This window comes from Indicator indicator, chromosome 10 (genome assembly GCF_027791375.1).
Source record: "Indicator indicator isolate 239-I01 chromosome 10, UM_Iind_1.1, whole genome shotgun sequence".
In the NCBI taxonomy this organism is placed as follows: domain Eukaryota; kingdom Metazoa; phylum Chordata; class Aves; order Piciformes; family Indicatoridae; genus Indicator; species Indicator indicator.
The window spans coordinates 31,538,209-31,594,867 of NC_072019.1; the positions used below are offsets into that span (position 1 = coordinate 31,538,209).

Consider the following 56,659-nt stretch of genomic DNA (forward strand, 5'->3'; position numbering starts at 1 on the left):
ATAAAAACAAAGCATGTGCTAGGCTACTTGGACACTATTTGGAAGAAGCAACACTCGTTGGTCTGGTTTATACAGGGTGATGACAAGTGTAATACAGCTATAAAAACATCAGGATTTACTTACCACCTGAGGTATTTCCTCTGGAAATAGGAGTGACACTGGTAATACTTTCACAAATGGCATATTGAAGGAAATCAATATGCAGAAAAGACACACATCACTGACACAGTGATCAGTTCTCATCTCAGCTGATGGTGAAGAGCAAACCAGTAGAAACTGTCAATTTGCAAATTAAGATTAGAATTTAGGAGGAAGATCCTATTCTTGAGGAGTGAGTTCCTAGAACAGAATTGGAACACTGGAATAAAGTCTTCAATGGTGAATCTCAGCAAAGGAAACAAGGTGATACAGTGCCTCCAATAACAAGAACTGGACTTGATCCGGGTCTCTTCCAGGTCCATATTCTTTTTGTACTGTTATTCTGAAGGTTAGTATTGCACCTTTCTACAAATATGACCCTAGAATGTGATTTTATTAGCTTTACACCGTTTGTGGTTTATCTCCCAACTGACTAGAAAACTTCTGGGGAGAAACCCTGACCTATACATCATGAGGTCATGCACAACAGCACTCTCTCCTGTGCTAATCTTGAACAAACATTCCTTCAGACAATGTTGTGGAGTCTTACAGCCAGCCCAGCCTTACCTGTGTTGGATGAGAAATCTTCCAGATGATCCTATCAGCTAAAAACTGGTTGGAGGTGTTAATTTATTAGAAACAGCTAGGAAGAAGCTGAATGCTGCCTTCAACTGGTAAGAAGACAGATAATTAAGATACCTTTCCTGGAATGACTTTCCTGGAATGGGCACAAGCAGAGTGAAATTTCTGGGTTACTTGAGAGTTTTGTGCTGCTACTAAGCTCTTGTTTGCATTAACATTGCCTTGGAAAAACAAACCAACCAACCATAAAGGGCTAGTTTGGCTTCCTAGCCCAAGGATTACTACAACAGATACAGTTCGTTTGAGTTCTTTTTCAGAACATTGCTTTTAATTAGTATCTGAGAGGAAAACTAGATCTATTATGTGTTGTCTTAGTCAAAATATTTCTTGCTTTTGGAGGATACTGTGTAGCATTAAAGCATACCTTGAAGCATGCTAATCTTTACTCCCACATTTGTTCCACTTTTTGATTAGTTCTCTTGCAATTTTTTGTTATTTTTTAGTTCAGTGATGCCCTTCTGAAAAACGCCAATTCCAAGTGCACAAGTGAAAATACCCTCAAAATGTCAGCACTGTATTCACTGTGAGATTTTATTTTGCACTTAAAAGGAAGATAATTAGTCTAGAATTTTTTGAGATTAACCTTAAAATTAATTTGCATTGTTATCTGAAAGTTTGGAAGATTATTTAAATTTTATTGAACCAGTGAGGTACTACTTATGTGACCACAGCTGAACTGAACCAACCTGCAGTCTCAGACTTGATGCTGTGAATGGGAGAGTTCAGTATCCACACCTCTAGAAATTCTAAGGAACAACCATTATGACTTTAAATTACAGATTTGGGAACTTCCCCCCTTTTCTCTTTCCTCCTTGGCTGTACTTTTCTTGCTTGTTGTAACATTTCTTTCTGATATTTCAGTTACTACTTTGCTTCATCCAAGGCAGGAGCCAGTGCCCCTAATACCCTAGGCTGTTCAGGCATGTCCACTTTTCCTCAGAGATATTCTCTTCGCAGCAGCAGAGAGCACAGACTATGGTTTTGCTACACAAGCCTTATTTCCATTACTAACAAAAGCTTCAGATTTTCTTTACTGAGACACACATTTCTGAAGGTGTGAAGGCCCTTCTGTAACTGGAACAATTGCTGTGCAGAAGGCGAGTTTGCTGAACTTCAGTCTGAGAAAGGGCAATTTCAAAACTGCGTGGAATAAATTCTATGAAATGTGCCAGCCAAAACTACTCAGTACTTGTATGTCTTGATATTTTCCCCTCTTTAAGCAACTTTATTCATTCTCCTCCACTGCAGGACTACAGGGCTTCTTGGACTGAAAGCTATTGCGGCAATACACTCCAGACAATTTATCTGCTCTGCATTTTATTTACTCTTGTAGGCACATGAGTCAGGCCGTAGGATTTACAATTTCAGATTACAAAAAGAAACATATAACAAACTTGAAGATTAGGGCACAGGTGTTTCTGAAGGTCAAACAAACGGCACAACTAAGTTTCAGAAAATAATTAGAATGAAGTTTATATTTCCTTTTGCTTAGTTACCACACACAACTACTAAAGGTTTGCTCCACACATTTGCTTGTTTCTGCTGCCTGTTTATGCTACTGCAGTTAAGCTAGTGTGACAGAAAGTCACATGTGAACATTCTCTGCATTAAGTGAGCTGTGATAATAACAAAGAAACATGTCTTTACTTGTAAGAACTCAGCTGCAGTTTAGATAACAGGGCAATTGGCAGCTGATGTTTGATTTGGGATGATGTAACCTGGATGATTATTTACTTACATGCACATTAAATTCTGCATTAAGATGGACTGTGTGGGTTCAGTCTTGTTGAGGTGGAGCAAAGAATCCTGCCCTGCCTTATAAACTGTGCCTTAGCTGGCAGGCAGAGAGGGTGAGCTTCAGCTGTGGCTTAGGGTGTAGCTCTACGTAGGAAGGAACAGAATTTTCTCACGTTAGTTACAGACACACAACTTTATGCCTTAAGGCTGAGGAGTAATATGGTGGTGTTTCTTTTTTCCTTCTGCTACAATGGGATAAAGCATCACAATTTATTTTTTCCTATGAAAGACATTAATTTCGGTACCTAACAAGAAGAATGTGTGCCTATCAGGTAGTGTAATGCACATAACTGTCCAAACCAGGATGTCTGCCTTCATGCTATGTAGGCCAGGATTTTACATGAAAACATGGAAGTTTCTGTAGGACTGCAAATACACACATGTATGCATGGGTAAATATGAATACCCAAAAAAATCTATTATTCTGTATGTAGCTAAGATAATATTATGTGCATTACATCACCTGATGAACCGAGGTTCAATTTTTAATTTCCAGTGGACATATCTGTACTGAAAAGCCCCATAAGCAGAACGTACACATACTGAACAACTAAAAGATGTTTAACAACTGAACAACTAAAAGATGTTTAAGCATCTTGGGTGGGGTACTAGCAATCTAATAATTTATCCTAGTGATCTGGTTTTAAATGTATATTTATCAGTAGTATTGTAAACAATAGTAGCAAGATGTAATATTAATAAATTAGTAGCAAAAATTATTAGTAGCAGATAGTAGCAGGTGGCCATGAAAGCCAGTGGCATCCTGGCTGGTATTAGACACACGGTGGGCAGCAGGGACAGGAGGTGACCACCCCTTACGCTCCGCACTGGGGAGGCCACACCTCAAGTGTTGTGTTCAGCTCTGGGTCCCTCACTCCAGGAAGGACATTGAAGGGCTGGAGCCTGTCCAGAGAAGGCAACGAGGCTGGAGAAGGGCCTGGAGCACCTGGGCTAGAGGAGGGGCTGACGGAGCTGGGGGTGTTCAGGCTGGAGAAGAGGAGGCTGAGGGGAGACCTCATTGCTCTCTATGGCTCTCTTCTTGGTGGCTAGGGACAGGAACAGAGGACATAGTTTCAAGCTGCACTAGGGGAGATTCAGGCTGGATACTAGGAAATATTTCTTCCCAGAGCGGGTTCTCAGACATTCGAATGGTCTGCCGAGGGCAGTGCTGGAGTCCCTATCCCTGGAGGTGTCCAAGCAGCTGTGGAGCTGGTGCTTAGGGACATGGTTTGGTGTTGACCCTGCAGTGCTGGATCAAGGGTTGGACTGGATGAGCTTGGAGGTCTCTTCCAAAGGGATGGTTTCTGTGATTCTGCGATTAGTAGCAAGACGTTGTGGTGGTAAGGCCATGACACATGGCCCAGTACAAATCCAGACAGGCCTTAAGATGTCTAGACAAGTCCTTTTCTCTCCCCTCCTTCCCACCACAACAACAGGGCAAGGCGGGAAAAGGAACAAAGGGCCCAGGCCCTTGCCTGTCTGGTAAACAAGATGCCAGCTGGGGTCAGAGCACGAAAGCTCCCCCAGATACGGGGTCCTGGCCTCTGCCTTTTATGGTCATAGCCTGGCAGAACACTTTCCATTGGGCAGCTGTACATTAGCTTTAGTGCCCCATTGGACCAAGTGACCTCTGGCATTTTGTATATATACAAGTGGCTAGGGAGCCTAGCCTTGCCTCGCTCAAATCTGCCTTGCTCAGATCCACCTTGCTCAAGCCTTGCTTCAAGCCCTGCCCTGCCTCAAGTGTCTGGTCCAGAGCCCTGGGATAAAGCCTGAGCCTTGAACTGGAGCCTGTCAGCAGAGAGAAGGAACTAGGGATCATCTCCAAATTTCTACTCTGATGCTCCTGAGTAAATCCTGGCCTGCTCCTATTTTCCTAAGGGTTATTGGTTGGCCTTTGGTTTATAAGTGGGTGAAGCTATTTGTGTCATAGCTTTTTCCAGTCTCTGAACTCTCTAAATTGTATCAAAATTGCCACAAGCATCCTGGAAGAATTCACGACCCAGTAGAACCTGTAAATAATTCTATCAGTTTTGTACAGAGTTTTGGGGTGGGGTTTTGGGAAAATAAAAATAACTATATTTTATAATTCCTGCCTCATTAATTTAACCCAAAGTAATACAGATGTAATATTAGTATGTAGTACTAATAGTAATAATGTGTAGTAGTAATATCCTTTCTAAGGAAAAAAAAAGGAAAAGGCACATGAGCAGTCACTTCAGGAGCCTGCTTTCTGCCTTCTCTTCTGTTCTTGATTCTAAGCTTATTTAACAAAAGCCTACTTGTTTCATGTTTCTGAAATTTACTAATTCAGTCACGCATTTTGTTACCTATTCTACAATATATGAGTAGAGTATCTCTTCCTGCTTCTTCTGTGCAATTAAGGGGTTTATCATGTCAATAACCTTGCTTTCCTGGCCTTTCTCATTCCTCTCATTCTATGCCATCTTTGCTGAAAATGGTCTGGATGATCCTGAGGGTACCCTCCAGCTCTGGTTTTTTTTATGACCATAGAATCTGCAATCAACACTGAGATCTTAAGTCTCTCTTGGTTTTCTCAATCAAATGTAACCTCTGAAAAGACCTGTACAGTTCCGCTGCATTCTCTATTTTCTTACCACTTACCACAAGTGTAAGCCCTTCATGAGTTGCTCCTTCCTCTGTTGCTTCCTATTCTGCTACCAAAGCATTTCCTTTCAACACTGGCAGTAAATGTTTGAGAGAGGAGGAAGGCAACTATATTCTATTTATTGGAAAATGTTTGGATCCAAAGTTTACAGATCTAAACCAGTATCTCAGTTATGATAACTACCAGTGCATGCACTACTAAAATATCTTTTAGCAGAAAATGGTGCTACATAAAGCAGCTGGATTCTGCACATGTCTTCTGGAAAAGTCCCAAACAAGTCTGCCACAAAAGTGGCCTAAAACTGCCCAAGAAACTTGAATTAAGACTGTATCAGGCTACAACCTTTAATTTTATATCAGTAGACAGTTATTTAGTATTCATCTGTAACAGCAAATTCATTTGTAATCAGTGCCCAGCACTAGATTTCAATGAACCAGAAAAATACATTGCAAAATTAAAAAATGTTTTTTTAAGGATAAGCATTTTAAAAATAGCTTGTTTTAAAAAAACTCTACCTAATTGCACCCACTGGAAAGCACAGAACATTTCTGCAGATACTTCTCTGACATGTCTCATCATAAATATTTGAAAATGGGGAAAATGCAATTATAGGCCAACTTTTAATGTGTTAGGTAATTTATCCTGGGGCAGCATCCTGCAATGATTCTGTGGCTGAATTAAAGCAGTAGTTCAGATCACCTGATCAGCATGTCTCTTGCCTTAGCCACAGAACTGTCATTTTTCTTGCCATCATCACCTGCCTCTCACGCTAGGTCTCAAAATGTTTGCAATATGTGACAGAGGAGGCAACAGCCTACTTACCTATACTGTCCTCATCCAGTACAGGATCATGCAAGAACAGGGGTTGTTTAACCTGGAAAAACAGATACACAGAGGAGACCTTAGTGCGCTCTACCTGAAAGGAGGATTGTGTTAGTTTTAGGCTATGCCTTTAAAATTTTTCACAGATCTTGAACAGAAAGTGGTAAAAATGTAAATAAATCACTATTGGGTGTAAAAAGGAAAATAATGATAGTTTTAAACAATCTCATTGGAAGAGATAAGGGACTTAAACTACTTGTACCAAAACAATCTTCTCGCTTCTTTGCTGCGGGAGAGGCTAACTTGCTTCTGCTTGACCTTGGCTGCCCTGCTTTTTTTGGACTGGTATTAACTTCTGTGCTCTGTCTCTTGTCCCTTTTTGTACAGGGGGTAGAGGGAGGCAGGGAGGGAGAAGCTATTAGCTTCCCTTGGTCTTTGGCCAGGGGGGTCCTTGTGCTGTTTATCAATTGTAAATACCTGTAAATAGTGTAAAGCCTGTATATTTGTATGTATTCATTGCATTCCATTGAAGATTGTAGTTTTGCTTGTAAACACAGCTTCATTTGCTTCCAACTTAGCGGGTCTGGCAAAGTTAAGGTCAATGAGAATTTTTCAACCCACCACAAAGGATGATGTAGTGAGGACCATTTTCCCAAGTTACAAGTGAAATGGCAAAAGGAAATGGCCTTAAGTTCACAATATCACAGTATATCAGAGACTGGAAGGGACCTCCAGAGATCATTGAGTCCAACCCCCCCGCCAAAGCAGGATCACTTAGGGTAATCCACACAGGAATGCATCCAGGTGGGTTTTCAAAGTCTCCAGAGAAGGAGACTCCACAACCCCTGGGCAGCCTGCTCCAGTGCTCTGTCACCCTCACTGTAGAGAAGTTTCTCCTCGTGTTGAGAAGTTATGGCAGGGGGAGGTTTAGATTGGACATTAGGAAAAAATATTCACTGAAAGGGTTGTCAAGCATTGGAGCAGGCTGCCTAGGGAAGTGTCTGAGTCACCATCCCTGGAGGTATTCCAAAGATGTGTAGACATGGCACCTAAGGACATGGTATAGTGGTGAACTTGGTAGTGTTAGGCCTACAGTTGGATTTGATGATATTAAAGGTTACTTCCAATTTAAATGATTCTATGATTATAAGAACTGCCCTTGAACTCCCTGTCAAATAGTTCTCCCATGTTTCCCCCATTGTCTCCACTACAAATTGGTTGCCCAGGTACCATAGGCTCCTGGTCCAGCTGGGTTCATCTCAGAGCTTCTCGTTATATTTAAATGGTCTTCATTTCTTCTTCAGTCAGCTCTAAATCTCTCCCTTCTGTTTTGATCGGTAGCAGTCACCCTCCTGTTCTGCAACACTCATCAAGTCTGCTTTTCTTGCCTAATCATTTAATTCCCTCCCAGTACCAAAATAATTGTTCAGCCCATCTAATCTCCTTGCTGAGCTGGTCTCTAGGTCCTCCTTCCACTGGCTTCAAGGTGGCTCAAGCTTTCGTTCCTAAATACTCTCTCTTAAGCCACTCCAGCTTCTGTAGCCCTTCTTCACTGATTTCTTGTCAGATATTTTATTTTCTATTCTTAATCTTGCCTCATCCTAATGCATTCTCTTCATCCCTTATCTAGTTTTATCCCCCATCATTCGGATCAGTGGGATCATTCTGAATGCCAAAAGCTATTATCTCTTGTGCTGGTTTTAGGGCGATGCCCTTAAATTTTTCCACAGATTTTGAGCAGAAAGCAGTAAGAATGTAAATAAATCACTATTGGGTATGAAAGGAAACTAATGATCATTCTAAACAAATCCTTTGGAGGGATAGATCCCCTAAGATTTAGTTCTCAAAACAGTCTTCATTGCATTCCATTGTAGACTTTAGTTCTGCTTGTAAATATAGCTTCATTTGCTTCCGAACTGAGCTAGTCTGGTGAAGTTAATGTTGGGAGGGGGATTTCAACCCACCACACCTCTGCTCAGTCCCCATGTTTGGCTACATTTTGGTTTAAACCACCTATTCCAGGACAAGCTTGTGAGTGTGCACAATACTTATCAACAGCTCACTGCTCAGTCTGTATGAAGGAAGACTGCAGTGACTTGGAGAATATGATCCACAAGGAAACTGATGGTGCACAGTTCTCTAGATGGTGATGGCATTTGTTCAGTAACAAGACCTCTGAGGGACTTGAACATCCCAAAGGATGCAATATTCAGCCCTGTTGGTAGCCCAGAGCCAAGAGTTAGAGAAGGCATGCCAATCTGGTTTTCAAAAGTCAATAATCTGGCAGTATGAAGGAACAAGTGAAAAACTTATTCAGTAGTGCTGTGTGGATTTAAAGGACACCTGTTATGAGTGTGTAAGAGCATGTCAGTGTCTCTGACATGGTTAATCAGAAAGGCTGCTATAACAATTACCAACTTGTGAAACAGTGGGTGGAGGGAGGACTTCAATTTTGAAAACTCACATCAAATTACTACATTCTCCTCCACCTTCTGTCTTTCTTCAGCTGGTGAATATGTAACACAGTGGTAATTGATTTTGAGTGTTAATAAACAGAAGGTATCGCATACAGAGGAGAAATTCTAATTCTGCTTTAGTTTTACTTCTCGGGGGAAAAAAAAGAACTATTTTGACTCAAACCAATGATTAAGAAATACTGTACTTGACAAACAATTTAATGTGGAAAGAAGCCTAAATAGTTTAGAAGCCCCAGTGGTGAGAGGAAGCAGAACTCAATGGTGTCCAGGAATATGCCAAAAGGGAGGTGAGGCCTGCAGCATCTAAAAACTGGACTCTCACTACTGTTCTTTCATGGTGATTGATTAAGCAAACAGATCTGCACACACTGTGTTAAACCTCTCATTCTGTTCAATTAGCATCCTTTCTGCATTAGCAATTTTAAAAACAAATTATACTTTGCTTAAAGAACATGTCATCATTATTTATATTTGTGGCCAGAGCTCATAGAAAACAGAAAGAGGGTTCTGATGAAGTTATTTATGGTTTAAACCTAGTGTCAGAAACCTTTTGACCAAGTATGAGAGAGCGATGTGATCCCTTTTTGAGTGGTTATAACCATTCCAGCTCCACCACATGGAGTAAGAAGGAACCATAGGCAAAACAGTGATGACAGCTTTGCAGGAGTTGTCTCCTGTATAAGCTAATCTCAAATTCAAGCTTGCATTGCAAGGCACAGCCATGAAGCACAATGATCTTGTTACATCTTCCTAATACATTGAAAGTAATTTATTTCTCCATTGCTTCATTCTCAGAAATCATTGGACCACACTGGCATGACACCTGTTATTAAATACTTAATCTCAAAGCTGAGGCAGAAGATTTTTGCCACCTTTCAGTTTGCATCATTATTAATCAGCAAAGATATAAATCAGCAAAGATATAAGGAGCTGAGAAGCACTACTTACAAAGGAATGCTGGGGCAATCTCAATAAAAGCATTACAGCTCTACCTAGGCAGTGGGAATTAGTTGTAAACCTATTTTAAATGCCTTAGTTTAAATGACTGAATTGAGATATTGAACTTGACACCTTGGCTTTGCAAAGAGCCTTCACACAGTTCAGGAATGCCTTTTAAGTAAACTGCTCCTTAAAAACTTATTTCAGTTTTCTCACTTTTTAACAAAAAAGGCAAAATATTTTTTTTAACCAAGCATTAATCTAAGTATGATAGGAAGTCAATATTGATAACTTCTTTTTAATGTGTCTAATAAAATAGAAAATTATACAATATTTGAGATAAGCGAGAAATAAATATTGAGCACTGAAATACTTTGGCTTCCTGATCACCAAAAGGTGTTGGGATCAAAATGAGCTGTGATTCACTTCAGGAAAAAAAAAAATGAACAAGATGAACAGGAACATTTAGTTTCAGCTACCATTTTTCTACCCACACTGTATTAGTTTGGGTTAAATTAACGAGGTGGGAATTATAAAATATAGTTATTTTTATTTTCCCAAAAACCCCACCCCAAAACTACGTACAAAACTGATAGAATTATTTACAGGTTCTACTGGGTCGTGAATTCTTCCAGGATGCTTGTGGCAATTTTGATACAATTTAGAGAGTTCAGAGACTGGAAAAAGCTATGACACAAATAGCTTCACCCACTTATAAACCAAAGGCCAACCAATAACCCTTAGGAAAATAGGAGCAGGCCAGGATTTACTCACGAGGATTAGAGTGGGAATTTGGAGATGGTCCCTAGCTCGTTCTCTCTGCTGACAGGCTCCAGAAACTGTCGGTTTGTAATCCAGTTCGAGGCTCAGGTTTTATTCCAGGGCTCTGGACCAGGCACTCGAAGCAAGGCAGAACACTGGAGACGACAAGGCTTGAAGTGAGGAGAGGCTTCAGCAGATGTGAGCAAGGCTTGAGCACGGCAGATGTGAGCGAGGAGGATCTGAGCAGGAGCCCCCAGGCTCCCCAGCCACTTGTATATATACAAAATGCCAGAGGTCACTTGGGCCAATGGGCACTAAAGCTAACATGCAGCCACCCAATGCAAAGCCTTCTGCCAGGCTATGACCATAAAAGGCAGAGGCCAGGACCTCGTATCTGGGGGAGCTTTCGTGCTCTGACCCCAGCTGGCATCTTGTTTACCAGACAGGCAAGGGCCTGGGCCCTTTGCTCCTTTTCCTGCCTTGCCCTGTTGTTGTGGCGGGAAGGAGGGGAGAGAAAGGACCTGTCTAGACATCTTGAGGCCTGTCTGGGTTTGTACTGGGCCATGGGTCATGGACTACCACCACACACACACCTAGTCCAAACAGGGTAGACAAGTGAAACACAAAATGCTAACTGACACTGACTGCTAAGGAATGCAGAGTGCTGCATTTTGGAGGAAAAATCTAATTATGTAGTTATTTCACATGGATTGTCCCATAACATTGACTCAAGAAAGAAGCATCCTAAGGACTGGCACGTGTAAGGACAGCTCAGTGAAGACATCTTTCTGTAAAACATTCAAAACTAGAAGCCAACCAACAGGAAAAGCAAATTAAAGCTGTAAGTAAAGCAAAACTTAATTATTACTACAAATCAGTGTACACAGCACAAATCATTGAAATCAGTGTACTGAATTGCTAGCAACCTCACCTGAAATATGTGCCTTTTCTGGACCAGCAGAATAGAAGTAATTATAATATTTAATGTCAACAAAAATTATAATGGATGCCAAACATTTCAGAACTAATTCAATGTTTAAACATTTGAAATTAGAGTAAGATCCACTATGAAAGCAAGTGTGTGGACTTTATACAGTTTCTTGGAGACCAGATGGTTTCATAGTCTGGTCTTAATAATGGTAATTCCTATGTCTTTTCATATTTTCACCTGGACTTTTATATTTATGATCTGTGCTTATAAAAAGTGATCTGTTGTCTTGTATTTTGGAAAAGAATGCGGTATTAAGTAGAGATAAGAGTTGCCTTTATAGAGGATTGATCACAGTCACACTAAAAAAAACCAGGCATATAGAGCAAAAAATACAGGTCTGAACCCAAGAATATGCAGAAATCTGACTTGTGTGCAGTAGCTGAGCTCTTGCAGGCTATGGTGTCAATTTATAAAGATTAGGGCAAGTGCTCCTATCCCCATACAGTGGGGAAGTAAGGCAGTAATGGCACAGAAAGCCTGCCAACACAACATATTTAAAAGCCAATGCTACACCCATCCTAAACTCTTTAAGCTACCTTTTTTCCTACACACCTCTTTTCCTCTCCCCACAGTATCCCCCCACCTTACTTTCTGCTCAGAAGGATAACCTTTGCACATCCCATGTTACTGCAGCATCCCAGCCATCTGAGGGGCATGAGCTCAGGGCAAGAGCAAGGCAACAGGAGGTACAAAGAAATGGAAGCATGCCTTTTCTCTCTCCATTCTGCTGATCAAAAGAAGTTTATGTCCATTTCAATTTCACCCTGTAGGCCCCATTCTGAAGATCAACCCTGTGTTACAATCAGCATACATTATATGGAGGTGGAGGCTCCATGAAGGTTTTGAGCAGCTGGTATCTACATTACTTCACCCACACTGGAGTTTCAAGCTGTGGGAAGTGACTAAACAATGATTCCATTTGGTTGATATCATCTGTATTGATGAAGCCATCACTGGGAACATTATTCATAGGCACAAACACGTATGTGAACTGATACATAATTAAATGTAGCTCAACTTCAGATGTAGAATTTTGTTCTGTTAAAAATCAAGCAACAAGGTAGTACTCTGGTACAGCACTTCAGAGGAATGACAAAATCTTATCACTTAACACTGATGACTGCGTTAATAGAACAGTTGATTAATTTCCCTACAAACCATGCCAAATTCCACAACTGAGAGATACACCTAAGAGATAACACAGATTTCACAAATGAGACCACATCAATGCCCGGGACTGTCCTTCTTGCTCCACTAGTTACTGAGTTGCCAAGTATCACAGTACTTAACATTAAGAAAGTGAACAACCTTAATGAATTTATAGGGATCTAAAAATTAAACAAGTGCAAGTCTACAGAATGTAGACCAGGACTGCACAAATTACCTTGAAACTTAACTCCCATGGCACAGTACAGTTTCTATTTTACAACTTGCCTCAACTTACATAAATGAATCTCATTCTTCTGCCACCTTTCACAACACTTGTAAATTGCTCTCCCTGATATTAATATATGTTACATTGGACCTACAATAAACAACATGATTTTTCATTTAATTATTAGATGATATGTTGTTCTCAGACTGTAGCTGGGTGTTGCATGCCAAGTGCCAACAGCGAATTATACAGGTTCTTCCTGTTCCAAGAGAAACCAAATCAAAGCATCTTATTTGCTAACCTAGATTCCCTTTAAAAATTTTTATTCACTTAACTCTTAATGGGACAAAATATTCAATCCAAAATGATTTGATATATTCCTGGCTTTGATTCTCTCCCGAAAACTCAACTGGCTAAGATCAAGTTTGACCAAGGACATGACTTGAGAATCTGAACTGTTTGGCAGTTTCGTTACTGATTTTTAATAAGCAGACTTTTTTAAAGAAGTAAACTGTGAAGCTGAAGAACTGCTCAGGCAGGTACTACTGCTTCAGACATGGAATCATGGCCTTGCACTTGCTAGTGTCCATGGAAGAGTTAGTATGCATATTTCTTCCTAGAGGCTCCAGCCTTCCAGAGCATACTTTCTAGTTCAAATAACTTGCTTTCTACATATGCTCTTACACAGCAAATAAGAAGTTTGAACCATACTAAGGACCATATTAGAAGCACAGTTGTCAATTTGACCGACCTTCTTCAGGGAAATAATACACAATATTACTAATACAGGTGACAGCCATGGTACTCTTCTTTGGTTTCTTCACCAAATCACAGAATGGGCTGGGTTGGAAGAAGCCTTGCAAGGTTATCCAGTCCAACTCTCTCTACAGTCAGCAGGGACATCCCCAACTAGATCAGGTTGCCCACAGCCCTGTCCAGCCTCACCTTCAATATCTCCAGGGATGGGGCCCCAAACACCACCCTGGACAGTCTGTTCCAGTGTTCCACCACCCTCATAGTAAAGAACTTGTTCCTCACATCCAATCTAAATCTGTTCTGCTCTAGTTTGAAACCTTTGTCCATGGTCCTGCCATTTCAGGCCTTTGCAAACAGTCTCTCTGGAGCCTTCTTGTAGCCCCCTTCAGGTACTGGCAGGTTGCTATTAGGTCTCCCTGGAGTCTCCTCTTCTCCAGGCTGAACACCCCCAGCTCCCTCAGCCTGTCCTCATAGCAGAGGTGCTCCAACCCCATGAGCATTTTCATGGCCCTCCTCTGGACCCTCTCCATCAGGTACATGTTCTTCCTGTGTTGAGGGTTCCAGAGCTGGACACAGCACTGCACATGAGGTCTCCCCAGAGTAGAGCAGAGGGGCAGGATCCCCTCTCTCCATCTCTGGCCATGCTGCTTTTGATGCAGCCCAGGCTGCCATTGGCCTTCTGTGCTGCAAGCTCACCCTGCCTGCGCCTGTCCAGTTTCTCCCCCACCATCACCCCCAAGTCCTTTTCCTCAGGGCTGCTTTCTATCTCCTCCTCCCCCAGCCTGTATTGATAGTGAGGATTGTTCTGGCCCAGGTGCAGAACCCTGCACTTGCTCTTGTTGAACCTCATGAGATTCACCTGGGCACCACCTCTCCAGCCTGTCCAGGTTCCTCTGGATGCCATGCTGTCCCTCTGGCATATCTACCTTTCCTTCTCTAGCATTTACATCTGAGATACATTTAAATTAATGTTCCTGTTATATGCTGCCTTGGAAAACTGTCACAATCGACATGTACCATGAATACCAAGAAAACAATATGGCTGTGATGTATAAAGTATTCAAATGCAGCAGATGCTGAATAAAGAAGCTTTTATCACAAAAATGTTTGATCAGATTTTATCAATGATATGTTTAGCCATGAGTGTTCTTGGAAACTGATGAAATAATGGATCAATAAAAACTTCCTGTTTTGAACTTAGTGCCCATTTATCAATCATGCCAACTAAGCTATGAAAAAAAAGCAGCATTCAAGAGAAGAGGCAGTAAAGAGTGGAGGACTGCATGCATAAGATGTTTCTTTGAAGGTGATAGGTATATGTGAAATTATTTAAGGACAATTAGAGGAGAAATAAATAACATAATTGGACAGGGTATTGGGTAGCCTCAAAAACCAGGTTAAGGACACAGCAGAAGACAAACACAACAGAACACAAGTCATGAAGTTACGCAAACATAGGTCAGCATGGCCCAAACAGGTGGACATTGCATGTAAACAAGGTTAGGCTATATTAGATAGCCAGTTAACCTAAGCTTAAGGAGGGAAGAGGACTCGTCAAGAGAGGCGTAGCAAAATATCTTGATTTCTGCACAGATACCAAGTAGCAGCAAAACTGCACTTTACTCAGTGAACCTGAAAACTTGTAGATATTGTAATTTATGGAACAACTTGAATATAAGTTTACTCTGATGAAGAAACTACCTCCCTTTATATTCTCACATTTACCTACTGCCAAAGAAGCCAAGATTTTAAAAAACAAAGACATTTTGACAATTATTTAACCAAGATTAACTTATTAATGCTGTGCGATTCTGATGCATATTTTCCTCTGATTCATTTTCAGGATCAGAATCATCTTTAAAAGTTTATGATTTCTTTTTCCCCATACACCAATGTACAGTATGTATTTTAAAGCAAGGAGATTATTGATTTGTCCAAGGTCACAGAACAAGTGCCACAGAACTAGGTTCCATAGTCCTAACTCCAGTGCTTCGGAAATGTGAACAATTTAATGTTTTGAGACTTCATCTTTTACAGCAAAGCATAAACTTGCCCTGAAGTGCCTGATGATACCAAGTATGCAGACAGGGAACAGAAAATAAAAGTGCATGTGGTGATTCTCAGAGTCACAGAAAACATCTGTTTGGAAGAGACCTCCAAGCTCATCCAGTCCAACCCTCCACTCAGCACTGCAGGATCAGCACTAAACCATGTCACCAAGCACCAGCTCCACAGGCTGCTTGAACACCTGCAGGGATGGGGACTCCAGCACTGCCCTGGGCAGACCATTCCAATGTCTGAGAACCCTCTCTGGGAAGGAATATTTCCTAGCATCCAGCCTGAACCTCCCCTGCTGCAGCTTGAAACCACTTCCTCTGCTCCTGTCCCTTGCCACCGAGAAGGGGCTCCCCTCTCCTTGCTCCAGCCTCCCTTCAGGGAGCTGTAGAGAGCAGTGAGGTCTCCCCTCAGCCTCCTCTTCTTCAGCCTGAACACCCCCAGCTCCCTCAGCCCCTCCTCCAGCCCAGGTGCTCCTGGCCCTTTTCCAGCCTCATTGCCCTTCTCTGGACAGGCTCCAGTCCCTCAATGTCTCCTTCCTGGAGTGAGGGGCCCAGAACTGAACACAACACTTGAGGTGTGGCTTCCCCAGTGCGGAGCATAGCGGGTGGTCACCTCCTGTCCCTGCTGCCCACTCTGTTTCTAACCCAAGCCAGGATGCCTTTGGCTTTCTTGGCCACCTGGGCACTGTTGAATCATACTCAGTCAGCTGTTAACCAGAACCCCCAGGTCCCTCTTCAAGTCGCAGCTTTCCAACCACACATCCCCAAGTCTGTAGCTCACCATGGGGTTGTCACCTAGGTAGAGGGCCTGGCAAAGATCAGCACTCATTAAACTACAGCTTTAGCCCTGCTAATCCAGGCAGACGTATTTGAAAGAAACAGGAATACTTGATAAATGGATGGATGCACACTCTTCTATGACAATAACAAAAGCGTAACATTCAAAGGTTTTTAAAAGTCTGTGTGAAAACCTTTTTTAGACTGAAAATATGTATTTATTCTAACCACATTTTGATGTGCATTCAAGTTTGGCCAGAGAAATCTTTGTGTCAGTGTTAACGATTGTATCGATAACTGACTGGGAATGGCCTCAAGCTGCAACAGGGTAGGTTTAGACTGGACAGTAGGAAGAATTTTTTTCACAGCAAGACTGGTCAGGCATTGGAATGTGCTGCCTAGGGAGCTGGTTAGGTCACCAACCATGGATGGGTTTAAAGGTCATTTAGATGTGGTACTTGGGGATGTGGTTTAGGGATGAACTCTGCAGAGCAGGGTTAATTGTTGGACTTGACGCTCCTGAGGATCTTTTCCCACCTGAATGATTCTGTGTGAAGAAGTACAGCCACTTCATGTATGTTATATGGAATTGTTCAAGGCTGGGTTGGATGGGGCTTTGAGAGATCTAATCTAGTGGAATGTGACCTTGCCCCGTTGCAGGGGGGCTGGAACCAGATGATTGTCAGTGTCTGAGGAATATGACCACAGGGGAAGATTCAATGTAAATCCAGTCATACTGACATGGGTGTTTCAGCTGGTATAGCTTGACTTTCAAATTGTTAACTCTGCTGGAAATGCACCTGTGCAAGTGCAACTGGTTCTGTAGAAGGCTGGCAGGTATCTCCAGCTGGACCAGCTGTGGCTCTGCTCACCACGGGCATTGCTTTCCCGGATTTACACAGGGGACAACTCATTCCACTGTCTGTCTGAAAGTCAAGCTCGGCAGCTAGTCTCATGGCCCTAAAGAAAGACATTGTGTGAAAGCTTAGATCAAAGTCTCTCTTAAAGGTTTATTTTATACTGTTTCAACATTATTAAGGCATCCCAGTTCGCACTCGGAAATGGCGCTGTAAGGATGCACAAAGAGTCCCTGTGGAAGGGAATGCCCGGAGTCCCACACGGCAGGAGGTGCCAAGCCTGGAGTGACTGAGCAAATCGAAACGTAGGCTGAAACCGAGGCGCTGCTGGGGGCAGGTCCAGCCGCGGCGCTCTTCAGCCTGACCTCCAGGCATGGACAGCGGCGGCAGACCCGGCCGCGCCGGCGCAGGGGGAACCGCCCCTTCCCTTTCACCTATTCCCCGCCGCGGGGGCGAGCCCTCTGGCGTGAGAGAGGGGGAAGTTGCGTTAACTGCCGCCGTTGCACAACCTGTCCGCGCTGTCGCTCCCCAGGCAAAGTCCTGCCCGGCTCCCGGCGGGTCTCTCGGCCGTCGGTGCAGAGGCCGGGCGGGACCCGCCTCCTCCCGGCATTCCCCGCGCCTGTTGCTTGGCCTCTGCTTGGCTCGGCTCGGCCCGGCGGCTGCGCTCCCACCATGGCCGCCTATAGCAAGTACCTTACCGTGCGCCACTCCGCCATCGCCGGGGCTGCTGCCGCCGCCTGCGCGCTTCTCTGCCTGCTCAACAAGCGGCGGGCGGCAGCCCAGTACGGGTGAGTAAAGAGGGCCGCGGGAGGCGAGCGGCGGGGGCCGAGGGGCCTGGCCTTCGGGTGCGCGGGCCGGAGGGGCGCCGGGGGCGATCCGCAATGCGAGCGCCGAGAGGCTGAGGCGGGCGGTAGTTGTGGTTCGCACCCGCGGGCTCTCGGCTTGGCGGAGGGGCGACCCGCGCCATTCCTGCTGCCAGGGAGGTGGCTTCTGCTTCCCCCTCCCGCTTTTCCTGAGGTGCAGTCGATGCCGCTCTTGCGAGCGTCCGAACACCGCTGCCTTGTTGCTCAAGCTTCGTATTAATTTTCTCCATTTTCCTATGAACTAAAGCCCAAGAACTGTTGTCCAAGGACGCCCTACTTGCGTAGGTAAGTGATGGAGCCCAGGTGTTGTTTTAATGCTGCCGTATGGAGACAGGGCGCACGGATAACTCTTTCAGAAAGGTTGCCTGTGAGGATGCCTTACAGTGTATTTGTGTGCTAGAATGCGTGTTTGAAGCAGTTTGGTATCCTAAAGTGTGACAGGTGAAGAGCACACCTCAGGATCGGTCTTCTTACCGTTTTAATGTATTTGTGGTTCTAGGTTATTGACCCAGTAATGTCACAGTAGTACAGTTAGATATTATGGAATCCTTACAAACTTAGCCTGGTGCTACATCCTGCCTTGGTCAATGGAATTGAGTAATAACATAACCTACGATTAAGTAGCAATCCTGGTTTGTTTTGCCTAATTCCTTTTATACACCTAATATCTTTAAGACCTTAAGAGCTTTATGTGCACTTGCCACCTTTGCATGAGAGATAAACCTCATCCTAAAGCATTGTTGAAATGTACCCTTCTATCCAACTCATAGGCAGGGATGATATTTTTCAGGCATCTCTGCTTAATTTAGCAAAATGCCATTGTAGAAAAGGGGGAAAACCATATGGTAGGGCATAAAAATGGTGAGCTGAAAGGTTACTGACACTGTATTGCAAGATTTTAACACTATGTTATAATGGTGTTTGTAGGAAAGTCCAGGCCTTGTGGTTGTTGTGGGAGCATCTACGTTTTAACTGAGAGCAAGAGTATTCTTTTGGAGTAAATCGCCCAGTGGTCCACACATCTCTTTCTGCTTTTATGGAGAGAGCACACAAACCAGATGACATTCAGATCAGAGCTCATCTTCAAGTGTGGATTCAAATCTACCACAGTTAGTGCCTTTGGTACTCGCTGCTGGTGGCATTCAGTAGACTGGAGCAGGCTAAAACTTGTCCAGAATAACCTCCCTATCCCTGAAATCAGTATAATGTGGGTTCTGGGTTGTCTCTGTAAGCTATGTTGGTTACAAATTTTCTCATGTTGATCTGTAAGACTTTACAATCTATTACCTTGAGAGCCATTATCTGAAACTGAGCATGGACCTTTATGCCAAAGGCTGTATTTGGGAATGGGACAGTGTCCTTCCCTTATGAATCTTCAGTGTTGCTGGGCTCAGTGTTCAAAATCTTGAGGTGTAATTTGTATTAGGTGGTCTAAACACTATAACAAGATTAGTGAGATTTGGAAGCTGGAGGTAATTTATGAACTATGTTCCAGCTAATTCAGAAGTTAAAGTTGAGAGCCTGGTCTGATCTTTCCCTTTTCTTTTCTCTGTACTGTGGTCCTTGTTCTTTACTTCTGTCAGCATCCTCTCTTAAGCCATTTTGCATTCTCAGTTCTACCTTAAGTCGCTAAAATAAGTAGCATGGTTGCAAACTCGGTCGTTCAGTTTGTGTATATGTGGGGTTTTATGCTTTTGAGTCCCTCCATGGCTTGGATCTTACTTCCTACTGGTACTGTATGATGGCCACAGATTCCAAACCTCTAGCATGCTACATGAAATGGTTTTGATAACAGCTGTGCTTGAATGCTATTTTTGAGGATGCTTTTTGCCCACTTGTCTTTGTTCTATTTTCCATGGTTCCCTGTGAGGCAAACCTTGCCAAGAGCCTTACAGAATGCTACCTATCAAGGCTAGGCAGTAGGTAAGCAACACTGCCTGTGCCACCAGCCAAGACAAAAGCATCCACTTATTACATTGCCTCATCCTCCTGTAATCTAGTTAGTTCATGTATCGTTTATTTCTTAATGCTTTGTTGCTAAGGTAAATCACAGCATACTTCTGGAAAGGATTGTCATTGTACCAAAACTTTAGATATTACAGCATGCTTGTGCTATTGTGTAATGCTGACATGCAATGATGAGTGGTAAACCTTTATGCAGTAGTGATAAAAATTTCTAGGGCCTAGCGTGCCCTCTAATTTCTGGTTTTTTGGTTTTTTTTTTTTATTTCTCTCTGCACCTCTGGGAAGAGGGAGAAATCAGAAGGGTACAATTTTCCTAAATTCTTTTACTTCTCTGGAGAAGAAGTTTATTTGAAAGTCTAGGTAGGCTGGAAGAATTCCTTTAACTTTGGTATATAATGCTTGAAAATTTTGTGTCATGTTCGTGTGAGATGAATTTTAGCTTCTTGACTTTTGGAATATGATATTCTAGTTTTGGGCTTCTTAAGGGAAAAAATGAATGTTGCAGACTTGAATATAAACAGCAGAATGCTGGGCTTAACTTTCAAGTGAACCATGAACTGTTCTAGTGCAGCTGTAAGTTACCTGCACAACTTCTTCCTTCCTTGAATAGTTTAAGAATACACACTTAAGTATTTATGCTTACATATACTCTGTGTTCTAAATAAGATATGCTATTCTATCTTGTTTTGCTGGAATAACTGCTTTCTGGTCTATTTTGTGTGCTGCTTTTAAGTTTTGCTGGAACATCAACAGTTCAGTGTTACTGCTGACCAAAGTTGAAAAGTAAAGTAACATACAAATTTTTCTTCTTTTGGCAAATCAGATGTGTTTAAATATGTAACAAAAATTTTACCTTACACAGACTTTTCATGTTGTGTGTGTGTTAATTTTGACAGAGAACAATCAGTTCTAGAAATGGTGGTAGGAAGGAGAGGAGAGGCAACTTTCACCAACTTTTCTGCTGTCAGACAATAGGGGCAAGGTCCAGGGCAACTCATATCAAGTAGTAATGTATGAATAATTAAGCTGTATATGTTATGCTAACCTACCTTAGTAGGTCAAAGATCACTTAATTAGTGCCGGCTGGATTAGTCACAGATGTTCTGTAAGAGCTATTACATCCCTCACCAGTTTTGCAGAGGTATTACCACTTGCAGTTCACAATGTATTTCAACCTCAGTTTTCTAGAATACTCTCCAAAACAGAAGAACATAGAACTGTTTGCTTGTAGTAACTTACAGTAACAAACAGAACTGTTTGCTTATAGTGTTCCATGTTAACTTAACCGGAGTAAAGTCTGTTTGCTTGGAAAAACTTTATTTCTTCTTGAGGTGGTGAAAGCTGTTATATGTAAATGCAGTTAGGACTTCAGTTGTGCCTTTTAGAATCATAGGAGGTTGTCTTGTCTGAGAAACAACATTATCCTGGGTATACACCCAGCAGAGGGGAACAATCCTAATTCAATCCACTGTGGGCAGTTTCTGCAATCCACAGTGTCTCCAGCACTGGTCCTCAGTGTCTTTACTTTGCTTCCATTTAAGGAAATGACTCATAAAATGTGGTTTAAAGACCAGTGGTTCTATTTTTTTTTTTTCACTATTAAGTATTGGAGAAAGATCTATGAAGTGGAAGCGTAAAGGAAACTAAGTAGAAGTCAGGTCAGTATTCCTTATACTTTTTCCTCAGTCAGTTAAAATGAAGAAAGAAGGTTAGTGTTCAAAACTTTGTCACTGAGCAAGTTCTGAAATAAAGCCTTGGACTTGTCTTTACTATTTTCCTAAGTGGTGTTTTCTGCTGTAATGAAAGTAGTCTGGTTGAGTGCAAATACAAACAGCTGCTGTTATTAGAGGATAGAATTTTGTTGCCATGAATTACTGTTTTAATTAAATGCAAATGAGCTCAACATTACTGACAATGCATGAGTGGAGATTGTACTTCAGATTTGTATGGATTTGACACTTCTCCTTTGATTCATTTAAACTTTGTAGTTCTTTGAACGAAGGCATGAAATTCACACTGGGAACAATGGTAAATGCTGAAATATGGTTCTACAGTATAGGATTGTGAAAGGAAAATAACCCCATAATGTACAGCATGGAAAATAAAATGAAGTTATCTGTCATCCACAGAAGCCTATGAGCTTTTGTTTTATGTGCTTGTCTTGAATATTCAGCATTACTACCTCAAACAAGAAGTAGCAAAATATTTGCTTAATATTTGCTTCAGAAATAACTTCAAGGGGTGTACATAAGGGAGCTGGATCTTGTCTGTTATCCTAGTGAGAATCATTCCTGAATATCCTTGGAATTAAAGTACTTCCACAAGTGCTGAATGAACTTGGATTACTTTCAAAAAGGTGTTTAACTTTGCTAGGAGAAGGGACTGAAATGCCTAATAAGAGGTAATTAAGGTAAAGAGTTTGGAACTGCAAGATTAGGGAAAGGGAATAAAAAGAATGGAGTTCATAGGAAGGAATTTGTAATCTATGGAAAGGTGACAAAATATTTCAGCTTCTGCTCCTAGACATGCTGGCCTTTCCTACCGTCTCACCATGTCTGTTAGAATTAAATAGGATGCTAGTGTATGGATGCTTTAATTTTGTGTGCATTGAACTTCTTAAACCCAAGTGTCCCCGCTGTGGAGGGAAAAAAAAATGCATGAAGGAAGAAAAGTGTGTTCTTAGACATGAGGTTAGACATGCCTCAGCAAGGGGAAATTCACTTTTGGGTTAAGAGAAGTCAACAGAGTTGTTGACACTATATATCAAAGAGGGTTTTTACACAGTTCATCTTAGGTTACACATGATCTATGCACTTGCCTGTCATTAGGCTTCTCAGCTTTTTTTCTTCTGACAGTGGTAGTAGCTGTTCTGCTGATGTCATCAACTGGACTGCCTATGAACTTGCAGTTTGACAGTGATTGATACAAGTGTGATCAAAGATGTTCAAACGTTTGGAGGAGCTTCCAAGTGTAACACAAGTTTAAATGTAACGAGTGGCAGTTGTACCTTGAAGCAGTTTTATATACTTGTGGTACTCTATTTGCCTCTTCTCTTTAGTTTTTGAAGACGTTTGAGTGACCCTTGCTAGTGCACTTCTCATGAAGAGACCTGTTTTGGTTAAGTCCCCCATGATTGTTTGACAAGAAGGGTGAAGTTATGTTGCTGCAGATTAATAGACTGCTTCCATATGTGCAAAAGCTTTAAAGTGAACTTATGCTGCTCTATGAAAAGGTGTAAGGTGTCCAAAAAAATCTCTATGCAACTGCATTAAGGTAGCTTCATCCAGAATGTTCATGTGACTTGTTCAGTCCACTACTTGCTCTACATGCACTAACATTAAAAAAAACCCAAAACCAAACAACAACATAAAAAAACAACCAACAAATAAACCCCAAACCAACCAACAAACAGGGCTACTAGAGAATGCACCTAAAGTCTAATCCTGTACAGAAACCTGCCTGAGGCTCAGAAAATCTGTCCTGAGCTGGAAGATATGGAGGCAGGAAAACTCAGATGACTCAGCTCTACTCCGGACATGAAGAATGCCTTTGTTTTGAGCCTGGGTAGTTAATTAGTGGTTTCTTACTAAGTTGCATAAATTGCTTGTTATCTAAGCCAAGCTCCAGAGAAAGTTTCACACTGTTATACTATCTTGTTTTCTGTTTTGCAGGAAACTAGCTAGAAGTCTTTTTCTCTGTTGCTCGTGAGGGAGAGCTAGAACCACAGCTCAGACCAGAGCACAAGCTTTTAGTAATAGGTTTTTTCTTTACCTGTGACTTTGTTAATGAGATGCAAGACTTCTACTGAAACTTAGAATTTCTTCTACAACAGTTTTGCTTTGTTGCCTTCTCAAACTTCGTGAGATTTATCAATGCAAAGCAATTCGGAGTGACATAGCTGTCTGTGACCTTCTCAAAGTTCCGTTCTTGGTTGCCTGAATGCATTCCCCTCACATTATTTTTGGTTATGCTGTAACTAGCCACCAGCCTAGAGCCAAGAAATTCTGCTCTTGCTTTCTGTATGTGCTCAAGTTGTGTTGTGTAAATGGACATGCCTCTGGACTGTGCCCAGGCTACTAAGTAAGGTTACTGCCCTTGGCCTGAAATAGCTGTGCTTCTGCTTACTGTTCTTCTGTGCAGGGAATGCAGTGGGAAGCTGTCTACCAATGCTTTGAGAGACACTGTACTTTTTTTCTAAATGTAGAAAACTGCCCTAGAATGTAAGGTGTACAAAATAGAAATAATAAAGGTTGCTTAAAGCTAAAACTCCTTGGAAAACACAATGTAACCCTAAACCAGATATTCTTCCTTTCCACTGGGTTGAACAAAATCCGCTCATCCTACTGTACAGAAGGAAGGTAGCATGACCTCAAATGTGTAGCTTGGTTTTTTTCAAACTCTTACCTCCCCATCATTTGTCATTAAACTAGAAGTCTTATCTCTCTTCATTTGCAGTTTCTTGTTACACTTAGCTCTGAACTTTGTTCAGGAAGCAGGCAGGTATTTCTAAAGACAGTAATCTTTAACTTTTCCCAGTTTGCTAGTAAATACCACGGACATTCCTGAGACATTGCGATAACTAGACTCAGTGACCTCTTGAAGACTTTTCTGAGTTTCTCAAATAACTTTCTTCAGTTGTGTTGAGAATGATACTTCCTGAATAACCATTGTTGTCACATCCTTCTTTAAAGAGTAGCCTCACTGATATAAAAATAGTTAAACCCAAAGACTTGAGTGCTGTGACCAACACTTGGAAGCTGAAATTATGTGGTATTATCCTCAAGTTTTCTGCCTCCCTCCAACCCCACTACAGTGCTGCTTTTGAAGTAGGATCAAGTGCCAAATGCCTGTACAGAACCCCGAAACTCTGTCTTAGCTTCTTTAAAACATGTTATTGGCTTTGGCTGATCATGTTTCTCAGCATTGGGGGATGGTGTTTCATTGTGTTGCTTGCTGTACTTGCCGATTTGCTTACCTTTAGTGAGGTGCTATTCAATTACCTTGCATCTATGAATGAAAAGTTTGGTGTGGTTGCCTCATCCCAGTGTTGCTGATACCTTTATTTGCTTATCGTGTGTATGTTTGCTTTAAAAGCTCTCTCAGTTAAATAATGGGTACGAGGCTACATCTGAGATGCTGCTTTTCCTGAAACTTCTTTAGGTGATACATGACACAGAAATCACAGGAAAAACATGTGTTTGGAAGAAACCTCCAACCTCGTCCAGTCCAACCTTCCACCCAGCACTGAAGGGTCAACACTGAACCATTTCCCTGAGTGCCAGGTCCACAGCAGCTTAAACACTTCCAGGGATGGGGACTCCAGCACTGCCCTGGGCAGACCTTTCCAATGTCTGAGAACCCTCTCTGGGAAGAAATATTTCCTAGCATCCAGCTTGAACGTCCCCTGCTGCAGCTTGAAACCATTTCCTCTGCTCCTGTCACTTTCCACCAAGAAGCAGAAGCTGCCCCCTCCTCACTCCAACCTCCCTTCTGGAAGCTGTAGAGAGCAATGAGGTCTCCCCTCAGCCTCTTCTCCTTCAGACTGAACAACCCCAGCTCCCTCAGATGTTCCTCATAGGTCGTGTGCTCTGGGCCCTTCATCCAGACCCATTATCTCTCTAGCCTTTTTCATGTTTAAAAGAAAAATAACAAACCAAAAAAGGACAAAAAAGGTACCTTGAGACTGCTTAATCCAAGTGTCTGTTCAGACTGAACTGTTGAGGGCTTTGAGCAGTCAAATCTTGAAAATGTCCAATGACAGACTTCACAGTCTTTGGACAACTTATTACAATGCTCAGTTATTGTAATAGTGATTTTATAATTTTTAAATTTTCTTCTCCCCGTATATTCAGTTTGTGTCTGTTGTCTCACTTCTGCTGTGTGCCCATGTAAACAAAATCCTGGCTCTGTCTTCTGAAAGCTACAATTAGGTTCTCCCAGTTCTGCTTTTTCTCCAGGATGATCAAATCCTCTTCCCTCAGCTTGTTACAGGGCTTGTGCTATGCCTTCCTGACCGTCCTGATGGTCCTCTGCTGAATGTGCTCAAGTTTATCAATATTTTTTTTTCTGTACTGGGGGTCTAAACCAGATTATAGAACTCTCTATTACAAATGGCAACCTTGATAGGAAGTGTAAGACATTGCTGTAGTGGCTTTTCATGTGTTAGTTTAAGTATGAATTTAAACACCATGAGCATAGAGGATCACTTTGAAAGAATGCTTTGTTTTGTTTATCAGGAAGGTAGCAGACAGAAAACACCATGAAAATGGCTGTAGATTAAACTCCTGCTGATCTTTATATTTTATCATAGATGTGAAATGGAAGGACTAAGTCCTTATGTAAGCTCTTTCTCTCCCTTACCCTGTTATAAAGGAAGATTTTTTTTTTTTCTTTTTTCCTTAGTCTAGGCATTCTGCAAGTTTATTCTATAGATCATCTGCATCGGAAGTACTTCGTATCTCATTCTATATGATTTGTCCTTGGCTTTGATCTGCATCACCGCAGAGGGGTTGCTGTATCAACCATGGTGACTATGGATGAAGTTCTGCCTTTGAAAGTAGAATTTGACTTACTGATTCCTTTAAAATTTATGCCTGAGACTGTGGAAGTTTGTAGAAAGAATTGACTAGTGTAATAGTAGTACCTTTGTAGTAGTACCTTCTGAGTATAGGCAGAGAGATGCATGTAATTAAAATTCTTAATACTTCCATAGAAACTTGTAAAGAAACTCTACACAAACACTGAAGAGTTTCAGCGTAGAACATTCTATGTTCCTGTCCTTATCCAACGCTAGTCCTATCCAAATAAATAGATTTGGCTCAATGTTACTTTAGTACCATCATTTTTCTTTTTCCTCTATTGCCTGAGTAACCCTTTTCAAGAACCTCCCCATCACCATTCATCACTGTCTGTGAGGGCCTGACAGAAGCTCTGAAGTCAGTCTGACAATCATCCACTTGCTACTTAATGAAGTCTGTTCTTTCATTACTGTATTGGCAGGGTTTTTTTCGTAACTCCCTTGCAGTAGACTTAGTTGCAGTCAAGCACTTTCCATGTGGAAAAACTGAAAAGCAAGCAGGTGTTGAAGGTGAGTTGTTACAAGTTTTGCTGTTCTGCAACCTGGCTCAGTGTTTATCGGTAAGCACTTGGAAGACAGCTGGCTTTTGTATTTCTATAGGTTTTATTGTTTCAGATAAGTAAATTGGAACAGTTCAATGTAAAAGTTTTCGTGTAGTTTGGAGTAAATGTTACTGTATTGATTTGTGTTTGACTCGTGCTTTAAAAAAAAAATCTGTATCTAAAGTGTCATGTTTCAGTTCGAGTTTTTAAGTTTCAGTTAGGCATTAATAATTTCAAAAATGTAATAATGTACTTTCTGGATGAGGTTGGTTCATGTTCTGTGTTCTTTTTTTGCCTTAATTTCATCTTCTGAATATTTGTAGCCTTATGTTGTCACTGTACTTTTTGTTTTCAGTCACCTAAAAGAAGCTCCTTTATTCTCTTAGTATTTGCAGTGTCATTCTCAAGCTCTAATTGAATTCTCTTTGATAAAATCTAATGCCTGTGGGGAACTGGTGGCTGGAAGTGAACAATCTGAATCCAGGAAGGGGTAGAAGAAAAATTTAAGAACTTCCTGATATAGAAGGAAAAGTAGGGAAGTGAATAGTGAGTGGTCACTGCACAGTTCTGACTCTGAGGTAGACATGAGCAAAAGTGTGTTCCCAATGGACAGTGTTTCATGTCAGTGTTGAATCCAGTGCTACGCCCTTCAGACTGTCTGGATGTTGTTTTTAATTTGGGATCTTTCAGTATGCTGGCCCATTCAGCTTCAGTCTCAATACATTCAGGAAAGAGTTTCATTGTGAGTACCTTGTGATGAAGTGAGAGTAGCTACATGTCAAGGGTCAGGCCTGAGCTGGCCACTAACTGAAGCTGTTCTCTGTTAACCCTTCTCCCTTCCCCAATGGGAAGAGAAAGGGAATAAGGGAGGGAGACCTGTGAATTGGAAAAGAAAACTAGAACTTGTCATGGTAGGGCCATGACATGGCCCAGTGCAAACCCAGACAGACCTTAAGATGTCTAGACAGGGTCCCTTTCTCTCCCCTCCTTCCTGCAGAAAAACAGGGCAATGTGGGAAAAAGAACAAAGGGGACAGGGCTCCTGTCTGGTAAACAAGATGTCTGTGTGGCATGAGAGCATGTAAGCCGACCACTGTTCCCCCAAATACAAGGTCTTTGTTTCTGCCTTTTATGGCTATAGCCTGGCAGAACGCCTTCCATTGGGTAGTTACACGTTAGCTTCAGTGCCCCACTGGACCAATCCATCACTGGCAAGATGTATATATACAAGTGACTTGTAGTCACCTTTGCCTTGCCTTGCTCAAACCTCGCTTCAAGCCTACTCGGACCCGTCTCGTAGAAGCTGCCTCGAGTTGCCCTGCCCTGCCTCGAGCGCCTGGTCCAGAGCCTGGGACATAGCCACAAGCCATACCCAGCAAGCCAGAGAAGCCATGAGCCTAGAAGCCAGATCCACCTGGCCTGCCACCTGAGTTGTCCCATGCCTCGGTTTCCCCAGGAACCAAGCAAGTGCCTGTTGTGCAGAGTGTTGTTAACTGCCTGCTGTCCACTGCAGCCAGACCAGCCTGGGACCACGTGGTAAACTCACAGCAGCAGCAGCATCCCTGTGTGGGTAAAACCAGCTGTGAGTAATTAGTTCATTGCCCTTTGGGTTTAAAGGTTCTTATCCAGCCTCCCCCCGCTGTAATTGAGTGCTATTTGCTCTCGGGGACCTTCTCTTTCCAGGTTGTTGCCTCCTAATTTGCATGGAATAGCTTGTATTTTGCCCTAAGACTGCATATTCCCATTGTAAATCTATATTCCAACCGTATAACAATCCTATTCAATGAGTTTTGGCATATTTTTATTAATAAGGGGTTACTAATATTTTTATTAATACCTGTTTGCCTCATCATTTATTATTGTTGTGAGGGTAATTTATAAATAATTCCCCCCCAACCACAACAAACTACATCAATGAAAATAATAGAATATATGCAGACCCCAATATCAAACCCAACCCACATCATGGCACTCAGTCACTGTTTCCACTGTTGCTGTGACTGAAGTCATAGCCTAGACTCAAGGGCAGATGAGATCTGGATTCAGGAGCTATAGTTTCTAGAAACAGATTGAAGAACTCAAGTGTTGGGATTGAAAGCAGAATGGACAGAATCCTCCTTGGACACTGGCCATTACATAAGAGCTGTTGTGATACCCCTCAGCTTTATGTGGAATATGACATATATGGAGTATCTTGTTGGTGAGTTTAGGGTCACCTGAACTGTCAGCTCCTCTGTGCAGATGCTGTCTTTTACTCTATACCCCCACGTGGTACACAAAATGCAGCAGTGACCTTGGTCTGCATACCAGTCCTTGGTACTAACTAGAAGCATTGGGCACTGTCACTGCTGGAAGCAGCCACTGCCTGTAAAAACATGATGTTCATTTCAGGGAGTGCAGTTACTTGGAGATTGAGCTGAAAAGTAAAATCACTGAACAGAATTGGCTCTGTTCTAACTCAAACCAGGACTGTACACTGAAGAGTAAAAGCAGAGCTCTTGCAGTTCAGTCATTGCTTCATTAGGTGTAGTAGTAATGGTTGGATAAGCACATGGGTAATTGTGTTGACCTGAGCTGTATCATAGCTGTTACCCTACTGCATCACCAAGTCAGGGCATGCCTATGGTAATAAAAAAGACTTTCATTCAAACGGGATGTGTCGGTAGGGCAATCACTACAGTAAAAGGCAGCCTTATGTTTCTGTTCCAAGCAGTCCTTACACAGTGCTGCTCAACAAAATGGACATCCAGGGGATTTACTTGCAGAACAAAATAGGGACATTATGGAGCACTTACCCTCCTTCACCAGTAAGGCTTAGGAAGCTAAAGTGTTAAGTAAATGAGAGGTCTGGAATAATGAAAAATCTTCCAAATGTTAGAGCTGTCTGTTGTAACCAGAGAGTCTTCTTGTATTCTTGCTGACTAATTGAGAGTGTTACTTAGTCCAGATTCTGTGAGAACACAAACAGGATTCCAACAAAAAAGTTCTACAGCAGTAGAATTGGGTCTGGAGCAGTGCCAGCACCTATCAGACTGAAAGAACAGACTCTTGAGAATGAAAATCTCTATATTAAGCAGAAGCTTTATTCCAGCTAGAGCTATAACACAGTCTTTTGTTGCAAGCAAAATTATTTTATTTTTCAAAAATAGCAATAGTTTGAGGGGTTTTGTTTGTTTTGTTTGGTTTTAATTTGGGTTTTTTTGGTGTGTTTTTTGATAGTAAGAGCAATGTTTTTTGGAACTACGTAGCCACATTTATTTCTCTGATTCTAGGTAATTTAATAGAGCAATGTTTTTAGAGCTATGTAGCCAGGTTTATTTCTCTGCTCCTAGGTAACCCCCACTTTATATATAAACATTGTTTTGTTACTGTAGTGTTAGTTTGAGTTTGAGATCACATGATTAACTTTTTTTTTGCTGTTAGAAAAACAACAAAGCACTTAAAGCTTTTTATTAGGTTTGAATTGACAAATCTTTATTTTAACTCTCTAAAATCTAATTAAATGTGAGTCTACGATTACATACAACGTCACTATTTCTGAACAATCTTTTTAATGCATAGTTTCAATTCTGTTCAGTAGTTTCAGCTGCTGAATTTCTCTCAACAGTTACTGCAGGAGAAAAACATCAAAGGTGTTCAACTGCCAGAATAATTGTGGGCCTCATCTTCCTAACATATTAGTATTTTAATATATTCACTTCTGATGCTTTTAAAGCTGGAACAGTTGTGTGTTGTAAGTGTTGGGACTTCAAACATTGCCCAGCCTTGAAGCAGCAAAGCTTGGAATTCCTATAGCATACCTGGAAGAGCAGCATGCTTTCCTTCTGCAACAGCAAGTCCTGAGTCATCTAGGGAAATACCCACACAGTTTGATAACAACTTATATGCACCTAAGACTACTGGTTTTCTCCTGTTTTCAAACCAGGTGTGCTTGGACTGATCCATACTCAAGGACACTTTTTAAAAAATAAGTCAGGCTTTTGTATTCTGTCAAATTACACAAGATATATTGAGAGCTTTTTATGCTAGTAACATGTTGCCTCTGTGTCATCAGGATGTAGTCCCTAACTAGATTGTTACTTAGGCTTTGCACATGGTTACCATTTCCACACACATGCTTTTATCATGACCTGATGAAGTCTTGTATCTGTTCTGAACTTCTGTTGTTTCTCCCCTAGTCTATGCTCAGATGCCCTTCACGTTCTTAGTTCTGTCTCGTGCACAAGTAGCCTTACAAGGTTTTTATCTTCTTCTCTCAGGCTTCCCTCTCACCATTACCTTTAATTAAGTTCTTGTTAAACTGGCATTTCTCCCTTCTTTTCTCATATTCTTCTGCTACCTTGCTTCTTCTTTCCACGATAATTACTTCTCTGCATTGGACAGTGACAATCATGCATCTTTCTAATTATCATAAACTAAAATGGGCATTGTCTCATCCTTGGTATTTTGTTTGCAGATCTTTAAAGCACATTTTCCTTTAAAGTGATGCTGTTGATAAAGATGCAGGATCACCAGTCGTGGGACAGTCTGCAGTTGTTTTGATGATGTAGGCAGGGGCAGTGCCTTTCCTAGTTTCTGTTTCCCTGTAACTTCCTGGGTGCTGCCTTGGAAGTGTATGAACATTGTAGTTTTCAGACAGCCTGCTCTCAATGTTTTAATATGAGGGTTGAGAGAGTAAGTTACAATTTAATATGGTTAGCTGCTGCTTTTAAATTCTGCAAACATGCAAGCTTTCCCAACAGCTTTGTATGCTCATCTGACACATGAATGTTCAGAAAACAAATGAACTTAATGTCAGCTTGTCTGTCTGAAAAGGAGAGGAAGAAGAATAGTGTTGTACATAGCCATGCTTGCAAAGTATGTGTGAGAAAAGCAGAAACACCAGGAGTTTGTGATACAGGCGCTGAGGTAAAGCACAACTGGGAGATGAAAGAGGCTTCGTTTCCCTGTGTGAAACTGAATTCTGAAAGGAGTAAGGTTTCTTGAAACTGTATAAAAACAGCACCCAAGTTTGATACAATAGGTAGCCCTGCTGGGAAAACCCTGGATTGCTTTGAAAGAAATAGATAGAGATGTAATACCGAGCATCCCTTTTTGTTTCGTCTGTGTGGATCTTCAAGACAGAAAGGCGTTAACAGCAAGTAAAATACTTTATTTTTTCTTCTACAGTAAAAGAAGTGGAAAACAAACATTGCAGAACAATGAGGTAATTCTTTCTTCCTGTAATGTGTTTTTAGTAACTTTAAATGTATGTTTTTTAACTTTTAACTTTCATAATTGTGGTTCTATTTTGGACAGAATGATGGCTACGATGCAAATGTAGTTGACTTATGCTTTCAGACTTGCATTGGTCAAAGAAAAGGAAGAATCAGCTTAATCACATGGCTGTTTTAATGCATAACATATACCATATGTGTAGATTTGAAACAAATACTACTTTGTATCATGGCAACTACTACCTGGTTTGATAGCTTAGTTGTTTAACTTGGGATGTCTGTTAGCTGTGGGGGCATACTCTTTCCCAATCCTTATGTTTCATTTAACTTCTATGAGCAAGTCTTAAATTAGAGGGAAATAATGCAAATGCTGTAGAGAAGTAGCTGTAGATAACTTGGATAGGGAAGACACCACATCAACATTTAAATAATACAGTATCTCTTCTTCTTGTCCTATGTGCAGCAGAAGGAGGGAAAGAAGGAGCGAGCTATGGTGGACAGAGTATTTATTGCAAGAATATGTCGAATCCTGAAAATAATGGTCCCTAGAGCGCTTTGTAAAGAGGTAAGCATTACCTGCAATAACAAATAAAAAGAAGCATTTAGGGAGTTACATTTTCTTTTGTCATGATATCAGAATTTAAATGAAAGCATAGACTTCCCTTGAACAGGATGCTGCAGGTTTTAATATGGCAGCATAGCAATGTGAAAATGTGTATGCTTGTTTGTTAGCTCACTAAAAAGCTGTGTTCTGGTTTCAACTGCAAGAAAAGCCAGTAACTACTGACTGTGGCATGTCTTTTCAAAGAGGTTTGCTTGATTCAGTGCAAGGCAACACACATCTCGGCACAGATGCTTCCTTTCTTCCAACAGCATGCTGCTCATCCATAGTTTTGTTTCGTAACTTCTATCTGGGACAGCCCTTGTTGGAATATTGATTTGTCAGAAAGTCTGTTAGCATCATTTTGGGAAAGCTATGCAGACAAGGATTTAGTGCGATAAAATGGTTTGCCTCAACGTCCTTCTTGTGCTTTCCAGGACACTTAAGTTGTGTTTAAAAGAGCATTAGTTGAGCTCAGCACTGATTAACTGCATTATATTACAACATCAGCATATATCAGGCACAAGAGCAATGAATTCCACTGTATAGAACATTGAGCAAGCATTGCAGCCACCTGGTCTGGATCACAGGACTTGTGACAGCTCAGTGACAAAAAGGAAGCATGTGGAAGGTGAATGCCTCAGAGTGCTGATGGAGCTGGCCTCCATCAACATCAAAAGGTCATGGCCATGAGAAGAGGTTACTGATAATCCGCAAAAAAACAAACATTCCTGCCACCTTTAAAAAACAAGCAGACTTCAAGCTACAGGCTGGTCAGCCTAACCATGTTCCTAGGAAGATTGTGAGCAAATCCTCCCGGAAGCTGACTCTGGCTGCGTGAAGGGCAAAAAGGTGATGGCTAACACCAGCCTGGATTAGAAATGGCAGATCATGCTTTACTAAGCCAATTGCCTGCAGGGATGATCTGACTGACCATGTGGATAAGGGAGGAATAGAAGATGTTGAATATTTTGATTATAGTGAATCCTTGAGACTGAGGTCTCCTGTAATAGCTGAACTGAATTGGCTAGATATGACTGAGGTGGACGGAAAGCTGTTTGGACTGTTAGATTCAGAGGATTTTGGATCAGTAGTCTGATTGGTTACTGCTGGGCCTGTTTTAAATGTGGAGTTGGAGTATGTGGCTTTCAGAGGTCCTTTGCAACCTGTATGACCTATGTTTGTGGCAGAAAGGTGTCTCAGAATAGCAGTGTCTTCTTTATGCCTGAATTCCCCATCTATGGGACATGGCCAGTACAACCAAGTATCAACCAAGTCCAGCTTTGTGAAGGACAAGCATTCTCTATGAAAATATTGGCAGGATTTTATGAAACATTTTGTGTGCTAGTGTGTTTCCTGTGAAGTAACCAAATATTACCTTAGCTGGGAGCAGCAGGGTAATACTTCTCTGCTCAGTATGATTGTAGCACTTCACAGAATTGTCAGGGTTGGATGAGACCTCAAGGATCATCCCATTCCAACTCCCCTGCCATGGGCAGGGACACCTCACACTAGATCAGGTTGCCCAGAGCCACATCCAGCCTGGCCTTAACTTCCAGGGATGAGGCTACCACCACCTCCCTGGGCAACCTGTTCCGGTGTCTCACCACCCTCATGGTAAAGAACTTCTTCCTAATGTCTAAATCTCAATCTCCCCTCCTCTAGCTTGGATGCATTCCCCCCAGTCCTATCACTATCTGACACCCTAGAAGATCTCTCACCAGCTTTCTTGTAGCCCCCTTCGAACACTGGAAGGCCATAATAAAGCCTCCTTGGAACCTTCCCTTGCATTAAACCATTGTTTAATGGTTACACTTCTGCTTTTGTACCAGACAGGCTATTTGCTGCTCATCGCTGTGATGCTGGTCCTCCGCACCTACTGCGACATCTGGATGATTCAGAATGGAACAGTCATTGAAAGGTATTTGTACACTTGCTGGTTTTAAACCGACTTTCCTCTCATTCACAGGGAAAGCAGTGTCATTCACAGGAAAAAGTATGTATCCAGACTTTTTATAGCTTTGTCGTTTTTATGAAACAGTTGGAGAACTGATATCTTTGCAATTTTTTGATAAGATTCTATTTTATTTCAAACAGAACCCCTTCATTTTTACTCAACTCGTATTCTACTGTTGAACACAATTTGTTTCTTTTTTTAACCAAAATTTATTTACTAAATTATTTTCATTTCTTTTTATCACATTTTATACACCAAAGTCTCTCAAACTTACTTTCATTTTAGTGGTTTTGGAATAGCACCATAGTGGTTCTATGTCATAGACTTGGACGTGCTGCTTGGATATTAGGGCTGTTACTTCTGCCTACTGAATCACAGAATCATAAAACTGTTTGGTTGGAAAAGACCTCTAAGATCATCAAGTCCAGCACTACCATGGCCATTAAACCAGGTCCTGACCCTCCTGAATTTCTCTGTCTCTCCTTGGCCCGCCAAGGTCACGCTCCTCAATGTTCACACTGTGGGCAAGGCAATTGTTGTCTCTCAGCCTTCGCTCTCCTGCATCAAAGCCTCCTAGTCCTAGGTATCGTGGCTGCAGGAGCATAAGGGATGTACTTGCTTGCTTGTCATCTCACAGTTTACACAAGTCTGTCGTGCTTGATCTTGCAGCTGATACTACAGAATTCCACCAGGATTTTTGTTTGAGAGATGCTAGCTAGTGCTTTCTCGCTTCTCTTGTAACTAACTGTTAGCTGATGGTCGTTTACAGTGCGATCATCGGCCGCAGCAGGAAGGATTTCAAGAAATACCTGTTCAACTTCATCGCCGCCATGCCTGCTGTAAGTGCTTGTCTTGTGCCAGCATTGGAGTAGAACATATTTGAAATCTTTCCCTCAAATTCTTAATTGGCATTTATAATAAGTGTTTTAAACCCCATTAGTTCACTTACATACAGGGCTGTATTGAGGTGCCTTTCATTCGTTTTGGCTTCAGTGTGTGGGAGACTTTATCAGCTTGTTTACTTATTGATTGTGACTTTTTCTGGCAGATGTTTAGGTTTTCAGGTTGGTTTTGTTGATGGCAATTTTGATAGCTTAATGTACCATCTGTAGTACTGCATAACAACATCTGATGGATTGGATGGTCTTTCAACATTGTAGGTCTGGAATTCTTCTGACACAATTGAAAATGAAGATTTCTTTTTAGTCTCTGTTTTTTAATCTTTTGGGTTCTTCTGAGGCTTGTTATGTTTTTATCCATCCTTAACTTTCCTTCAGCTTGTCAACATCGCTGACCTGCTCTGAATAGGTTTTATCAGAAGAGCTGAAGATATGTATGCTTGAGGGAATCTTCAGAGAGAGAGGAATCTTACATAAAAAAATATTTTAATATAAAATTCACTGGGATCTGGAGTATTTTTAAAAAACGTAGACAGAGGGCAAAGTGGTCTTGCAGACACTGTCTGGTTGTCTTTGTATTAATGGTGTAACCGACTTAAAGGAGAGAAGTCCCCTGTCGTGAGGTGTTTGCACAATGTATGCGACTAACCGATCAAAGTCTGTTAAACCTTGTTAGCTGAATACTGAAAATACTGTTTCATTTTAGATCTCTTTAGTGAATAACTTCCTGAAGTATGGTCTAAATGAATTGAAACTTTGCTTCCGAGTAAGACTTACCAAATACCTCTATGAAGAATACCTTAAGTAAGTAACACTTTGTTAATGTCTAAAGCTTTTAAAAACTTCATTGATTAAAAGTAAATCAGATCATTTCAAGAACATAGTAAGAAGGTAGCAAGGTGCTTAATAGGTTAGGTCTACTGTTCAGAAAAGACTTATGGTTGCAGTTATCTTACCCTTAAGCATGAGTGCCTTATCCCTGCTGTATATGGCACAGACACAAAGCCAGCAAAGTTTTCTGAATTGTGGGGTAAAAAAAAATGCACTGTGCTTCTTAGATCACCAGGTCAGCTTCCAAAGTGCTCCAGTTGCTTAAATATAGTTTTGCTAATTCTGCAGACTGAATTGGCTGCATGACCTTGAGTAGCTGTGCATGTCCTCCTGCACTGAGTTTTGGCTGCTAGGTATGCTAATGCAGGTTGTGAGGGTTTTCTGGTTTTAAATGCAGCAACCGTGCATAGAAGAGCACAGGCTTGAGCTTCAGCTAAGACATCCTGGAGCATAAGCAGTTCTATGGATCTGGTCTGGCAGAAGCACAAGCTGTGTTGACTCTGTATGGTCATTTAACACTTGCACTACTTTTACAGTTGTATGAAATATGGAGTTCCAGTTATTTGAGATCCCAGGTAATGAATTATTTTCTGTCACTTAGCTATTGTTTTATTTCAGATCTTATACATACTACAAAATGGGAAATCTGGACAACAGAATAGCTAATCCAGATCAACTCCTTACACAGGATGTAGAAAAGTTCTGCAACAGTGTAGTGGACCTGTACTCAAACCTTAGCAAGGTAAGTCTTTTCAGAGAGAATTTGAATGAGAGCTGTGAACATTGATTGTGACATCAGAGCTCAAAACAATCACTTGCATTTCTGTGTGTGTTGCTTGGAGTGTGGCACTAGAAAGAAGTGTTTATGGTGACACATCGTTTCACTATCTGTGGTTTCTGTGACATCTGCTAAAGCAGTGTTGTGGGTTGTTAGTTTGTATTAAATTGTCTTTTGAAGAACTTACCACAGAGTTTTGCAGTTAAGCTTCCTAAGAAAGCCAGTGGCTAGCTTCTAGTTACATGCAAATTTTATTGTGGGTAAGGAGGTGTAGTTTCCTTGGTTTCTGGTGTAAATGTTAGGGGGTTTGGTAGAATACTATTGAAATGTTGAGATTAAATTTTTTCAGTCCTATATTGTTCATACAAGCAGAAGTGTATAGCCAAAGTTCATATGTTTTAAAACTTCTGGCTACAAAACCTGTAGTTCTGCTGCTCTAGCTTTGAGAACATGGAACAGGATGCTCCCAAACTGGGATATTGCTTCCATCAGATATGTAGCCAACTGTATGGCATTAATGTTCTGCTCAGGATGTCTTAAACTTCAGTTTAGGAATCATGGGGTCTGGTACAACTTTGCTTGCTGAGCAGAGTGTTACTACAGACGTAAATCAGTGAAGTACTTTTTTACATGGTATGTGCTTTATCTGAAGATGCTGTTGCTTTTATGTTCAGTTCTTGAGTGAAAGTTTTCAGGAGAGTGTCATGTGGCTGAGATTCCTTTTCTTACAGCATTTAGTCTCTCTACTAGGTTAACCAGCACTGTGCTTTAATGAAGAACTCTGTCTTCTGGGTGGCTGGTGATTTCTGGGCTGTTTTCTATCATTTTACAGTGATGTTCTTATGTTGTGGGATTTTTTTTTTCCCTATGTTTCTCTTACAGCCCCTTCTGGATATAGCTTTGTACATCTTCAAGCTAACAAGTGCAATAGGAGCACAGGTAAATGGAGTGGGTTTTTCATCATTATAAGCAAATTTTCCCTTCTTTAGTTACAGCCTTGTACCTGTTTGGAGTCTGAGGAAAACTAGACATTAATTATAGATTCATCCATTATTTGAAGGAATATACCAACGTGGTGGGTTGAAGATTACCCCCAACTAATTGGAAAATACTCCCAGAGTAAATCCTCTCCCTACCCCTCTTCACACCCCCCCCCCAAAAAAGAAAAAAAACAGCCAAACTTGGAAGCAAAATGAAAGTTATATTTACAAAAGGTAAGCTAAAATCTAGAAGTATGAAATTCAATGAATATGTAAAAAATACAGTTACATATATTTACAATTCAGAAAACAAATATAAGGATTCCCTTGTACAGAACTACACCCTGTCCCACCCTGGATGGCCCAGAGGGCTGCTTGCAGACTCCTTCCAACCCCAAACCCTTTCGCTTCCTGCTAGCTCACACACACAATATTAGCCAACAGAAGGTTGAGGAGAGAGATTAGGGAAGCAAGCCATGCAAAGCCATGAAAAGGAGACAGAGTAGTTTGTGCAGCAAACTATATCCTAGTCAGCAAGCGAATGGGATGATGCAGACATATCTATATTGTTGTTTTTTCTCCAATCCCCTACTTTATTTACCTTTTTACTCAAAGATGTCCAGAAAACTCCTGTTCTTGTTTATAACGAAGGCACTAGGCTGAAGTATTAGCCTTAAACCATAACAACCAAGAATATACTTTTGAACTCGATGCTTTATTTGCTTTAGTGCTCTCTGCTTTGGGGCAAGCAAAATAAAGCCCAGAATGTGCAGGAATTCCATCAACAGTTTGAAGAAGCAGCAAAGTTTTTGGGAATCCCATTTAGTGCAATACCTGTCTGGCTGCTTATGTTTTGCATCACTTCTATTTAAGGGAGAGTGTCAGCTTTCTGTTTGTTTGCAGCCTCTAGACAGGGCAGCCATACTATGCTTTGAGCTGTGTGACTGTTATATTCCATACCCTATTGGGTGAATAATTTCAGAAATAATTCTTCATCTTAATCCAATGATGCATTATCAAAAATGTTGAGGGATTGACAAGAAGTAGCTCTGGAACACTATGTAGATTTTGGTCAAACACTATGTAGATTTTGGTCAAGATAGCCTGCAGAAAGGCTTAGCTGAGCCTAGGAATTTTTCCCAGTCTCAGGTGTCTTTGCCGTGCTCGGTATAGTGCTGTTAGTGCAGGCAGTGTATGCCAAATTCAGGCTGTGGCTTTGGTTTTCTGTTACGTCACACCTCCTGCTGTTTGGGAGCCCTGTTATGCTGAAGATTAGGATCCAGAAGAATAAGAGAGCTACCAGGATTTCTTGAGAGAAGCAGGAAATGTTTTGGAGATTCGAGGATCAAAGAAGGGAATGAGCTTGAAATATTGTCTGTTATGGCAATATAGCAAATATGGGAAAAAAATAAGTACATAGAGGTGAAAAAGAGGAAATGAGAAAGGATCAGGACATTGTTAATTAAATAAGATAGGATACTAAGACACAGAAATTGCACTGGGTGATGATAAAAACTTGTGTAGAGGAATGGGATGGGAAGGGCATCTAAGGACAGAGAATTAGTAAAATTAATCTTAGAATTGTTTGGGTTAGAAAAGACCTCCAATATCATCGAGTGCAACCTTCAATCCGACACCATCATAGCAACTAAACCATGGCCCCAGGTGCTGTGGCCACACCTTTCTTGAACACCTCCAGGGACGGTGACTTCACCACCTCCCTGGGCAATCCAATCCCTGACCACTCTTGCAGCAAAGAAATTTTCCCTAACCTCCAACCTAAACCTCCCCTGGCACAACTTGATACCCTTTCCTCTCATTCTATCACCTGATACTAGGGAGGAGGGACTAACCCCCACCTCACTACAACCTCCTCCTAGGGAGCTGTAGAGAGCAACAAGGTCTCCCCTCAGCCTCCTCTTTTCCACAGTAAACAACTCCAATTCTCTCAGTTGCTCCCTACCAGCCCTGTTCTCCAGACCCTTCACCAAGCTTTGCTGTCACCACCACAGATGCCCTCTACTAACTAACAGTATCTACAACACAGAGGAGAGCAAGGTGGTAGGATTTGCCAGAGTCATTGAACTGGTAACGACAGACACCTTGCGAGGCAAGACTCAAGGGGTGTTTTGGATACAAATGTTGCAGTTTGATACCATCTAAAAGGTAAACTTTTGCTTTTGTTTGACCTTTGCAGGGTCCAGCTACCATGATGGCCTACTTGATTGTTTCAGGGTTTTTCCTTACCCGTTTAAGGAGACCAATTGGCAAGATGACCATTATAGAGCAGAAATACGAAGGGGAGTACAGATACGTCAACTCGCGGCTGATTACAAACAGGTACAGAGATATTTGGGTGGCAGTGTACAAGGGACAGAGTGGTACTGTGGTGGAAGTGGAAGCTGTGTGTTTTCATTTGGAAAGCCTGGTGCTATTAGTGCTGAACAAAGTGTTCAGGGCTTTATGCAGGTGATTATTAAATATTTATGTGCATTATAGTCCTGATTGAAGAGAAAAAACTGCAGCTTGGGTGTAAATAAGCCTATAATCATAGAACAGTTTAGGCTGGAAGAGACCTTAGAGATCATCTAACCCAACCTCCTTGCCATGGGCAGGGACACCTCTCAACCAGCCCAGGGGACTCAAGGCCCCATCCAACCTGGCTTGAACATCTCCAGGGAGGGGGCATTCACAACCTGTCTGGACAATCCATTCCAGACTCTTGCCTCCCTTGTGGTAAAGAATTTCTTCCTCAGATCCAATCTAAACCTATTCTCCTTCAATTTCAATCTGTTTCCCTTTGTCCTGTTGTTGGACACTCTTGTAAAAAAGACCCTCTGCAGCCTTCCTGTAGAATCCCTTCAGGTATTGGAAGACAGCTCTAAGGTCCCCCCAGAGTCTTCTCTTCTCCAGGCTGAACAATCCCAGTTCCCTCAGCCTGTCCTCATAGCAGAGGTGTTCCAGCCCCTGGATCATCTTTGAGGCCCTCCTCTGGACTTGTTCCAACAGATCTATGTCCCTCTTGTGGTGGGGACACCAGAACTGGACACAGTATTTGAGATGAAGTCTCACCAGCGCCCAGAAAAGAGGCAGAATCCCCTCTCTTGCCCTGCTGGCCACACTCCTCTTGATGTATCCCAGCACATAGCTGCCTGCTGGGCTGCATGAGGGCACTGCCAGCTCATGGGGAGCTTCTCATCTGTCAACACCCCCAAGTCCTTCCCTTCAAGGCTGCTCTCAACCCACTCTGTACTGAGTTTATATTTGTGCCTGGGATTGGCTTGACCCAGGTGACTTGTTGAACCTGATGCAGTTAGCACTGGCCCATTTCTCAAGCCCGTCAAGGTCCCTTTGGATGCTATCCCTGACCTCCAGTGAGTCCAGCACACTGCACAGCTTGGTGTCATCAGCCAAGCTGATGAGGGTGCACTCAATGTCACTGTCCACGTTGCTGACAAAGATGTTGAACAGCACCATTGTGAAAAGTAGCAAACTCTTATTTCATTCAGTAACTGAAAGAGCTATGTTCCTGTGGCTTATGGCTGACTCTTTCAAAGACTGACTTTGGCAAAACAAAGTGGTATTGTTTGTTGTTTGGTTATGTTTTGCCTTTTTTTTTTTTTTTAGTGAAGAAATTGCTTTTTACAATGGAAACTTGAGAGAAAAGCAGACTATTCACAAAACCTTCTGTAAACTGGTAAGACAGCTTTTAAAACATTGTAAGGAAAACTTGAATTCTATCATGGTGGTTCTTGACATCTACTAATACTGAGTTGAATTGTTTTTTATGCTGATACAGCTATTAAAAATAAATTAGTAAGCTATAAGCAAAATATAGGTTTCTAATAGGATGTTTTTTTCTCTTGCCATTTCTTTCTCTTCTTCTGCCATTTCTTCTCTTCAACCACCACAACTATTGTTCTCTCACTGCTTAGTTTCAGGCATAGGCCTCTTTGAATCTAGAGTGCAGGTCTTTGCCAGCAGGGACATGTGTGTAGTGCTTGTCACAATCACAGGTGTGTTGAGCTAGCTGTGACTTACTGAAAAATAACTGTTTGGAATAAATGTATGTAAAATAATAAAAGCTGGTAAAACAGGTACTTGAGGTAGTTTGTCATTTCTTCTTCAGGTGGAACACTTGCACAACTTCATCCTGTTCCGATTCTCTATGGGTTTCACTGATAATATCATTGCCAAATGTAAGTGTTTGTCTAGTGCTGATGACTTGTTTGTTATAACTAAGTGGAAATCTCTTTACATGAGAATTGTCTTTTCTTTCTAGTTACTTCAATTAATGCTTAGCTTAACATTTACTCTTGAACTGCAGACCTTGCCACTGTGGTTGGTTACCTGGTTGTTAGTCGACCATTTTTGAACCTGGATCATCCTCGTCATCAGAATAGTACCCATGCAGAACTTCTGGAGGTAAATACAGCAGAATTAAACCAGTAGATTTTAGGGGTTTTTTTGTCTACATAAATGAACTTTGTTGTACTCTAGGATTACTATCAAAGTGGGAGAATGCTACTGAGAATGTCTCAAGCTCTGGGCAGAATAGTCCTAGCTGGCCGTGAAATGACAAGATTGGCTGGGTAAGCTCAATAGTAGCTGGTGTAAAATAATCCTTCTTAAAGTTAGGTCATTGCCATTTCTCATCTCATTTTAAGAAGCTGACTTGAGAATCAAAATGAACTTTTGTGCATTTTTCACTGCAGTACCCTAAACATTAAAAGCATTTGATGCTGAGAACATCCGAAGTTACGCTAATTATGTCCACTTGCACTCTCTTATCTGGCTAGTAGCAGTGTACTGGTTGAATGTGTAATTGAAAGGACATGTTTAAATGCTCATAAATCAATCATGTGTTAATTATTTACCAAACTCTTTTTTTAAACTTTAAGAAAAGTTACTGACTGGCTGTTAGAGGAAAAGATTCTTGTAAATATTGTGAGTATTGGACAAGTTCAGTGCAACTCTAAGACGTAACCATTCTGATTCTGTGCAAGGCTGTCATGTTGGCACCTTAACAGGCTGCTCAGCAGAGCTTTTTTGGATTTCTAAACCTTCTAAAGATTACCTACAGTTTTAATTTTTGTTTGGCTTTGTTTCTTTTTTCAGTTTCACGGCTCGCATTACAGAGTTGATGCAGGTTCTGAAGGACTTGAATAGTGGCAAATACCAGCGTACTATGGTATCGCAAGAAAAAGGTAGGTGTGGCATCATGTGCAGTGTGTGCATCTCTCTGGTGTTCCAGTCTCTAATATTTTTTTCTTAATTTAAGATGCAGATAAAAAGCAAGTTTTGCCTTTGGTACCTGGATCTGGAGAGATTATCCACACTGATAACATTATCAAGTATGTTTACAAAGTTTCCACAACTTCAGTATTTTCAGCATAGCCTGGCTTTTAAGTCTTTTCCTCCACCACTGTTAATAGAGGCTTTTATCACTATGATTGCAATATGCAATACCTGTTTTACTGTAGAATATTTACAAATAATGCCACTTCACTCCCACTCAACATCTCTGCTCTGCAAGTCACTCTCATGTTAACAGAAGTCATAATATGCTGTCTCCACTTAGCCTGTTTAATAACATTTCCTCTGTCCATTGGAATATGATTTTACAGACCTTTTTGTTAGCCTTTTACTGAATTTCTTCTTAGAAATATGTTGGTTATAGATTTTATTCCATAGTATAGTTCAGCTGTAAAGCCAGGGATGAGTCTGTATTCACTTTCAAAATACTTGTTCCTATTGCTGTATGCTTGGAGAGTTCCTTGGATGTACTTAGATAGCAATCAGTTTCTCAGTTCTGTGCAGTTGTGAGGACTTAGTAGTATTATCTAAAGGCATAAAGAAAAGTCAGCAGAGATTAAATAGCCTTAATCCAGTCAATGTAGAAAGCAGACAATGGAGGAGAAAGGTGGGAGGAGTAAGAGGAAAAGGAGCCAGGAAAAGGCAGAGGGCAGGTGTGCAAAGAACTCATTCACTGTACCCTAGAACTAATGGAATACACTTCCACTAACAGATTTTTAAATGAAGCGTAGGTTAATATCCACAAGGTGGTGTGGAGCCTAAAGGTTTAGATGGATTCAGAAAACAAATACAGGAAGGAAAAAAATGAATCTGTAGATGTTTAAGCGCCAAGGTGCCTTTTTTGGTTCAGGAGCTCCCTTAACTGTTAATAGCTGGAAATGGAGGCAGTGTACTGAATAAATTACTGCTGAAGCCTTGCCCTGTCCCTGAGCTCTTGGAGCCAGTGTGCAGTGTTAGCCACTTGTAGGCAACTGCTCTCTTTAAAATGCATTTGATTTTAATGTTGCAATACAAACAGGTTTGATCATGTTCCACTGGTGACACCTAATGGAGATGTTTTGATTCAAGACCTTAACTTTGAGGTAAGCTGGGTTGGTTGTTTTCCATATCACAGTATTGGTAGAAAATTCTAAAGTGAAGGTGATGATTTCAGAGGTAATCTGATTTATCAAAAACTAGGTAAAGAAAAACAGGGAGGTGCTTGTATGGTGTGCTTTAATCTGAATAAAATGAAGTTATCAGCATCACAGTTATGTGAAGAGAAATTGCCATCTGTGCAAATGGTAAGCATGGTCTGGAATGGTGTCTATTATCAATTATTAAGACTAGATGTTAGGAAGAAATTCTTGACAGTGAGGGTGGTGAGACACTGGAACAGGTTGCTCAGGGAGGTTGTGAATCCTCCTGCCTCCTTGAGGTATTCAAGGCCTGGCTGGATGATGCCTTGAGCAACCTGGGCTAGTGGAAGGTGTCCCTGTGAATCTTAATGTCAATGTGAAAAAAGAAAACAAAAGGCAGTAAGCTATTTGCCAAGAAGCATTTTTATGGTAACAAGCATGTTTTCTTCCAACTGCAATTTGTGCTGAACTCATTTGCGGAAAAAAAAAATCCAGTATTGGTGGAAATTATTCATTGTAATGTCAGAAAGTACTGTGTACAAGTCCATGAGGATACCAGCTTGCCCTATTGTTTGTAGAAGCTTCCAGCCATGCTTTCTCACTCCCCTTTTCATTTTTGGCTTTGCATTTCTAGGTTCGCTCTGGTGCAAATGTTCTGATCTGTGGTCCAAATGGCTGTGGCAAGAGCTCACTTTTCCGTGTTCTTGGTGAGGTAAAGCAACTTTTCTAAATAAGTGGTGGAGAGTCCAAAGTGCTTTGTAATTGGACTCTTGGTCACATTTCAACCTTTGTCTTGTTGCAGTTGTGGCCTTTGTTTGGTGGGCGTTTAACAAAACCCGTAAGAGGAAAGTTGTTCTATGTTCCTCAGGTGAGGCAGAGTGCTTGGAATTGACAACAGTGATCTCTTTCTTCCTGTTTTGGCTGTTTAGAAAGATTTGACATACCTTTTTGGTTTTACCTGTATTTTAGAGACCATATATGACTCTTGGAACACTCAGAGATCAAGTTATATATCCAGATACTTTAGAAGATCAGAGAAAGAAAGGTATTTCTGACCAGGTAATGATAATGAGTTTGTTAACCCTTTGTCTTGCTGAAAATGAACAATGCTTCAGATTTAAAAATGCTGAGACTGCTATTGAAAACACTGCATTTGGTTTGCTGCTAGTATTTATCAGAGTTGATAGTCCACTAGGATAGTGGTATAACCCTTAGTAACTGATTTCGGTCGTTTCTTTGCTAAGTTTGCTTAAGCTCTAGCTGTCATTCCTGTTTCATTAAAAGGTGCTGAAGGAGTACTTGGATAATGTCCAGCTGGGTCATATCTTGGAACGTGAAGGAGGCTGGGATAGTGCTCAGGACTGGATGGATGTACTCAGCGGGGGAGAAAAACAGAGAATGGCAGTATGTCTCAAAAGCATAAGTACTTAACAAACACAGGGCAGGAACTGAACATGTAATCTGAATTATAAGATGCTTTTGTTTGCTAAATATTGATGCTTAGAAGAAAGTCCAAAACTGTGAAAGACCTGAATACTGAGAAAGCAACGTATAGTGTCTGTTGTACTCAAAATTTAATAGGAAACGTTGATGTTTTAGCATGCCCTCCACTGCGATTGTATAAACAAGTTCTAAAGTAGCTGTTACTAAAAACCCAAATAATTAAAGCTAATGCACTGCTCTCAGATTTTCAGGCCTCACTGGGGGCTAACCTAACAGAAGTTGCCACGCTACATTGTGCATTTTTGGACACTAATTATTAGTTTAACATCTAACACTGTGCATTAGTGGTTGTAGTTCTGTATCCACAGCAGCTTTCTGGTTTGCATTCCAGATGGCAAGGTTATTCTATCACAAACCCCAGTTTGCAATTCTTGATGAGTGCACCAGTGCTGTTAGTGTCGATGTTGAAGGCTACATTTACAGCCACTGCCGAAAGGTAAGCTCTGTTTCCTAGAATTAGATCTGTATATCTTAAGAGAACTTAAAATGATAGAGGGTGCACTCTTCCTTGTGCCCTCTGCAGGTAACAATGACAACAAAAAGCTTAGAAGGAACCATTTAGGCACACTAGAATTCAATAATTGTTTTGCAGTCAGGATAATTTAGGTGCCCCTATAGCCTTTGTGTATCACAGAACTCTTACTAACTGCTAAGTAACCTTGTTTTGCCAGATAAAATCTTAGAAGATCAGATTTGAGATAAATGGATCTTTATTTAGAAAGTTTTTTCATCTGAGGTAGGTGAAGCAACATTAACATTTCTGTCTGTTTTGTGCTGTGAAAAGCCAAATACTTGAGGGAAGGATGATAATAAACAATGTTCTTGCCCTCTTACACTCACCATTTCAGATTCTACCTAGTGCCATATGAAATGTTAGTAAGTTTCAAGTTTACACCCTTAGTCTGGGAAAGAGTGGGCTTGAAAGGACATTATTGAGTAGCAGCATTTACAGAATGGTAATGAAGCAAAGCTGTGTATCCGCTGAAATATTGAGTGGAGCCTTTCGTAGTAGTAAACTGACACTAGATGAGGACTCTGTGGAAAAGTGGACATTATTTCTTAAAATAACTTTAAAAAATGGTCAGGGCATATGCTTGTTATTCTCTTAACTGGAATGTTCATTTGCACTTTTGTTTCAGGGTTGCTGTGCTGGAAAAGAAAACACCTAACCGATGAGAAAAAATAACTTCTTGTACTCATTTTCTTCATGCAGGTTGGCATCACTCTCTTCACTGTCTCCCACAGAAAGTCACTCTGGAAGCATCATGATGTATGTAGCCTATGCTTTTTGCTAGGGATTCCTGTAGGTGGTAGGGGGTTTGTTGTTTGATGTTCTATCAAATGGACTTTCTAATTCAAGGTATTCTCATCCTAGGTCATATTTTATTGGTTTTGTGGGGTGGGGTGGGTTTTGGTTTGTTTTTTGTTTGTTTGTTTTTTTTAGCTTTTTGTTCTTAATGGCATAACCTAGTTGCACTATTTAAAATATTCTTATGCTTCCAGTTATGAAGAGAAAAGGAACCAAAAACCCTTAAATGTATCTGTAAAAATAGCTTCAGAAATATGAAAGGCTCACTAGATATTGAAGTGGTCTTTCTTAGCCACAAAAAATCCCCTTTGAACCAGAATCTAGTAAACAGGTATCTTGAAAGCAAAATCTCCATGCTAATATAGCTATACATTAAAAACCCTTTCTCTCTAGTACATGCACTTCCTTTCTCCCAAGGGAAGATGTTACTGCTGTCCTTACTCTTTATGCAGAAAGATTACATGTGTGGGAGCAATACTGAAGTAATATGCAGGGATGAATGTGTACCATAAGTTTGTCACAAACCCCAAGACAGCAGTATTAAGGGTGACCATTAGCACGCTGATGGACGGTAAAACAAAAACAAAACAAAGCCACGCAAGCAGCCAGTTCAACTCTCTTCCAGAGGCAAATGAATGTAACAAAACAGGAAATGGGAAAAGCTTATTCCCTGGCTAGCTGAGTTTAAGATTTTGCATTAAAACTGCATCAGAATAGCATTTATTTAGGCACTTACAGACCTGGTGGTTTTTAGGTGGTCAATACCAGATGTTCTTTTATTTCAGTATTACTTGCAAATGGATGGCAGAGGAAACTATGAGTTCAAGAAAATAACTGAAGACACAGTGGAATTTGGATCTTGAAGTCAGGAACTGAACTGCTACAGAGACTGCTGATGACAGGAAGTGTGTAGAATGGCAGATGTCATACAGTAAAACTATTCGGCTTGTTTTTTAAACAAACTAACTACGATAACTCAGAACAAGCTGTTAAACATTTACTATTATGTAGGATATTGCTAATTGTGTATATGTTGGTTTAATTATTGATATGTACTAAGAATGTCCTTATTCTTGTGGTTTAAAAACCTGCCTAAATTAAATTGGGCTTAAATCAGTGTAACCTGATTCATCCTGGGATGCAAACCATTTGAAATCAGCTGATTTGACTTTTGTAGACCTTCTTTCCCTTCAGTGAAAAGCCCTGTTAAAATTAGGGTTGCTACCTCTCTCGCCCCTGCAAAGCAGTCTTGGATTTTTGCTCTGTTCTATGCATATTTCTGAGTTCTCTCACATGGTGCAGGACATTCTCCCATTTTCAGATCTGTGCTGTTAAATGAAAGATCCTTTTCCTTGACTAAACCTTGTGCTGTAGCCAATACACCCTTGCTGATAAAGGATGGACCGGACCTAAAAGATAAAACAAACTCCTCCTGCTAAAAGAATTAAGCTTATTTGAATTTTGGATTCCCTTTAATATCTTTCAGTCCATGTAGTTTTCTCTGCTGCTCAGCAATCCCATTCTCTCTCCAGTTAGCAAGAGCTCCATCTGTCTCTCTACCCCAGCTGCCCTTTTTCTGTCAGAGGAAGAGTTGAGAAGAGGTTAAGGGAGAAAAGGACTGACTGAGGAACATAAAGGGGAGGAAAGAAAAACGTTCCTTGTATCAAACCATCCTGTGCATGGTCTCAGCTCTCAGGAAGTGCATGGCTCCCACAGCTAGAAGCAGAAATTGTGGGTCAAACCATCCTTGAAATCAATAAGGGTTAGAATGAACTAAAAAATGTTAATCTGTGAAGCAGCACACTCTGTCCGCTCCCCCCACATGTTCAGTCCTGTAACATAGCAGTTGCTTGTTCCAAGTTCTTCCTTTTCCCCCCTCTTCAAAAACTGAGATCTCCTCATGGTTTTAGCTGCCATTATCACTTTCAGCTGAAAGTGAAAATGGTATTTCCTGATGGCTCTTCTAGGCTGTGAAGCCTGAAATAATGCAATCTTCCTTCACCTTTATTCTTTCATTCATCATGAGGTTTCTTGATTTCTGCTAGAAACTATTTGCCAGTGACCCTTACTGTTGTTTAAGGATCTCTAGTCCCTGCTGGTTGTCCTGTTCTGGCTGCCAAATCTTGAGGAAACCAAACTCTTTAAATAGTTTACTGTAACTGTTTTTTTCCATACAAATGATTACTGTGTTTGCTGTCTGACTTTGACAAGCATGAATGCAGCAAGGTGATTTCTGTGATCAGGTAATAGGAAGGCAGAACTCAACCGAATCACTGTTTAGGCTTGAAAACATAAATCTAGAATTCTTACAGTCCAGTGAAGGTCTAGTAGTTTTTTAGTGTTCCGTTCAAGATATAATAGAGGAATGCACTACATGAAGGCATGCATAAGATATGCAATAAATCTGTTCTTTGTGCATCTTTTATCAAGGGTTTAGATTAAAAACAAACCACCTTTTTTATGAAATGGATGTGTACTTGGATGTGCTGCTGTCTGTTAATTTTTACCCAATTTGATCAGTCATCATCATTCATCTGGAAATTGCTACTTGTTAATGTTTTTCCTATTATTCTGACCCCTGCCTGTCTACTGTTCTTTCATAGCACTCGAAGGCAAACATCTGCCTTGGTATGAAAATCTCATGACTACAGTGCATCAATAAAAATCAGAAAAGCCTCTCTGAAGTGTAGCACACTCAAGAGAATAAGGGAGCTCAGTACATTTTTGTGCTTGGGCCACAAGAAGGCAAATAGGCATCTCGTTTTGCAAGTTGTTTTCCCTGTTCACTCAGATTCTCTCATCAGCCCTAAGGTAACAGGTAGCAGCATGCTGTGTGTGAGGTGGAAGTTCTCTTTTAAATGGTAACCATGACCATAGGGATGTCAGTTTTTGGTGGGGTTTGGCTTGGATTTTTTTTTTTAAAGTTCTCAGCACAAATGCAACTTCCATTGGAAGGGATGTTTTAGTAGTCTTTTAGAGAGACAAAGAAAAAAAAATCTCTAAAATGAGAAAGTTGCTATTATTCTTGTGAGTAGGGCAGACTTTGCAGCAGAATAGTGAACCTGAGATACTTTACTGTGTTTTTAACACTGACAAGCAAAGCCACATGCAGCACACTTACATAGTACCCCAGCAGGCAGTCCCAAGGTACTTTACAGTTCAATTGGTTGATAACAATTTTGCATGATCTCAGACTGATTTTAAAAGCTAAAACCTAAACAGAATACAAAATGCAGCTCCATCATGGAGGAGGAACAGGCTTGCCTTTAGTTGCCATGAATCCATTGGAACTGAGGATGCTAGTATCTCCTTAGGGCCAGGACTTAGAATTTCCAACTATACTGGAAGGAAACAAAAACTGTTCTTCTGCACTTGATTGTAAGAGGGGCTTATAAGGAAGGTATACAACAAAAGCATGGTAATTTAGAAAGATCTTTAAAAAGGCCTTACATGAAAGTATTTTGTGACAGACTTGGCCTAATGAAAGATTGTCAGAGAATCTAATGACAAGGGTCCAGGTCTCAGCTCTGTTGCAGAATTGTACTGTGGTGCTGTGTTTTAGTTATTAGGTCTTTGTAATAGCACAGGTTGGAGGCTTGTAAGTTGGGATTCTGAGACAGAGTTCAGTCTCAGACTGTTGGTGCTTTAAAGATGGTACTGGTAATAGCTGGCTGCATTTCAGCAGGGATGGGAAACATTCCTGTATGTACATACTGTAAAGTGCTTTGGAGGGGGAAATGGCGCTAGATAAATGTAAGACATTAAGTGCCTCTGAAATAATAAATCTAAAGAGAAAATAAACCTGCATGTGTTCTGTTTCTTGAGGGTGTGATTAGGAGAGAAAAGAGAGCTGTGTTGTGAAGGGGATGTTTAATACTTCATATTTAGAGGAGTGTGAAGTTTGTTGCTTGTTCAACTTGAGGCTCAGCTACACAGTTCATTGCCAAAGCTTGGTTTGTATGGCTGAGCACAAATGTGCACCACCTGATTTCTTCCTGGAGAGGGAAAACGTGGCTTGCTGGAACAGGAGAACTGAAACCTTAGAGCACCAAATCCAAACTCCATTTCAAGGAGTGATTCAGCATCTTTTAAGGATGTTCAGCATCCTTGGGACAGTATTTCTGAACATTTACTAAAGCTCCAGGTATCTATCCCCTCTGCAAAATACAGTCTTTCTTGAAGAATGTATCTGGGAGGTGATGATGCTTACTACAAAGTGAACAGAATATCCCTGTGAACCCAAGTGCAAAGTGTGCTTCCCTGCATAATGAAGAGGTTTTTCTTTAAAAAAACAACCAAACAAAACCAAAAAACAGCAACAACAGAAACCATCAGGAAGTTGGCAGTGTAAGCTACATCCTAGCCAGTACACATTGCAGGGATGTTTTTTGTCCAGGTGTGGCACAGAGAGCAGTGGACACACTTGGTGGCCAATCCAAATACAAGATAAGTTTAGCACCATTTGGAAGTGTATTGTACTACAAGAATATTCTGCCTGTATTAACACTTCATTAGCTCTCTACTACATGCTGGAGAAGATAAGTTGTGAGAAACAAATAGCTTGGAGGCTACCATGACACTGACTTGGCAGGTATTGGCAACTGAAATGACTTCTTGTGCTTCTTCTGCAGAACAGAGAATTCAACCTTTGTGATTCCTAAATCAGTAAAGACAAAATATCCTGTGGCTTTAGGACTGGAGAGAAAACTAATGTACTGATTCTTCCATAGGATCCAGCTCTGCACACTCAACTGATACTAGTGTATCACCTAATACCTTGGTGTTCTGAAGTGGTCTAGAAATGTGAGGAAAAAAACCCCAAAAAAACATTGCCTATCACTGAGTCAGGAATTGAAAATCCCTTCTTAAAATTATAGAAAGGTTGTCATAGATACAATGAGATGTCTGTGGAAACATCTATGATCATGATCTGAATTCCAACTGTGAAAAATAGTAGAAGAAAAAGGTTTCCTTAGGTTTCATAGCAAAAAAAAAAAAAAAAAAAACAAACAAAAAAACAAACCCCAACAACCTACAACTTTTACCTGTCAAAAAATCAGCAGTGTGCAAGTTAAAATTGCTGCAGGTTCTTGGTTTTCTGAATCAGTGCTGTGCAGCTGTCTTGGGAGGAGGTTGGTTGGTTGGTTTTTCTTTCACATGTTGTCATTCTAGGTTCTTGCTGATGCTCTGGATCCAGTCATGTTTTTATTGATGCCTTAAAGTTTATCTGGGAGGGTAGAATGGCTCTGCACATCACAGGCTCCTGTGATATGTTAGTTCACATATTCTGATGAAACCCATCCTGCTGTGTACCTTCAAACAAGCTGAAACTGGTTTAATCTTGAAACAAAAATACAGCCAAGCAGGAAAGAACTTTGGGGGTTATGTTAGAACCTTAGAAAAATGTGGTCATGAAAGCTGCTCAGCCAGCTCCCAACTGCTGCATCTTTTTTGCTTCTTGTAAGCAAAAGCAGAGCCAGGTGAGAAGCAGCCCTGAACTTCACAGACAGAAGCTGTCTTAAGGGAGTGATTTGAAAAACCATGACAGATTGAAAGTTTAAAGAGAAATAATGTGCCTAAACATCTGGTGAAAATCCTTAGGGATTGGCTTTGGAAACTAAAGACACTTTGCCAGTAATCTGCAATAACTACCACAGTGCAAGAATAATCATCCAGTTGGCATTTTAAAATAGGAGAGAGGGGGAACTTGGACACTTCACTTCTGTGGAATGCATCTTTCACTAACCAGGCTCCAAAACTCACCCTCTCCCATGGTTGGAAACTTCACTTTTAGTGACCTTTGGCATGTCCCAGCCATAAAGATTCAATACAGTTGGTTTTACTGGCAAAGCTCTTCACAGAATCACAGACTGTTAGGGGCTGGAAGAGACCTCAAAAGATCCTCCAGTCCAACCCCCCTGCCAGAGCAGGATCACCTGGAGCAGGTCACACAGGAACACATCCAGATGGGTCCTGAATCTCTCCAGAGGGTGAGATTCTACCCACCCTGCCCCAGGGCAGCCTGTTCCAGTGTTCTGTCAGCCTCACAGGGGAAAAAATTATCCTTATGTTTCGATGGAACTTCCAATGCCTCAGCTTCCGCCATTGCCCCTTGTGCTGTCATTGGGCATCACCCAGCAGAGCCTGGCTCCAGCCTCTTGGCACTCACCCTGCACATCTTTATCAACCTGAATGAGGTCACTCCTCAGGCTCCTCTCCTCCAACCTACAGAGCCCTCACCTCCCTCAGGCTCTCCTCCTAAGGAAGATGTTCCACTCTCCTAATAATTTCTGTGGCTCTGTGCTGGACTCTTTCAAGCAGTTCCCTGAGGTCCTTCCAGAACTGAAGGGCCCAGAACTGGATACAATATTCCAGATGGGGCCATAGGGCAGGGCAGAGTAGAGGGGGAGGAGAATCTCTGTGGACCTACTCCCCCCAGCCCATCTTATCCTCCCCTGCATGGCATTGGCCTTCTTGGCTACATTGCTGGCTCATGGTCAACCTTCCATCCACCAGGACTCCCAGGTCCTGTTCCCCTTCACTGCTCTCCAGCAGCTCAGTCCCCAACCTGTACTGCTCCATGGGGTTGTTCTTTCCCAGGTGCTGGACGCTCCCCTTGCCCTTGTTGAATTTCATCAGTTTCTCTCTGCCCAATTCCCAGCCTGTCTAAGTCTGGCTGAATGGCAGCACACTGTGAGGGGTGTCAGCCATTCCTCCCATTTGGTGTCCTCAGCAAACTTGCTGACAGTGGTCTCTGTTGTTGATGAATATATTGAACAGCTCTGGTCCCAGTACTGACCCCTGAGGGACTCCACTAGACACAGGCCTCCACCTAGACTCCATCCCATTGACCACAACTCTGACTTCTTCCCTTCAACCAGTTCCCATCCGCCTCACTCCCCAGTCATCCAGCCCACACTGCCTCAGTTCAGCTGCAGGGATGCTGTGGCAGACAGTGTCAAATATTTTACTGAAATAAAGATAAACCACATCCACTGCTCTACCATCATCTATCCACCTGGTTGTGTCCTCCTCAAAGGCTATCAGGTTGGTCAGACATGACTTCCCCTGGGTAAAACCATGCTGACTGCTCCTAATGAACCTCTTGTCCTTGATGTGCCTAAGGCCAGCACCAAGGATAAGTTGCTCCATCACCTTTCCAGGGATGGAGGTGATGCTGACTGGTCTAGAGTTACCTGGGTCCTCCTTCTTACCTTTGTTGAAGATTGGGGTGACATTTGCCCTCCTCTGGTCCCCAGGCACCTCTGCTCTCTGCCATGACTTACCAAAGATGGTGGAGAATGGTGTGGCAATGACCTCCACCAGCTCCCTCAGCACCTGTGGGTGCATCCCATCAGGACCCATGGATTTATGGATGTCCAGATTGCTTAACTGTGCCCTAACCCTGTCCTCATCAACCAAGGAAAACTCCTCCTTAGTCCTGTCTTCTTCTGGGGCCTCAGAGGTCTGGGGCTCCTGAAGGCAGTCTGCAGCAGATGGAGACCAAGGAGGCATTCAGTAACTCTGCTTCCTTTGTATCCTCTGTCACCAAGGCACCAAACTCTTGAGCCCTAATGCCCAGTCCCATTCCCCATTCTTCTTGTCAACAAACCAACATCCTCATTCCTCACATGCCTGTGAACCAGGAAAACAAGACAGCAACAGATGATGCCACAGCCTAACCCCAACCCTTAACCCTAACCCACATCCATAAAGAATGCCACACCTTAACCACCAACCCAAACCTTAGGCCCTAGCCCCTACACCTACCAATGTCCACAGATGATGTCAGATGTTAACCCTAAAACCTAATCCTAACCTTAATTCTAAACCCTAACCATAACCTCTAACCCTAACAGTGAACCCTAACCCTAACTCCCATCCCCTAATCCTACTTCTACCCTTAAAATGTGACCCTAACCTCTAGACCCTTAACATTAACCCTAACCTTAAACCTGGCAGGTTTTGCTGGAAGAAGACATCCCTGAGGGAAATCCTCCTCTGAATTTCCCTCGTTCAGGGAGAGTTAGATGCAGGAATTGAAGGGGGAGATGTTTCTCCTGGATCCTTTTGGGGGATTCTATCATAGGCTCTATGGGCTAAACGAGAGCCTGTACCAGAAGGAGGATCCCAGTAGTGGGAAAACTTCTCATCATAAGGTGGAAAGAAGAGCTTTGTAGCACATCTGTCTTGGTTGTCACAGCCTGGGCTCCAGTGTGTGTCCTGCTGCAGGGCACTGGAGGGCACACACTGGCCAAGGAGGGGAGGACAGCCTTGTGTGACAGTTTGGTTTTGTTGATGGAATGGGCGTCCTATGTGAGAGAGCCACTGCCATGGTGAGGAGCTCCACACCTGCTGACTGGGGAAAGATCTTCAGCTGGCCCGTTCCTGCTTCTGTCCTCTCTAGCAGGTTGTTCTGTTTTGGTTTTCCTGTCTTTTCAAACATGAACACCAGGGCTTCTCCCTCCCACAGTGGCACAGGCTATAGCAAGTGTGCTTATCTGCATTCCAGATAAACACTGGAATCAGAAGACTCCTTAACTGATTCTTGACTCTGGTGCTGCCAAAAGGCCTCACTGGTGTATTGCAAGGTTCTGAAACTGTGTAGCAACCACAATTAACCTGCAAAATAATCAGCATTTCAAAATTGAACTTGGAGGAGAATCTATCAACAGCTGTTTCTCTTACTTAATGCAGAAAGTCTGTCCTGAGTTGCCACATAACCAGTGACCCAAGTCAAGCTTCTCATCAGAGTTTTATTGTTACAGCAGCTTTCTCACAGTGGAAAGCTGATTCTGCTAGAACTGGAAGAGGTAAGCTTCTTGGCTCCATAACTGTCATACCTATATCTGTGATGTCTTGTACAGTTCATTTCAATAATCCACAGAATCACAGAACTGTCAGGGCTGGAAGGGACCTCAAGGATCATCCGGTTCCAACCCCCCCTGCCATGGGCAGAGACACCTCACACTACATCAGGTTGCTCAGAGCTACATCCAGCCTGGCCTTAAAAACTTCCAGAGATGAGGCTTCCACCAACTCCCTGGGCAACCTGTGCCAGTGTCTCACCACCCTCAAGGGGAAGAACTTCTTCCTAATGTCTAATCTAAATCTCCCCTCCTCTAGCTTGGATCCACTCCCCCCAGTCCTATCACTCCCTGACACCTTCAAAAGTCCCTCCCCAGC

The 56,659-nt window shown here is 41.6% G+C and overlaps 1 protein-coding gene across 2 annotated transcripts; it reads left to right on the top strand.

Moving 5' to 3' along the window:
* Nucleotides 1-17,691: 17,691 nt before the first annotated feature.
* ABCD3 (ATP binding cassette subfamily D member 3) lies at nucleotides 17,692-48,763 on the top strand. Of its 2 annotated transcripts, none has more exons than XM_054383970.1 (23): nucleotides 17,692-17,807; nucleotides 32,135-32,171; nucleotides 32,648-32,746; nucleotides 34,615-34,703; nucleotides 35,509-35,578; nucleotides 36,345-36,442; nucleotides 37,088-37,211; nucleotides 38,130-38,186; nucleotides 40,425-40,567; nucleotides 41,855-41,924; nucleotides 42,357-42,426; nucleotides 42,555-42,652; nucleotides 42,728-42,819; nucleotides 43,346-43,440; nucleotides 43,515-43,581; nucleotides 44,562-44,625; nucleotides 45,296-45,373; nucleotides 45,464-45,529; nucleotides 45,631-45,720; nucleotides 45,946-46,065; nucleotides 46,496-46,600; nucleotides 47,378-47,434; nucleotides 48,259-48,763. In XM_054383970.1, exons 1-23 carry the CDS (start codon nucleotides 17,692-17,694, stop codon nucleotides 48,334-48,336), a joined length of 1,983 nt encoding a protein of 660 aa, XP_054239945.1. In that variant the 3' UTR covers nucleotides 48,337-48,763. The 2 variants fall into 2 exon arrangements, with proteins under 2 accessions (XP_054239945.1, XP_054239944.1); XM_054383969.1 differs by having other exon boundaries at nucleotides 43,346-43,434; nucleotides 43,509-43,581.
* Nucleotides 48,764-56,659: the final 7,896 nt, after the last annotated feature.

Bases quoted from the DNA above. Each gene is read 5' to 3' on its own strand.
- ABCD3 (XM_054383970.1), top strand. From the start codon at position 17,692: ATGGCCGCCTATAGCAAGTACCTTACCGTGCGCCACTCCGCCATCGCC. The intron at 37,212-38,129 runs GTAAGTCTTTTC...TTTCTCTTACAG, and splicing joins TGTACTCAAACCTTAGCAAG to CCCCTTCTGGATATAGCTTT. The intron at 43,582-44,561 runs GTATGTTTACAA...CAATACAAACAG, and splicing joins CACACTGATAACATTATCAA to GTTTGATCATGTTCCACTGG.